At 46.7% G+C, this 72,089-nt stretch overlaps 1 protein-coding gene across 2 annotated transcripts; it reads right to left on the reverse strand.

The window, feature by feature from the left end:
• Positions 1-4,173: 4,173 nt before the first annotated feature.
• On the reverse strand, positions 4,174-38,309 carry SLC41A3 (solute carrier family 41 member 3). Of its 2 annotated transcripts, none has more exons than XM_065407898.1 (10): positions 38,019-38,309; positions 24,400-24,507; positions 22,840-22,911; positions 21,789-21,933; positions 14,979-15,125; positions 11,239-11,383; positions 10,711-10,790; positions 7,185-7,319; positions 6,052-6,200; positions 4,174-4,359 (listed from the first exon to the last, which is right to left on the reverse strand). In XM_065407898.1, exons 1-10 carry the CDS (start codon positions 38,307-38,309, stop codon positions 4,174-4,176), a joined length of 1,458 nt encoding a protein of 485 aa, XP_065263970.1. The 2 variants fall into 2 exon arrangements, with proteins under 2 accessions (XP_065263970.1, XP_065263971.1); XM_065407899.1 differs by lacking the exon at positions 38,019-38,309 and adding an exon at positions 31,958-32,152.
• Between the last annotated feature and the right edge of the window lie 33,780 nt (positions 38,310-72,089).

The following is a 72,089-nucleotide window of genomic DNA, read 5'->3' on the forward strand; positions in this document are numbered from 1 at the left end:
CTCTGGAATTGCTTGGAAACGGGGCTCAAAGGCTATCACCTTACATCCAGGCAGAGAAATGTGATTCAGGTTGAATGTAGAGCTTCTCTTCAGTCAGCCAACTATATGCTTAGCTTCCAGGGGTGGGGTTTTGAGGCTGAGTGACGGGTTAACTCTCATTATTACTGTTAGTAATGGCTGAAGGAAGGTTTGAACTGGTGCTCTGAGTGCTGGGTTTTGGTCAGTTTACAACATGCTGGTATCATAGCAAAAATGACTCTCGAAAGTGAACTGGGCATTTGCTACTAAGATAGAAGTGCCTTTCACATTCCTTTATTGGAAAAAGCTCATTCTATCCCTGCCCGAGGCAATCCGTGTTTTTCACTGTACTTACAAGAAAGGCTTAAAAATTGAGAGAAAAGTGGACTCTCCCCCTTCCGCCTTTTAAAATTGGATACTAGATTCATCTAAATGCAGGCTCACATGGCTTTTCATGGAGTTACTCCTAGTTCTGGGACCCAGAAGTCCCAGTGCTCTAGGCAAAGAACTTCCACTTAAGCCAAGGGGATTTTTATGCCTGGAACAGTTGCAGGTCTGCGTTTTTGGGGCTTGTTTCCCCACTGCACTAAGCTTTGTATTATAATATCGTTGCAAAAAACGCTACCACCGCAGAATGGTAGAAAATCCACTTTGCACAGATCTGAAAGACAACACAAAGAGCAAGATACAGAGAATCAGGACCTCTGCCAGTGATAAATCCCAGAAATGAGTTAAGAATTTAGCACCGAGATCAGGTCTGTATCACAAAGGGACTTGCTTGTATTTGCCCCGCATTGAGGCCCATTTTCAAATTTGGTCACATGCACATCAGTCTACTTACCTGCTGCCTTAGCACTAAAGCTTAAGTCTTGTTATAGAGGCTCTTTTGAAATAAGGTCTGATATATATATAGAGAGAGAGAGAGAGAGAAAACAGGTTTAGAGGACAAATAAATGTCCCTTTAATATGCACTTTAAAAAGCCCCTTGTACAGAAACCATTTTCTCCTGTTTTCAGCGGTTCTCAAACTTCATTGCACCGCAACCCCCTTCTGACAATAAAAATGACTAAATGACCCCAGGCGGGGGCGTGGAGGAGCAGAGCCAGAACCAGAGCCCTGCTGCCCTGGGCTGAAGCCCTTGGGCTTCAGCTTCAGCCCTGGGCCCCGTTGAGTCTAACGCTGGCCCTGGCGACTCCATTAAAATGGGGTCACAACCCACTTTGGGGTCCTGCTCAACAGTTTGAGAACTGCTGTGTTATATCATATCTCTGGAGGATAGAAAAGAACCACTTTTAAGTCCTAACTGTTCCTTCCAATACAGCAACAGAATTATTTTGCTGCTTGGCCAAACAGCAAGAGTTTCAGTACAGCCAGACCTTAGCGAGCAGCCCCTCTACCAGTGCCATTTAGGTCCCAGGCATACTGGCCTCAGCCACCGAGACACATCTGGGATTGCCAAACCCTCCTGCACAAAAACACGCCAGCCAAAAGGTATAACATTTGCTTGACAATCATGCCCATTTTACATAAATAGGACACAGCTGGGACTGATTACATGTTCCAGCCCAAGGACACTGTCAATATTTACAATCAGAAAAAGCTGGTCATTAAGAAATATTGTTAAATAAAAAAAATTAAAGCAATAATTCACTCTTCTAAATTCTAAGAGCGACCATGTGTCATTTACTGGGAATCATAAATCAGGAGAGTTACTGGCCCACAGTCACTAGGGGTAAAATTCAACCCCGTGCAGAGAGCCAGCACCAAATAAGTCCTCAACAGGGGTGCAGTAGGCTTGTGCTGGCCCTTTGCACCAGCGTGAATTTCCCCAGGTGACTATCTGTAGGGAAAACTGCTGTAGGGTCGGATGATGGGAGCAACCACCTATTTAGTGCTCCTCTTAAAACAGGGAAAGATTTCTCATTAGGATCCCACCTGTAGGTTCTTTTTTGCCCTGCTGGACTGTGCTAACACACTAGGAAGAAGCTAGCAAAAACAACTTGGGAGTCCTTAGACAGTCTGCACGGGAAGTTTGCCCGGCTGCTGCCCAGGCTGTACCTGTTCTGTGGTGAGAGGACTTTGTTCTGTAGGGGCTCTCAAGCCAGCATCACAGTCACTTCTTAAAAATAATTGGTTATAGGCTTCAGCTCTGCAAACTCCTAGACTTCACGGCGCCCCCTTCCCCACACATCTGTAATTGCTCAGGATAATTTGAATGCAAGTAACCCGTCTTCCTGTCTACGCTGCTGCAATTACCACACGTCCGCTCGTGGTTGAAACTGAATTGTGCTGACTTCACGCAGATGGTTAGATAACGCATAAAGGGCTGTGATTAGAGGGCAATGTGACGTGAATGCTGAAATGCAACCATCCAGGAAGCTAACGTGCCATTCAACCTGGGCTGCAGCACTTACAGTTGTGAATGAAAAGGGGGTCACCGGAGCTATGTTTTCAGACAGAACATGGCCTCAAGCAGTACCGCAGAACTGAACAGCCCAGGATTTTAGGGGTGTTCACAAGCTAAACTGGGATCTGCATTTTGCAAATATCTTTCTTTATAATGGTCTGTCATAGGAAGATCCAGGCAGTACTAAGGCTGGGATGTGCAACAGGGCCTAACTGAGTTAGGCACCCAAATCTGTTCATATTCAATGGAGCTGGTTGCCTAATTCTCATAAGCTCCTTTGAAAAATCTCAGTCTAAAACTTTAGGGTGCTCAAAAGACAGATCAGAAGTTTAGCGTTTGATTCAATCTTTAAGCCACTGAAACTCAGTTTGCAATCTTTCCAGCTGCTGCATCCGTTAAATGTCTCGCAGACAAAGCACCTAGGCACTTCTGAAAATCCCCTTGGCTGCCTACCTGCATCTTTGGGTGCCTACATTTCTTTAAAAATCTGGCCCCACATAATTTGCCTAAGGTCACAGAGGAGGGCTGTAGCAGAGTAAGGAACTGAACTGTGGTTTTTAGACTCCCAAGCTAGTGCCCTTAACCGCTGTTCCACACTTCCTCTCTTAGGGCTGGGGAACACGACCAACCAAAGACTTCTATAGAAAACAACAACCACCAACAGTGTGACCTAGTGGACGCTTTTAGAATAGGTTGGACAAACACCTGCCACGGATGGTCTAGGTTTACTTAGTCCTGCCTCAGCATGGGGGGCTGGACTAGAGGCCCTCTAAAGGTCCCACCCTGTCCTACATTTCTATGCTATATGGTATTTTTTTAAAGGGGTGGCTGGATTATGTATCCTAGCTGAAATGTGGCCCAAGCTGTGAAGGGTCCAGACTATGCAGTACTAGGTGCTAGTGCTCTAACAGTTCCTTAGTCCAGTGCCAATAAACAGTGATTAGCAGCAACAAAAGAATGGCAATAACCCGCCCCAAACTATGAAATGGTTTAAATTTTATTTGTGTGTTTCGATAAACCATAAAAACTACTGAACAGATGTTCCTTAAACTGTCAAACAAAGAATAATCCACCTTGTCAGTTAGAGATGTTTGTTTAGGCAGGCCCTGCCCTGGATGATTTTTCAGTGAGTTGCAATCCAATGGGGAACATGCTCTTTGAGACCCTGAATACAGAAATTATGGAGAGAGAATTTTAAGGTCCTTATTGATTCTCCCCCGCCGGGGATGTGGTGGGGAGGGAGGGGGCAAGAAAATATTACTTGGGCTCTAACTGCTGATCAGAGACATTGCAACATCCTCATCTAGGATCTGATCCAAAGACTAACTGAAGACAATGGAAAGACTCCCATTGACTTCAATGGGGTGTGCATTAGTCTCCTACTTACCAGGTGGTTACAGTCATACATTTTTAAGCCAATCAAAATGCAGATTACCCAAGATATGACCTGTGTTCCTTAACCCCTGGTTTTCTAGATGCACACATGGACAGAGTATACGGTTTTAAGATGGCTAGATCGCTTTCAAAGCTGGATAAGTCCAGACAGGTTCTGCTTCTTTTGATCTGAACTCGACAGCTGTAAGGCACTGCAGTGGTCAATAGGGTGGGCAAGGATAGCAGACCCATTCAGTTTAAAGACTTAGTCTGAGACGTAGTCTCTAACGACCTTGTTGGACCATGTTAAAGCACCATACTGAAAGACTTGCTTGGTGGAGCAGCAATGGGCCAATGCTGCAGCAGATGTCCTGTTAGTTTCCCAGTTTCATCTCAGTCCCATTGACGAGCCAAACCAAGCGGAAGCAAAGTGCCAGGAATCCCGTGCCTAGGAGGTCGCCCAGGGCAGTGAGGTAGGGGATGGAGAAGTTGTCTGGATCCAGGGCCTTCCTCCACACCAGTCGCACAATTAGATCAGCCATGTAGAGCAGGATTCCCACCTGCCCAGAGAGAAGACAGACCCAGCTGTCAGTGAGTGACAGGCATGCAGCAGGGATACAGTACCTATTGCTAGAATACAGTCATTGTGATGGAGGGATGGAGTTCCTGCCGCCAATTAAGACAATGGGAGATGTAACTGTGAGCAGGATTGGGCCTAAAAAAATGTAGGGAAAAACAATCAGCCAACCCGTAGAAGGTAACTTCTGTAGGCAGAGGTTTTATGCTTCTCTTTTACATTAGCAATTCAGGTCTTGTCTGCCTCGTTTTTCTTGGCAGTCTCCCTGGTCAACTGGAGAACTAGTAGGTTTTTATCACATCGAAGATACCAAGCAAGTGAACCCTGAGCCATTGAAAAGAGAAGTGATTTTTTTATCTAGATTACTTAAAAATCTGTGTGATTTTTTTCTGTTTTTCATTCACATTTAACTCAAGATCCCGATAACCAGCTGGAGGAAAAGCTTTTGTTAAAGATTAAAGACTGCCTTTTTAATTCAATTAAATATTGAGAGAGTTCTCCCACTCCGTATCTCTCAGTCCTCCGAGGGACATCTCAGCACATCATGGACCACAAGACTGTGCATTTCTAAAGGGAATAAACCAAGCAGAAAAAATACCAAGCACAAATTCCCTCCCCCCGCATTATTTCCTAGTCTTCATAGATCATAATGCAACTAAAAAGAGGACAAGCCTAGTGTTTTCTTCTCTACTGGGTCCCCTAGAAATCAGCTGTGATGTTGCTGAGGTTGTGTTACGGGTGCTGTAATTTATTGCATGTATTTTCATATTTGGCTCTGACTGTGGGAGTGGTTTTGCCATGGTGCATATGCAGAACTTTTTTTTTTTTTTTTTTTTATTATAAACAACTTCAACTGTGGTGCCAGGGTTGTGGGTCATATAAACACAGGCTGAGGATGGCAAGGCCAAGCCAACTGTTCACACGGGCAAAGAATTCACACACAGCTGCAAGCCTGATTGTAAAGGGAAGCAAAAAGAGGAACAAAATCTTTTACCCTGCAAGGTAATGAACTTGTAGAATGGCTCATTTAAAAGGGTGAATGAACCAAGAGCATCAGTGAGTGTAAGTGACAGCGACGTGTCTGTGAGTAAGACAATGGAGTGCGGGGGTGGGGAAGGCAGAACAGTGAAAGAATAAAGGGTCAAAGGCAGAACCAATCGAACTGGGGGTCTGAGGTTTATGTGTGGCTGTTATTTTTGAATGTGGGACCTCTCGCCATCTCAGGCCTCTTGGTGCTGGGTTTTCTCCTTGCTGAATGTAGCTCTGACCCACAAAGTCCAGTTCCCCCACCCCACAGATTTCCACTTTGGCATGTGAAATCAGCCTTGCAGAATTATCATGGATATTTAACCAGCCTAGCACAAAATCTGCTCACTCCCCTTTGGCTGTGATGACCAGCAATATCGGGGGAGAGGGGGAGCAAACAAACTAGAGATAGTTATTTGCCCACTAAATATATTCTATTACTGCTGCAGTGGGACAAAGAGAACTACATGAGCCTCTACGATGTAGCCAACATCTGGCACAGGGATGCTCCTGCCACTAATAATTCCTGGGATTATGGAGACTGGGTGAGGGTGGCAGTGGGAAGTGACAGGGACTAAGGGACAGCGATTGGGATTTTCATTGCTGGCTGATAGATTCACCCTCAGCTCAGCCGGGCTCTTGTTATTACCTGCAGCAAAGCAGCAGTCAGATAAAACATCACAAAAGTGAAGGTGATGGCTGTGTGCCCGCCCTGCAGGAGGCGAATGGTGTACAGGAACACCAGGTGTCCGGGGATAACCAGCAGGAACAGGACGCGGGCTGACTTGGAATTCACCCCTGCAGAGAACACATGTATTAAAATGAACCAGAGCGGTTATTGCTTGAGGGGGAAAGCAGCATAAAGCTGTACATCTTTCAGTGACCACAGACATATTTGTGGATGTTAAATACCACTGCCAGGGGAGTAGGAGAGAGACATGGACTGTTGACAACTCCTTTCTGAATGATATTCAGTTCCTTAATATAACATTAGGGATTATGAGTAACTATCTACTTGTTTTATCCATCCCTCTGGATCCCACTCCTATCACCATATGAAGTATTTCTGGGACTGCCCCCTGCAGCTTTTTCTGGCATTAACCTCATAATAAAACCATGTTCTACGTACATACTCAGCTCCATGATTCTCTCCTGATCCTCTTGCTTCGCTTCCCACAGCTGTTCCATTCAGCTGTCCTACGCAGCTCCGGTCCCCACTCAGCTCCTGCTATGAATCACTGTGATCCACTTTCCTAGCTCTGACTCTGCCCTATCATCAGCGCACAAACTTCCAGCGGAAAAGCAACATGAGCCAGTCCTCTAAAAGTAATAGACCAGATTCGGATTTTGCTTGTGCCAGTGCATCTCCATTGCCCTGATTTTCCCAGCATCAGCGAGATCAGAATCGGCCCTACTATGTGCTACAGTCTGCTAATTCATGCACTGGGGTATCTAGGATGGCCCCAGTTACAATGGGCGACTCTCCAGGAGAGTGAATTTGAAGTTTCTTTTCAAATGATTTGTTGCCAGTGACAGATACTCCGGAGGCCAATGTTCCCTGTCCACTCACGGAGCAAGTACAGCACGGGCAGTAGGAACAAGCTTCCCTCAACCTGCCCCTTGCCAAGGTACCTCAGCCCTGCCCTGGAGGTTCCACTCTACAGAAGGAAGAGGAGCTCACTCGCCACAACCCATTCGGTCCTTAGCCAGCCAGGGTGACAAAGAGCGCTCTTGCTGGACTGATGGGTTTTGCAATGTGCACACCTGGAGTTCATTGTCTACCTGACGTGAAGAACGTAGTGCATGGATTGGGCCAGTTCTGCCTCATCTTGTAGGGCAGGACTCCAGGCGTGCTCCAGAAGTGCAGGAATGTGGAGATGCGGCTGGCTTGGATGGCTACCAGATTCCCACCAACACCTGCAAGTGCAAAATGCAACAATCCCATAAGCCTCTCTCCTAGTGGCAGCAAGAAGCACACACGATGCATTGGTCTCTAGGGACTTAGCAGAAGGTTGGCCAACCTGCATCTGCTCAGATGCGCAGTGGGAGTGGTGGTTAAGGAAAGATCAACCCAAACCCATGTGTCATTGTGGTGCTGTTTTATTCACATGCTAGGAACACACAAAAATCACAGCAAGAGGAAAGTTCAGATGAATGTCTCTTTTTGGTGGTTTTATATAAAACATCTCCCCTGGACCTTCTGCTTGCTATGACAAGTCAAACATTGCATGATCTCCAGCGATGATGTAAGTCCAGCCGGCATGAACTGATCTCTGGGGAACACATGGTGCAAACAGCTGGTGCAAAGGCAGCTGCTGCTCTCAGTTCTGCTTCTCGGAGGGACTCAGCTAGAGAGACTTTATTGTTTAAATCACAAGTGAAACAGACAGTGATCATCCTGTTCATTTGGAGGCACCTGACACACTTATTAAGTGAGAAAGCATCAGATGAGAATGAATCAGCCCTAACCATGTTGGTTAATTAAAAGGCAATTAGTTCCTTCCCAATTGTTTAATTCTGGCAAACATGAAATAACAGCTACATTCTCCATTAGACCACTGACTATATTCTAGGGAGCAATCCTGCATTGCCTATGGGTCTATATGTACATGTGCGTGGTGGAGGGAATGGGATGCACTGGATAAAATAATAATGAGCTAAATCCTGCAGCCTTTACTTGTTTCTTTTCTCAGGCACTCTCTCTCTCTCTCTGAACATAAGAGCATAAGAACGGCCGTACTGGGTCAGGCCAAAGGTCCATCTAGCCCAGTATCCTGTCTACCGACAGTGGCCAATGCCAGGTTCACTCCCTCTGGGGCACCTAACAGGTAATGATCAAGTGATCTCTCTCCTGCCATCCATCCTAGCCTCTGTTTGTCAGAGGGTGGAGGACACCATTCCTTACCCATCCTGGCTAATAGCCATTAGTGGACTTAACCTCCATGAATTTATCCAGTTCTCTTTTAAACCATATTATAGTCCTAGCCTTCACAACCTCCTCAGGCAAGGAGTTCCACAAGGTGAAAGGTGAAGGTGAAATTTGCCAGAATTAAAACCAAGTAAAGTCTTCAGGACTTGACCCAACAATAATATGACCGAAAGGGTGATATTTGCAAACTGACTCCCCGAAAGGGAACCCTCAAACTGTTCATGGGCACCTTTGCCCATGCAAACAGGGAGTGCAAAAAACAGGGGCACGCTTAATTCTGCAGATGAATTTGAGACAATAAATTTTCGCTCTGAATTAGCAGTCTGTGTTAGCTTTTATGAACTCTGATCAATGGAATAGCTTTGATTTGATTTCCTAATATAGCTTTTTGGCTGATAGCACTGGAAAAGGTTTGTCATAAAGGGTGCATCTACACTGCAAAGTAAGATCAGAGTTAATAGAACCTGAGTTAGCAGACCCCGGGTTTGTTAATCTAGGGCTTGAACGTCTACACTCATTTGTAACCCCAGGTTAGGAATTGCTGAACCTGGGTCCCAGCCTGGAGCTCCAACATCTACACTGCATTATGCAGCCCTGAGTCCAACCACCCATATCCCAGGCCTTGTCTACACTATGTGGGAAAGTTGATCTAAGCTACACAATTTGAGTTACGTTAGTAGCGTAACTCAAGTTCACGTAGCTTAGATCTACTTACCAGGGGGTCCACACTACGCTATGTCGACGGTTACTCTTCTCGTTCCGGTGGAGTACAGGAGTTGACGGGAGAGTGAGCTGCGGTCGATTTAGCGGGTCTTTACTAGACCTACTAAAATCGACAACCATTGCATCGATCGCCACAGCGTTGATTCCCCAGTAAGTGTAGGCAAGCCCCCAAACTTCCTAGCACCCTCCCAAAAGATGGCCGCTTTGTGTAGCGTGGGAAAAGCTGATTGTCCATCAAACTTGACTGTCCAACGGACAAAGAAAGTTGGCCCATGGGACAGTGGAATACTTTTGGTGGACTCCCAAAGCACAAGTCCAGTGGGGCAGCATCTGCACTGCAAAGCAACAGGGTTTGAACCCTGGGTCCCAGCTTGACTCAGGCTTGGACCCGCCACCCCCGTGAGGTCATGGGACCTGGGTCAGTGCGATTTGTGTGTAGTCTGAAGGGGGGTTAGGCTTGAGCCTAAGTTCGAACCCTGGGCTTACAATGCAGGTAGACAGGTTTAGCAAGACATCTTGTGGGTGTTAGAATCACTGCAGCTTAAAGAGCCGCTAGATGACAAAATGCTTTGCAGATGGAACAACGCTGTAATTTCTTAATGAATGCTGGTTTCCTCTAGAACGAGCCTGACTTGCATTAAACATTATATCAGAAACAAATCAATCCAAAAGCCCGGGTTGTTTCCACAGTGGGCTAATCTTGATCATCAACGTGTATCAGAAGCTTGGACTGATTGCACAGCTCAGAATGTCGATTTGGGATTGGAAGGAAATGGGTTTTATGGTGATATTTTTGCAGTGATTTAATGCTCATGAAGCTCAGGGTATGCCCACAGTGCAATTAAAAACCCACAGCTGCCCCTGTGCCAGCTGACTTGGGCTCTTGGGGCTCAACTAAGGGGCTGTTTAATTGCAGTGTAGATGTTCGGGCTAAGGCTGCAGCCCAAGCCCTGGGACCCTCCCACCTCACAGGGACCCAGAGCCTGGACTCCAACCTGAGCCCAAATGTCTACACTGCAATTAAACAGCCCCTTAGTCGAGCCCCACGAGCCCAAGTCAGCTGCCATGGCCAGTCGCAGGTGTCTAATTGTGGTGTAGACAGACTTACAGCAACCCCCAGATGTAGTAGGCTGGGGTTATGCAGGCTTCCTCCACACAGCTCTGCCACCTCAGTCACACCTGCAGTCCTGACCTGCAGTACCTCCTGCTATTCCACTCCAGAGCCTCTCCCAATCTGAGGGCATGTCTACACTGCAATCAGAGGTACGACTGCAGCTCAGTTTGGCATACTCGCACTAGTTTTAACCTACCTAGCATGGCTCAAAAGAGCAGTGATTGGCACAGACCCCAGCGCAGGCTAGGAGCACGAGTACATACCCAGGGTTCTGGACTTGTACAGCCCATGCCACTGCATCTTCACTGCTATTTTTAGCCACACTAGCATTACAGCTAGTCTGGTTATGTCTACACAAGCTGCAATCACACCTCTGACTGCACTGCAGACATAGCCTGAAACTGCCAATTGTGCTGCAATGTGTGATGTGGATAAAGAAAAACCCAAACGAGACCACCATGTTCTTTGGTAACATGAGCTGGCGTGTAACCCAGCCCTCTGGGGGTGAAAGGACAAAAACATAACCCCCCCCCTCAACCTACCATTAATCACGGGTGTAAAAACCGCCATTCCTTCAAAGTTCGGGTCAGTTACAGTTTTGTCCAAGATCAGCCCACCAATGCTGTTAAAAATGACACAAAATGAAAGCTTATTACCGATCATCTGTCCAGGTGCAGAATACAGAGACTGAGACAAGGACTAACTGTCCTTTCTGTTCTGTGTTAGTACAGCACCTAGCGCAATGGGGTTCTGAGCCACGACTGGCGTTCCTAAGTGCTACCACAATACCAATAATCATGACAGTTATACAGGTTGCATTTGACTATGCAGCAGATGTGTATGTTTTATGGAAGACATTGGTCCATCAAAGTGTCTCTAACAATGACAGGTCTTGAGACCAGAGAATTTAAAACCATGTGACTATAAATTATCACTGGAATCTCAGACAGGCAGAATTTTTTTTTTTTGGGACACTGTCCTGGACCTCGGATTAGGTTGACTGTTATCCCTGAAAGAGAAAGAAAGATCTTCGCAGGGTGGAGAGTGGGAAGGGTGGTTCCTAGGTTTACCTGCTGATGCTCATTGCAACAATCACCGGCTGCCATCCAGACTTCAGGACTTCAGCAATAGACGGACTTTGCTTGGCAATAGCAACCCAAAGAGGAATCATGATAACAAACACAGCGCAGATCAGAGGCGAAAGGTATTTCACATCTGGCATGGAAAAGAAATTCAAAGTTAAATGCGATTTACATGTCTCCAACTCCATAAGATTGTAAAATCTGACAGGACACCACCATTACATTCTGACTGACTGAAAGAAAGGAAGCAGTGCTTGGGACTGAAGTCTTCATGTTTTCCCCCACAGTCCATAATTCACCTGTGAAACTCAATGGCACAGGACAGTACTGAGGCCAAGAGATTAGGAGGATTCAAATCAAGTTAGGTAGCTAAATGAATCAGGATGTCCACGCCGTTTCATTAGATTGGATAGAAATGTATATGGGATATAAACCCTTTTATTTCAGGGATAAGTCAACCAATAACTCGCTGGGGCTAAGAAGAAACTTTTCCTATGGGCAAGTTATGCCATAGATAGATATGAGGGGGCATCTCACCCCTTCCTCTGACCCATCTAGCACTGGCTATTGTTGATGCCAGGGCAGTAGACTAGTTGGACAACTGCTGTTTTCTGATGCTCCATACATCAGACAGCTGAGGGGCAGGATTTTTACTTGCTGGTTTACGTTCATTTCTATTAGCCACATTTCCCTTTGCCAGCAGCATAACCTTGAAACGACCTTCAGAAGCGAATGGTACTTAAAAAATGCTGCCCTACAAGAAAACAAACATGACTAAGCACCAGAAACACCTTCAAGCAACGGGGCTTGTGCCAGGCCTTTTGATATGCTAATAATTTGTCTACAGGGCTCTCCATCTGCTCTCTGTATCAAGTCCAAAGCTGGGCCTGCTGCAACACATTTTTTGCAGGTATTCTGATATATAAAGCAAGCTCGATACGTGCATTTTTCCGAAGATATTGTCAGGGCCTTAGGTTAGAAATGTAAGACAGCAGCATTAACTTTCGTAGAGTAATATCTTATCATTATGAAAGCTTTTTTACACAGGGAGGTACTTATCACAGTGCACTTCACCCACCACTGAAATGCAGCCTCTTCTGGGGTGCAAATGGCAGCTGTTTAACAGCGCACAGCATCCCCTCAAGCTAGCCAGGACAGGAAGCAAAGACGCACGATGGGACATCCAACCGAGTCAGATGCTAAATATCCCCTTGCTCTTTTGGGCATTTGGCGATTAGCTTATTTTTAAACCCCACACATACAGAATGTTAACATCTATAACGTACGATCCAACGCCCACTGTAATGATTCCCTTTAGAATCTTTGTGTCAGGCCTTTGGAACCAGTTCGGTCACCCTTCCTAGGAGTAGTATCTTACTCAGCAAGCAGTCCACTGATTATTACTTGTTGAGTGAAATACTACTCAGTGCGAGGAAGGGTGGTGTAATCAGCCCCGAAGTATTTAGAACTGGAAGGAGACACGTTGATTTTAAAAGATTATAAAACACTCTACTGAAACGAGAGCATTACACCTCAGGGGGAAAATGTAACTTTCAAAGGCATGTAACATTCTGGGCCTTCTAGGATTTATCAGTATCCTTAAGGGAATATATTTCTCTGTGATCAAGGCAGGGTCACACGTCCTGTCCTACTTTCCTCTCACCTCCATTGAAATACAGAAGACTTTGGAAAACTGGGAATTATGAAAACCCACCAATTGGGTGATGTCACACTAGTGACTGACGCAATGTAACCAATCCCCTGCCAGAGCACTGCTGAATAAAACTCCACCAGAATTTATGTCCTCTCCAGCCGGACTACTTGTCTGCAATGATAGTCCCCTAAATTTCACGGCCTCTCATTACTGTATTTGTACACTATGGAATAAGGTGATAACACATACCATAATGCAGTCCCTGAGAGATATTACTGGAGGTGGAGATGTTGAAGGCCAAGCCAGTTTTGTGTAGGCAGATGCCAGGGCATCTTGGGAAACTGCACACTGAATAAATACATTTCTGAAGTATAGGAGAACTAGAACAAAATGACTATTGGACCTCCCCCAGCCTCTCTGTCTCTGGGATATGGATTCAATTGTTTCCCTATTTGTAAGCATGTGGAATAAATTATTGTAATAGGAAACAGCTGTCTCGCTCACCATTTCTGCTCTCAGTTTTCAGTGAAACTTTGGGTTTAGTTGTTACAAACTTTTTATTTTTTAAAACAACCCAACCCTGAACGTTCTCTCTTTCTAGGTCAGGCCCATGGTACTTTGCTTAGTAATTTTCAAACATCAATTAAAGCATAAATCACATTTATCCCCTGCTCCAAAAATGTACTGTGCATTTTCCAGGATCATGTAGGAGAAGCAGTTCAGGTGCCAAGGCTTTTAGCCAATTTGTCGCCTCTAGGATTATGTCTACACAGCAAAGAAAAACCTGTGGCTGGCCCGGGCCAGCCGACTCAGGCTTGCAAAGATCGGGCTGTGGGGCTGTTTCATTGCTGTGTAGACTCCCTCCCATCTTGCAGGGTCCTAGAGCCTGGGCAAGTCTGAGCCCAGACGTCTACACAGCAGTGAAATGGCCACGCGGCCCGAGCCCCGCGAGCCCGAGTTGGCAGGCATGGATCAGCCACGGGTGTCTAGCTGCTGTGTAGACATACCCCCAGACAGTAGCATAGCTAGCGGGGTGCAGGGGAAGCAGCCGCTTCCCCCGTCTTTCCAAAAGCAGCCGGAGGAGCGGGGGGAGGGCGGGGGGGGTGAGGGCGCGGCATGCGGCCCGCAGCGCGGCCCAACAGCCGCGGCCGGAGGATCGGGGGGGGGGGGGGGGGGGGACGGCATGCGGCCCGCAACATGGCCCGCAGCCGCGGCCAGAGGAGCGGTGGGGGGGGGGGCGCGGCATGCGGCCCGCAGCGCAGCCAGCAGCCGCAGCCAGACGAGCAGGGGAGGGGGGCACAGGCTGGAGGCCCGCAGCATGGCCGGCAGCCATGGGGGGCTGGCAGCCGCAGCTGGAGGAGTGGGGGGGGGGGCACGGGGGTGGCTCGGCACGGCAGGAGGAGCCATGGGGGGGGAGGGGCGGGGTGGCCGGAGGAGGAGCCAAGGGGGGGGGGGCGGAGCGGCCGGAGGAGGAGCCAAGGGGGCGTGGCCAGAGGAGGAGCCAGGGCGGGCGCCTTTTTTATGTTTGCTCCCCCTCCCCTTAGAAGCTGGCTACATCACTGCCCCCAGGGCATGGTTAACACAGCAGTCACAGCACCGGCCTAGAGTGGGTCTCTTAGGAGAATATATTTTCTCCCCCATTCCAAGATGATGATAATGCATTGTGCTCCCACAGGATCTGAGACATCAGCTAAGTCTCGCAATAGTTTTATGAGGTGGGGAGCATTATTATTCCCATTTACACGTGGGGGTGCAAAGGCAAAGAGAGCATAAGTGACTTGGCCAGTGTTGCAATGAGTTAGTGACAGAATCCCGGTCTTCTGCTCTAACCACATTATCCACTGAATGGTCCCAAAACCCTTACAATAAACTGGACAGTCATAGGACTTACCCACAAAGCCTTTTCCATCTCTACTTCCACGGCCTACGAGACCACTCCCTGTTGTAATGCTGTGTCCAGTCTAGCTTTAACATTCCCAGGAATGTAGATGCTTCCCTTCCACAACTGAACAGCTCTCCCTATCAGGAGGCTTCCCCGACAGCTGAGCCGCAAGGCCTCTGCTATGTACCTTACCTATGTATTTAAAGAGGGTGCTGCTGATTCCTGCTAGCAGAGAAAGGGTTATCAAATCTCCAAGGCTCGCTGCTATGGGCGTGGCGACGTTGTCTGGATTTATCCCCACCTTCCTCGCACCAATGATCACGCCGATCATCACCAGACCTAGGGGAGACACAGACCAGGGGTTCAGACTCAGAGGATGATGCTGTTTGTTGTGTTGGCACCACTGCTCCACACTGTGCCAAGGGCTGCCCTGGTTCCGGGATGGCCCATGGTGGCTTAAAGTTGCTTTTGCCCATACTTGGATGTTGCACCAAGTGGAGTTTGGTTGCACTCAGGAAACGGGCCCAGGGTTCTCACTGTACTGAAGAACACAGCTCTTCCACGGGCCCATACACAGCAAAGCAAACACCACAGCTCAGTGCAGATGCCACTGAATGGCCCAAATGCAGATGCTTTCATCCCTGTCCGATAGTCTCTACTGGCTTGAAGTGGGACCGGGAACAATGCACATTCATAGATATGCACACAATGGGTACTCAAGACCAGGCAGCAGAAGCAGGGGACTAGAGTGGTGCCGTTCTCTGGGGTCACATCTAGATTCCACAGCACAAAGGCATTTTCCAGAACAGTATTCTGTATTATTCAGATTTTTTTTTACTTGCTTTTTAAACCCCAAGTGGCATGGGGCTGCCACTGCAGGTCATAAGCCAGCTCCCTGTCCCCAGCGTAAGGGTCTTGGCTGGGCATCCGTTTCCCCCAGCGATCCCTGGCTGCCAGAACAGCCGCTTGGGGACCACAGCTCTCTGGGCTGCTCTAATTTACAATGGGCCTGGAAGCTGGGCACTTCAGGATCAAGGGGGTATAAAAGCAGCACCTAGCCACGTACACACCCCCATCCTGAGGTGTGCTAAGCAAAATTCAGCTGTAGTTCAGGATCTGGGGCACAGTCTCTGGCTGGTTAGCGAGGGTGGAATTTTGGCTTATTAATATAAGCTGGTGAGACCAAAACTAAACACCAAAGGCCAGGTGAGCGTCAGACTCTGAGAACAAGAGAGCGCCCTGCTCCAGCAGCCCCAACCGGAACAGAGCGCAGCAAAACGCTTCGGAGAGTCACAGCAGCAACAATAGTTCATTTCACTTTACTTGAGAAAACGAGACCTTGGCAGAGATCAGACAAAACTCTTATCCGTGGGCAAGTCAACTGACAGACACATTTACCATCCTGACTCCAGTGTTTTCTGACTGTTTAGGGCAGTAGCTGATCTCCAGCCTCCAAAACAAGCCCAGATCAAATGTCCTTAGAGCTTCCCATGGCATTCTGTCCTCTGCCCCCACCCCAGGCACAATGCTAACCGCTGATGGCATGGTGTTGGGGATGCAGGCCAGGAAAGGAGAAAACTCTCTGGCTCAGAAACGTGTGTCTGCTTACAAAGGCCTGCGAGTGCTGAGTCTCCATGCGTGCCTGGAACATACTCCACTCTTCCGAACACCGCCCCCCCAGACAACAGCTCACACACATGCACGCGCTAGCCCCTCCCCTCTAACAAGCGCACACAATGCTCCCCCAAAAAGCACCCACCCACCCACTACGCCTTCTCCCCATGACACAAATCACCTGGCTCCCCTTCGACGTACAAACACGACCTGTTTCCTTAAGCGCACATGTCCACACAACAGCAACTTGCCACCGTAGCTAGGAAAGACCCTAACATTAGCTGAAGGTGTGTCAGCAAAATCCTTCCTTTTTACATCCAGTCAGATCTTTGGGGGAACAGAGGTTAATAAAAGCTGTGAGGTTTATATAAACTTCTGAGAACTTGTCTAGTGCTCCTCAGCACAAGCACCTCCGTTGTTCTTGGACTCTGGCCTGGGTACATCTGTATTCTCTGACTTGTCCTCTTTTTCTTAGAAGACTCCATGTGTGCAGGGCTGCTGCATAGGGTTGCCAATTTTAGTTGGACATATTCCTGGAGGTTTCGTCACATGACATAATCTTTAATTAAAGGTTAATCTTTAATTCCTGGAGTCTCCAGGACAATCCTGGAGGGTTGGTAACCCTAGATACACAACACATTGCTGCCCACTCACTCTCTAATAAGGATGTCGTGCTACCCTCTTGTGGCAGATGTGTGAATTCCTACTCTACCGTTTAACCGGACCCTCCTTACAATGACAGGTTTCAGAGTAGCAGCCGTGTTAGTCTGCAAGTGGGCTGTAGCCCACGAAAGCTTATGCTCTAATAAATTTGTTAGTCTCTAAGGTGCCACAAGTACTCCCCTCCTTACAATGACATCATTGTGGAACGGCCTGCCAAGAACTCAGCTCTGATTATCTTCATCTCACAGATAAGAGAAGTGAAGTGATTTGTCCAAGTTCCAAAAGTGAGTCAGTCAGAGATGCAGCCAGGAATAGAACTCAAGAGTGCTGACTCCCAGCTCCAGGCTTTAAACACTCGATCATACTAATCTACCCATGACCTTCCATGAGGAAAGGGACAGCTCTGACAGCCAGTCCCCATCCCTTGTCAAAAGCATACCATATTTCCCTAGATCGGCATGCTCCTAGAGAGAAGTGTGTGTGTGAGAGAGATGCTGTAAAAGAGCAGTGTGCGTAGACGTACAGTACCCTTTATACTTCAGATAACCCAGGGCATTTTGCACGGTGTGGGACCAACTTTACCACACGTCCTGGCAGCAAGGTGATTACAATACCCACTCTGCACTCACACTCAGCTCCGAGTGTTACAGGCTATCTTACTGCAAGATGGAGCACCAGAGCTTTTGGATGGCCACTTTTATGTGTCAATCAGTGAATTGCATTACTGGTTGGATGGAACACCGGGCTTTGGACCTGCTCAAAGATCTTCCCTGGGGCCTTCAAAATGATATATGGATTGGCCAACAGGGAGAGACAGGAAGGGGCTCCTCTGAAGGATGGTGCTTTTAACGTAGAGCACCCCTTGGTGCTGCCCTGCAGCGGGAGTGAGCCCCAGCCCTAACTGGTCTGAAGAGAATCCCAGTGGGGGAAGAGTGTCTGAACTTTCAAAGCACTGGGAACACAATGAATTTCTTTTCTTTCTTTAAAACAAATGTGTGTGTGAGTTTACAGTAGATGGATGGTGCCAGATGTTTGAGGACTGGCACTGGGGGCAGAGCAAATGAATGGCCCACCCTTTGGGAGCGGCAGAGGCCACAGAACCCAGAAATCAACAGATCATGGGGGACAATGGGAAATGGGATCCTGGGAGGAAGCAAGAGCAGGAGAGCGCAAGAGGGGAGGACTCCTGTCTCATACTGAGAAAGAGGGACGATCGATGAGTTATCTTAAGTGCCTATACACAAATGCAAGAAGCCTGGGAAACAAGCAGGGAGAACTGGAAGTCCTGGCACAGTCAGGGAACTATGATGCGATTGGAATAACAGAGACTTGGTGGGATAACTCACATGACTGGAGTACTGTCATGGATGGATATAAACTGTTCAGGAAGGACAGGCAGGGCAGAAAAGGTGGGGGAGTTGCATTGTATGTAAGAGAGGAGTATGACTGCTCAGAGCTCCGGTATGAAACTGCAGAAAAACCTGAGAGTCTCTGGATAAAGTTGAGAAGTGTGAGCAACAAGGGTGATGTCGTGGTCGGAGTCTGCTATAGACCACCAGACCAGGGGGATGAGGTGGACGAGGCGTTCTTCCGGCAACTAACAGAAGTTGCTAGATCGCAGGCCCTGGTTCTCATGGGAGACTTTAATCACCCTGATATCTGCTGGGAGAGCAATACAGCGGTGCACAGAAAATCCAGGAAGTTTTTGGAAAGTGTAGGGGACAATTTCCTGGTGCAAGTGCTGGAGGAACCAACTAGGGGCAGAGCTTTTCTTGACCTGCTGCTCACAAACAGGGAAGAATTAGTAGGGGAAGCAAAAGTGAATGGGAACCTGGGAGGCAGTGACCATGAGATGGTCAAGTTCAGGATCCTGACACAAGGAAGAAAGGAGAGCAGCAGAATACGGACCCTGGACTTCAGAAAAGCAGACTTTGACTCCCTCAGGGAACAGATGGGCAGGATCCCCTGGGAGAATAACATGAAGGGCAAAGGGGTCCAGGAGAGCTGGCTGTATTTTAAAGAATCCTTATTGTGGTTGCAGGAACAAACCATCCTGACGTGTAGAAAGAATAGTAAATATGGCAGGCGACCAGCTTGGCTAAACAGTGAAATCCTTGCTGACCTTAAACGCAAAAAAGAAGCTTACAAGAAGTGGAAGATTGGACAAATGACCAGGGAGGAGTATAAAAATATCGCTCAGGCATGCAAGAGTGAAATCAGGAAGGCCAAATCGCACTTGGAGTTGCAGCTAGCAAGAGATGTTAAGAGTAACAAGAAGGGTTTCTTCAGGTATGTTAGCAACAAGAAGAAAGTCAAGGAAAGTGTGGGCCCCTTACTGAATGAGGGAGGCAACCTAGTGACAGAGGATGTGGAAAAAGCTAACGTACTCAATGCTTTTTTTGCCTCTGTCTTCACAAACAAGGTCAGCTCCCAGACTGCTGGACTGGGCAGCACAGTATGGGGAGGAGGTGACCAGCCCTCCGTGGAGAAAGAAGTGGTTCGGGACTATTTAGAAAAACTGGATGAGCACAAATCCATGGGGCCGGATGCGCTGCATCCGAGGGTGCTAAAGGAGTTGGCGGATGTGATTGCGGAGCCATTGGCAATCATCTTTGAAAACTCATGGCGATCAGGGGAGGTCCCGGATGACTGGAAAAAGGCTAATGTAGCGCCCATCTTTAAAAAAGGGAAGGAGGAGGATCCGGGGAACTACAGGCCAGTCAGCCTCACCTCAGTCCCTGGAAAAATCATGGAGCAGGTCCTCAAGAAATCAATTATGAAACACTTAGAGGAGAGGAAAGTGATCAGGAACAGTCAGCATGGATTCACCAAGGGGAAGTCATGCCTGACTAACCTAATTGCCTTCTATGAGGAGATAACTGGCTCTGTGGATGAGGGGAAAGCAGTGGATGTGTTATTCCTTGACTTTAGCAAAGCTTTTGATACGGTCTCCCACAGTATTCTTGCCACCAAGTTAAAGAAGTATGGGCTGGATGAATGGACTGTAAGGTGGATAGAAAGCTGGCTAGATCGTCGGGCTCAACGGGTAGTGATCAATGGCTCCATGTCTAGTTGGCAGCCGGTTTCAAGCGGAGTGCCCCAAGGGTCGGTCCTGGGGCCGGTTTTGTTTAATATCTTTATTAATGATCTGGAGGATGGTGTGGACTGCACTCTCAGCAAGTTTGCAGATGACACTAAACTGGGAGGCGTGGTAGATACGCTGGAGGGTAGGGATCAGATACACAGGGACCTAGACAAATTGGAGGATTGGGCCAAAAGAAACCTGATGAGGTTCAACAAGGACAAGTGCAGAGTCCTGCACTTAGGACGGAAGAATCCTATGCACTGCTACAGACTAGGGACCGAATGGCTAGGTAGCAGTTCTGCAGAAAAGGACCTAGGGGTCACAGTGGACGAGAAGCTGGATATGAGTCAACAGTGTGCTCTTGTTGCCAAGCAGGCTAATGACATTTTGGGCTGTATAAGTAGGGGAATTGCCAGCAGATCGAGGGACGTGATCGTTCCCCTTTATGCGACATTGGTGAGGCCTCATCTGGAGTACTGTGTCCAGTTTTGGGCCCCACACTACAAGAAGGATGTGGAAATATTGGAAAGAGTCCAGCGGAGGGCAACAAAAATGATTAGGGGTCTGGAGCACATGACTTATGAGGAGAGGCTGAGGGAACTGGGATTGTTTAGTCTCCAGAAGAGAAGAATGAGGGGGGATTTGATAGCTGCTTTCAACTACCTGAGGGGGGGTTCCAAAGAGGATGGAGATCGGCTGTTCTCAGTGGTGGCAGATGACAGAACAAGGAGCAATGGTCTCAAGTTGCAGTGGGAGAGGTCTAGGTTGGATATTAGGAAACACTATTTCACTAGGAGGGTGGTGAAGCACTGGAATGCTTTACCTAGGGAGGTGGTGGAATCTCCTTCCTTGGAGGTTTTTAAGGCCCGGCTTGACAAAGCCCTGGCTGGGATGATTTAGTTGGGAATTGGTCCTGCTTTGAGCAGGGGGTTGGACTAGATGACCTCCTGAGGTCCCTTCCAACCCTGATATTCTATGATTCTATGACAAAAATGAACAAACAGGGACGGGGGTGCAGGACACAGGCACAAAACAAGGGATTTAAAGGGACATGGAGAGGAGGAGCACAGACAACACCCACAGCTCCAAGAAGGCATTCAAGGAGTCAGTAGACACCGCCCTTGAGAATTCTGCGCAGATGTGTGCATGAATAAGGAACCCAAAAAAGGCCCCAAAGTCACATCCAACGTCCTTCTCTTGGACTGACGGATGGCACCGCCTTGGCCAGTGCCAGGAGGAGGCTGATGAGGAGGTTTTTGGACTTTCCCTGGAGACTGAAGTCTTCTCTCCACAGCACAGGTACAGCGTGGATGAAGCAGGGCAAGCTCCCCCCATCACACCAGCATGCCTCGTCCCCTAACTAGAGGTGCCAGGGGAGCGCTCTCTCTACAGTGCATTCAGTCCTTGGCCACCCTAGGTGTCAGTTTGTGGTGGTGATTTCAATAATCCAGTAATGTTTTGGGGATGTGGCTACCTGTCCACTGGAAGTTCCACCAAGACCCCAAAATCGTTTCACGTCAGCTACTGAACATTGTCCCAGATGAGAAAGGAGCAAACAGTTCATGGAGAGCAGGTGTGCATGGAAAGGTGGTTTCTCACTGGCTCAAGTTACCGGGTGTGGTGGGATTAACGAGACTCACCTAGGGAGAGTGCAGCTATGAATGCTGTTGTCACGCTGCTCGCACAGAGCACTGCGGCCTGATTCAGCTCCACGTGCCCCTTTGAGATCGCTCCCAGGATGACAGCAGCTATGGCAGCCAGCAGCCCCACTACAGTGGCCTGTACCTGTTGGGCAAAAATCAGCTGGTAGGCAGTGTTCCCTGTGGGGTCAGTGACGCTGAACACATAACACAGGAGACTGCGATCCCCTTCATCACCACCAGCATGGCACTAATAAGACGTGGGGATCATTCCACCCCACATTCAGGAAACTGCACCCCTGAAAGCCAAACTCCAGCTGATTTCCTCTAAGAGAAAATCCCAATTCCATCAGAACACTCACTATAGAACGTAATGAGCTGGCTAGAGTGTATGTGCTCCATTGCCCTCTACAGGATCCACAGTGTGTCATATGCCTTATATGGTTAATGGAGATTCTCCTTTAGATTAAGTAAAAAGGGCCTGTGCTTTTGAAGCAGGAGGCTCTGAGTTCTGTCCTTGCTGTTGCAATGAAGTTTTGGGTAGGCAGCATAATTATGAAGTGATAGGTGACCCCAGATTTGTTACGATATTTAGGGGCCCTCCTGTAAAGGCTCCATGGGATGCAGGTTCAGAAATCCCAACCAAGTATTTAAAACCCTTACAGAGGCCTGAAAAGTCCAGATGTCATGGCATTTACCCATCAGCTGTGGACTCCCCATCTGCAGAAGTGCCACTGATCGCTGTGAGAGGAGACGAGGAAGGGTTGCAGAGGCATAGTGTAGTACAAATGCCACCAGCACAGAAGCACATCCCCTGATCCACCACATACAACCTCTAGGTTAACTGCTGGATTTTAACACATCACTCCGAGAATCAATAGGTTTTTCATAGGGACGGATTCTGTGCCACTAACAATAAATTTCTGACACAGCTGGCAGGAGACGTGAGCTCCACACTCCACCCCAGTACGAATTCCCGAGACTGAACAGCCTGAGAAGGCAGTTTAGCAAAAGAAAGGAGCCTTTCCCAGCTCCAGATGGAGCGGCTTACCTGAATCAGGGCTAAATTGCAGGTGGCCATTTTCCACTGTTCCTGGGTATCATCCATCTGTCCCGTGTTAGCCTGGAAATCAAGAGAGAAAGTGAAAGGCCTGCTGCTCCTGTGGCACTGGCAGCAAGAGGGTTTCACTTGGACCCTCTAGGAGAGAGCAAGCTAAAGTCAGCATGATGACAGATGCTAGCCAGTGTCCCCAGTCTTCCTCACTTCCCCCTTTCTCATTAATGAGAATCCCCCTGCCCTAGCCTCTGAAGGGCAGCAGAGTTCAGCTCTTGTCTCTTGCAGGGGGGGGTAGGATATCAGCAGACACGCTGGGCCAGACTTTCAAAGGCAGGGACCTGAGCTGCGTGCACCGTGTCTGCAGGAGCCGATCCCACGCGTGTGCGCCCACATCCCCGTGCAAGCTCTGCAGGCGCTACAGACGAGTGTGCAAATTCCAGGCTCGCAGCTCAGGCGCCTGCCTTTAAAACGCTGATGTACAGCGTCAGGCGCTCAGGGCTGCCAAGGGACAGGAATACGCTCAGAAAAGCCACATGGTTTAGCCACTTCTTCCAGATACGGGAGGCTGACTGTGGCCTTTGACAGAGCCCATAACCATCTGGGACCATCTCTACTGGTGCTGCTGATGGAAACCACTGGGGTGATTGTGCTGTGCAAACTGAAGAGAAATGACACAATAAAAAAAAACAACAACCCACAGCCTTCTTCCTACAAGGGAAAAAAAACACCCTTCAGAATAAGACTCGTGGAAGGAACAGGCTATAGATGCCAAATAGTCTCTTCCATTGTCAGGCTACTCAGATTCCAGTCCAACCCACGTCAGACTCAGCAGAGAAAACCTGTCACCTCGCACACGGAGCACAGCTGGGCCATTTGTTACTATTCATTCCTTACAAACGGTTTTGTGGCCTGGCCTGTCTTAGGGGCAGACCTGCAGTAGGGTCATACCCCAAAGCAACAAAAGGACTCCTAAAGGACAGGTCACGCTGCTGCCAGAGGGGCTAGATCATGCCATGAGTTGCAGAAGCTACTGAAGGTCCCAAGAAGCCTTGGGGGACTTAGGAACATCCACACGCTGGTCTGCTGGGACAGCTCACTGCCAGGGATGGGAAGAAAAGCTTCGGTATCCATAACAGTCAGCGGCCATAGTGAGGGACATCTCAGTAGTGCAGCTCACAGCTCACCACTGGTAGACACTTTGCGTACAGCCAATGTTCTCTTTTGTCTCTCTCAATTTTTGCAACACCCTCCAACGCTGGCAACTGGACACATATGGATAAATCATCCTTTAAGAGCCAACCAGCTGCAGAATCAGGGCATGAACCTTATTTAACACTCCCCCCTGCCTGAAACACCTTGTTTCAGCTTAGCAGGGAAGGGGTCTCTGTTTCACACACACATACACAGAGAAGAGGATGGGGTCTTTGTTTCACTCTCTTTCTTGGTCACACACACACACGCGCGCGCAAGTAGGACCTATTGGTCAAAGGATTCCTTCCTGCTCAACCCCAACCCCAACCCCACCTCCCCTTACCCCCCAAGCTTTACACTTACAGCCGTAGAGAGTCTGGATGCCAGGGTCATTTCAAGGTTACCCTTCAAGCCAACCAGGGCAGGAACCAGGATAAAAACTTCTGTAATTGTCCGAAACACATCCCAGTGCTAAAAAGGAAGGCAACATGAAGAACGTCAACCTCATCTAATACCATTCTGCCTACTCCTTGTTTTTGACCGGATATGGGTTCCCCTCCCACCCCTCACTTCCTGTCCTAAAACATAGGGCATTCACTGTGAACAACTGGCATGCTCCAACCCCAGAGGCAGCTGTAATTTGATGGCGGGTGAAACAATTTTTGAGTTTACAAAGTGTTCTCTGATCTCTTGGGCAGATAGTCATTAATAATATCTCATATTTATGTAGTACCTATTATCATTCAGAGTCACAACAGTCAAAACAAAGAGATTTTGAACAGGGTATAAAAAATACTTGTGCCTTAGGGTTTAAGACAATCTCTATCTATTAGGAATTAGGATGAGACCTTCCTGGAAGCATCTTCCCACTTTGGGTTTCCGGATACTGAACTGGATGGACTGCAGGTCTAATCCAGTATGGCAATCCCCATATTCCGATGATTGCCTTAGAGTTGAGTTACATGAAGCTGATGTTTCAAACTGTGACGTTTTATACGATCTGAAATCTCAAGTACAGTAGAACCTCAGAGTTACGAACACTAGAGTTTCGAACTGACCAGTCAACCACACACTGCATTTGTAACCAGAAGTATGCAATCAGGCAGTAGCAGACACCAAAAGAAAGAAAGAAAGAAAAAGAAGCAGATACAGTACTCTGTTAAACGTAAAGTACTAAAAAAAATAAAAGGGAAAGCAGTATTTTTCTTCTGCATAGTAAAGTTTCAAAGCTGTATTAAGTCAATATGCAGTTGTAAACTTTAAAAAGAACAACCAGAATGTTTTGTTTTGTTCAGAGTTCCGAACAACCTCCATTCCCGAGGTGTTCATAACTCTGAGATTCTACTATGGCTTCAATGACTACTGCAGAAATACTGTGAAACTTATTTGAATATACTGCATGGTACCTTCAAAGATAATGTCTGGCCATGCACTGAACTACTGTATGTTCAGGAGGTTAACAGAGTCATGCTGTACCTAGAGGAGATCCTATCAGAGAGAAATGACACACCAGAAAAGCTTATCAGAAGTTTCTGAACTCTGCAGAGCTATTCTGAAACTGATCCAAGATCTGCAGCAAGACCCCTTGTCAATTACTGTGGGAAATCTGATTCCGGGATAAACTGTGAGGTGGACTATCAAAGTTCCTCCTAACGTCGCTTCCAATTGCATTGTTGCCCAATACAGCCAGTTAGGAATACAAGGATCAAATTCAGTCCTGGTGTAAGTGGATGTATCTCCCACTGATACCATCGTACAGAGGTCAGTGGCCTGGCATCTCAGCAGACATTAATCCAGCTGAAGACCCTGGGAGCTGCAGGCGTTCAGCACCTTTGAAAATCAGGCCACAAATAGACCTAATTTAATAAAAACCCACAAGTGAGGAAGTGGTGGGCAAAACATCGCTTCTGATTCTTCTGCAGTGACGACCTGGAAAAATAAGCTACAGGATGTTAAGAGCTAACATGAGAGGGGAAGGCATACTAGCCATACTACCTGAAAGTCTTTAACTTTTGTTTGATTTTGTCAACACCTAACTCAAACACTTGAAAAACATTTGGGGGGGGGGGGGAAAAAGAGATCTTTGTTAAAGATTCAAACACCCCTCCACCTCTTTAATTAAGGGCTAAGCAAGCTTCTCTCTAGTACACATTTGATCCTTCCAGTGAGTCTTCCAGAAAAAACAGGAAAGACCAGACTTGATCTTCTTACTGTAAAAAAAAAAAACAGGCATAACTTTACCTCCCGCCACCCCACCTCCCCCAAGCTTGCAGGTTTTATACATAAAAAGGAAGCCAAAAAAGGACAGAAACACAAGAGTTTAATTTCTTTTGCAGGCCAACTTTAAGGAGCATGGTTTTGTCATACCAATATGTTCTTGAGTTTCTATTGTATTCTTCAGATTCCTGTATGGATCTTGCAGGCTTCAAACCACAGTAGGCTAAGTTAATGGAGTGCCTTGTATGACTGGCAATGCTTCGCTTTACATATTGTATCTTTTATATGAATTACTTTGTGGGTCCATGGACAATTAATTACAAATGAAAAAAAGTAAAAAAGAAAAACAATATTCAGGTCACTTCATTTTTCCCCCATTAGAGAGTCTCATTGGTAACATGCCAGGAATCCAAGGGCAGTATTAATTATTATTATTTGTACTGCAGTAGTGCCTGGTGCCCCATCCTGGGCTAGCCCCCCTTGTGCAGGCTGCTGTATAAACTGAACAAAGAGTTTACAATCTAAACTGAATGAAACACAAAGATCGAAACCAGTTTTAACACAGAGCAGTGATTTTCAACCTATGGTCTGCGGACCCCTGGACATCCGCAGACTATGTCTAAGATTTCCAAAGGGGTTCGCACCTCCACTTGAAATTTTTTAGGGGTCCGCAAATGAAAAAGATTGAAAACCACTGATATAGAGGAACAGTCCTCAGCGACGACCGCTTCCCAGGTGGAATACTCCAGCTAGATTCTGTGGCGTTACAAAGGGGTACAGGACCAAAAGCAGGGCGGGGGCCCTTCACACCTGCACTGGGGACAGATCAAAACTGAAATGAGCTGGCCTGTGCTGTTGGAGAAGCTCAGGGCTGGACTACTGGGTGGCGCGGCAGGTCAGGACTGAGGTGCATTAGCAGAGCCGGATTGGGCAGTCGGTCTGGAACAACAGATGGGTGCAGCAGGTCAGGACTGCAGCCCAAGTGTGTGTGTGTGGGGGCGGGGGGGGGGGGGAGATGCCTGAATAAAGACTTCAGGAATGAGTCTAAGAATAGTAACATCTTCATGATTCCTCCCTCCCCACCAACTCCAAGTGAAGTGAAAACAGGTTTAGGAGGAACGTGAACATCCCCTGCAGTATCGCAAACCTACACTAATGTCACAAAACTAGGAAGCGAAACTCATGAGAAACCCAAAATAAAACTGACCTCCCTCATTTCACTGTCCAAACTAATCCAAGCAGAAAAAGTTAAACATAATACATTGCATAAAGCAAATAATTTTATAAAAATCCCTGTCAGTGCTAACAATCTCATGTGCTACTAGCAACAAAAGATGAAGAATACTTCATGCATATGGCCATAATCTGGACAGCATCTCACTGAAGATGAAAGAGAAGCTTTATTCCTGAATTTTCATGCTTGAAATGTAATCCTCCTGGATCAAACTTGATTCCTCACATTAATGGAACATAGTGGGCCAGATACCGACCCGTGGTCTAAAAGGTTTGTGCTTCTCTAGCAGTGCAAAGCCGTCTGGAAGCCGGTTCAACAAGTTGGCTGCGAATTCCTGTGGGGTAGGTGGAGGTGTCTAGCCAGAGCAGTTCTAAGCCATACTCCACCCGCAGTGCAGGGAGCACATCATGGGCATGACTAGAGCACTAAGCCATTCTGGTTATCCCCAGAGGGAGGAACAGAATCTGGGGGGCTGCTACCAGTCAGGGCATCCTAGAGCAGCCTTGCGGCTACTCATTGGGGATCCATAAAGCTGATTTACCGCCACCTTCCCAGCCCCTCTAGTTGTGTCAAGCACAGCTGAAGATTTGGCCCTCAATACAAATTCTATCTGTTTAAATTAAAGTACAAATAGATTAATTTGCATATATCTCAGATGTGGTATCATTTAACATTCAGAACCCACCACTGTGCCAACGTCAGCCCTGAAATAGGCAGGTGCACAATTCCAGGAAATGTACAATGGGGTGACAGAGTACAGAACAGGTCTCATTGACTCTACAGTCGATTTCAAATTCGAGCGGAGAACAGTTCATTTCTCCCTTGCCTACACGTTTTAATTCCTCTGTCCCACTGCTATTACTTAGCGGGTAACCTGGTAAAGCAAATGGGATGCAGTTAAAAAAGCAGTTGCTTTTACTCTTGTTTTTTGCTGGTGTATTAGCCTCTGATTTGGGAGCTGTTCATTTGACTGTATCTGTTTTTCTATAATCTCAAAAGACCAATGGAGTGCATCTGGCAACTTCCTCTCCCAACCTGTTATCACCATGGATCAGCTGATGCTCAGAAGAAACAGTGTGGCCTCTCTCCTTGGCTAAGCTTGCAAAGTGGAATAAAGGAGTTATCTTGAAGAGCAGCCAAAAATAGAAAGCATCGCTTAGTGCAGTTCCCATCCCCATGGCTGCTATAGGAAGCCAAGTAAATCGGAACGCACTTGCAGCCACAATACAGAGGCATTTACTTTCCACCTGCCTTCCTTCTTCCCCTCGCTCATTCACAGCTTGCAAAATATTGGAAGTGACTCCATTGAAATCAGTGGCAAGACTCTCTGGGTATGTCTACACAGCAAGTGGCAGCCCGCAACAGCGAGTCTCAGGCTTGGTCTACACTCACCCCCCCAAATCGAACTAAGGTACGCAACTTCAGCTACGTGAATAACGTAGCTGAAGTTCGAAGTACCTTAGTTCGATCTTACCTCGGTCCACACGCGGCAGGCAGGCTCCCCCGTCGACTCCGCGGTACTCCTCTCGTCTAGCTGGAGTACCGCAGTCGACGGCGAGCACTTCCGGGTTCGACTTATCGCGTCCAGACCAGATGCGATAAGTCGAACCCAGAACTTCGATTGCCAGCCGCCGAACTAGCGGCTGGGTGTAGACATACCCTTAGAGTCCGGGTCTACAAACTTGGGCTCATGCTATGGCACTAAAAGTAGCTGTGTACACAGTCAGGCACGGGCTCCGAAGCCGAGGGACGGGGTAGGCTTCAGAGCCTGAACTGCAACGTGTACACAGCTGTTTTTAGCCCTGTAACGCTAGACGCGGGTCTGAGATTCGCTGCCACAAGCCACCACTTGCTGTGTGAATGTACCCTGTTAAGCAACTGCTTGCAGCCCTGTGCTTTTGGGGGTTCCATGCAGACTTATAATCCATGGAGTGGAGTGGCAACTCACCTCTCAATCTTTTGGCAGTAGGAACTGAGAAGGAGGCACGTGCCTCTGCGTATCCCTTTATAGCAAGGTAGGGCCCTGAAAATTATATATAGCCAGTCTCAGCTTCCTGCACAGAGCCACTCCGCTGCTCTTTGGCAAAACAAGAGCAGGGTAAGTAAACTCATGTACACTCACTACACACCATCCACTTCCATTATTGAGATGGTACTTGTTCGAGAGATGTGAACACACACAGACAAGGGTAAATAAGGGGATGCTGGAAAGCACCTTGTTGCAGTAACTGGAAATCCTTTAAAACAGATTTCTGAGTGTCAGACCATCTCCTGCTAAAGGGCGGGGCACAGTGTCAGAGTTATGAGAGCTAGAAAGGGCCGCTGGGGTCCGTGAATCTCAATGTTATCAACTCTCACAATTTCATGGCAAGTCTTGTGATATTTTCCTTAAGACCACAGCTCTTGGGGTCACATGAATACATCAAAATCTCAGCCTGTTTAAAAAAGGAAGTAAATTTCTAGTCCTCATGGTTATGGAGAAAAGCTAGAAAACATGAATCTTGCTGGCTCAAAGACCAGAACGCAAATAAAAAGCACCCCGAACATATTATTTTTTGAAATCTCATGATTTTTAAGTCATCTCATGATGTTTTAGGGTCCAACTCATGATTTCTGAATGCTTCGAGTCAGAAATTCTGCAATCTATTGCAGAAACGGTCTCCTCTAAGCTAGTTTTGATTCTTAGCAGCAATGATGCCTTAACCACCTCCTCTGGGAGTCAATTCCACTGTCCAATGGTTCCTTTTCCTATTAACTTAGCAACTTTCCCCCATTATTTTGCTTAATGCATGGCACCATCCTGTGCATGTTTCCAAGACCCTAATGTGTAAATAAATTAAGTATATATTAAATACAGAGTCTGGTATTTATATCACATGTACAATATGTTGGAATGTGTGCGTCAAGTATACGTCATATATTTTCTACCTAGACAGATCCAAAGGTACAGCAATGTTCTTGAACATGGCCCTGCTTTCCAACAAATCCAAAGGATACATTCTACGTTAAGGGAACGTTTACACTTAAAATACCGCAGCTGAGCTGCTACAGCACTTCTGTACTCCCTACGCTGACAGGAGAAGCCATCCTGTCGGTGTACAAAATCTACCTCCTTGAGAGGTGGTAGGTAGGTCGACAGAAGAATTTTCCCTAGTGCTTACATAGGGACTTAGGTCGGCTTAAATGCATCGCTCAGGGGTGTGGATTTTTCACACCCCTGACCAACGTAGTTAAACCGACTTCATTTTCTAGTGTAGACGAAGCCTACAATTTACCTACTTGACAAGGGCTTGGTGAGGATTAGTATTTTAATGTCTGTATCCTGCTCTGAAAGATAAGGCTGCAGATAAATAAGTGCTAAGTATTATTATATAGCACAGGGGGAGATGGTTAAGGAGAGGGGCTCCTGTAAGACTAAAAGGTAGGTCTGTGCCTTGGACCAGAGCACAGGCGGGTTGTTAGGCATAGTACAGCAGCAGTTAGCCATTCTTTCTTTGCTGCTCCTCACATCATATTCTCTTGAATCAATTCATTCTTTGCACCATTATTTTCCTTGGTCAAGTGACAGAGCAAGACCCCACCCCACCCCCAAAATAAAGCAATGCCCATACTTGGCTCCTGCTGGGGTACAAGTGCCAGAGAATCCTATGAATTCCAGCTTGCTTTTGAGCACCGTAGATAACAGTGGGACACAGTCTGAAAGCAGCGGAAGTTGTGCCAACATTTTGATTTGCAAATCCACCCGCATAAGGTACCCAAACAAGATCAAATTTTGAGTTTCTATTTGTGCCACCAGTACAGAGGAAAGCTAGATGAGCCAGATTCTGATCTCGGGCACGGTAGTGTAAATCCAGCACAACTCCACTGAAGTCAAAGGGAGTTATGATGAATTTACACCCAAGAAAATGGGATCAGAATCTGGCCCAGAAATGTTTAGATTCTAGTCTGGTTATTTCTTATTCTGTGCCTATCACCAGGATAGCTGAGTGCCTTCAAGATTAAAGAATAATCAATGAAAATAACCTCTAGTATCCAAGAACTGAAATGATAAACTTGCTTCAAAATGTGAACATGTTAACCACAGCTCTGACCTGGAACTTTCTGGGGGACAGAATGAATATCGTACAATAGATGAATATGCTATAGCATTTGTTTGATCCCAGTACCGTGGCCTGGTGCAGTTTCATACAAGTTGCCCCAAAATGTGTGGCTAGACACAGAATGGGAGGAACTCTTCCTCTACTGTACCTAGGGTACTGTCTGTCCAGCCGCCCATCCCTAAATACAAAGCCAAACACCCTGACTTAAGAAGAGCCATTCCTACATATTGACACAAAGAGGATGCTCTTTGCCATCGGGTCCTGCCCAGGCTAATCGTGCTCACTAGACAAACAAATTACAAATGCATATGCAAGGTCACCCAGGCAAACCAGCCCCTTGCTACTAAGCTGCTTGATCACACATACGTACTTGAACAAGATCCATCAACAGGCCAGCAGCCACCATGCCCAAACCAGCCAAGAGGAATGGCACGAAGATCTGGGAGGCAATGGAGAAGGACGTCTCTGGGAGAAATCCATTAGCCGACCTGGTCAGCTTGCAGGTGAAACCTCTCAGTTTCTTCCCATGGAAGCACAGCTCCAGTTGTAGCTGGGTGACCACCATGGTCAAATGCCGTTAACCCATATTCAACAGGCAGAGCACGAAAAAAAGCCAGGAGCTCACACACATCACATGCCCAGCTGCTTGCTCCACAGTTTGAAGACACTTCTCCCCAACCTAGCAACGAAGCCACAGTCCTTTAGTTTCCTCTTCTCCTCCTCCCTTCCAGAGAACCACAGCAAGCTTATCTTCCAAAATCAGCTTGACTTGGTTGAGCTCAGACTGCGAGGAGCCTCATGGAAGCTCTTTCTCCATGTTACATCCAGAAGAATTTAGAAGAGAAGAAAGGAAGATTGCTGAGATGTTTGTGGATAAATACTGATGATCCGACCCCTGCTCCAGCTTCCCCCAGCTCAGCGAAAACCAGAAAGACCTGCTCCTCAGGCTATGGCATAAGAGTCCCTGAGCAAAGAGTGACAGGCCATGCAGGAATCCCTCGGTGTTCTCAGAGGCACAGGTGTCCTTTCTCCTCAGGTTACATTTCTTCGCAGAACATGGCTTGCCTTTGATACAATGGTTTAATATATAAGCTGGTGCTGAAGTAGCCCCACCATGTGGGGCATTGAACTTTTCTCACCGTTCCAAGGCCAAGGGGTGGGGCAATTAATATCCAGGTTTTCATTTGGTTTCCCTCAAGGTCGCCGAGAGCAGGAGTCCACGCCTGTTACAACCCCGGCTATTACCCAGCTCCCATTGGGAAAGGCAGCAAAACTGTACTGGCTGTGAGAGAACGTTTGCCCCGCCTGACCCCCTTTTTGCTCCCCCCTCTCCAGTCTCGTCTGTGGTGTACGAGCTCAGGAAGGAATAATCAGCTTATGTCGGCTGTATCTCTGAATGATTGACTTAAAAAAATTCCACAGAACCAACCAATGAGCTTCAAAGACGAATACCCTTATCTGCTGTCATCACGTCAACTTTCAGCTACCTTGCAAAGACCAAGATAAAAGTCACAGCAGGAGCTTATTTAAGGTAGCTCTATAATCTTACTAGACCATGGGGAAAGAAGGAAAAAGTTTCCAATAGCTAATATATGCTCTTTCATATAGGGGAGGGATAGCTCAGTGGTTTGAGCATTGGCCTGCTAAACCTAGGGTTGTGAGTTCAATCCTTAAGGGGGCCACTTAGGGATCTGGGGCAAAAATCAGTACTTGGTCCTGCTACTGAAGGCAGGGGGCTGGACTTGATGACCTTTTGGGGTCCCTTCCAGTTCTATGAGATAGGTATATCTCCACTTCCTGTCCTAAAGCTTATTCCTGCATGCTGCTGAATAGCTTTTGCGTTCCACCCCAGAGGTGGCTTCATCTCAGTGCTTCCTGCTTAAAGATACATGGCCAAAGTCACTGGCATACGCCCATTGACTTCGGTGTGGTTGCGCCCATTTATGCTAGTAAATTTGTATCATTCTTTGTAGATATGGGCCTAAATTGTAAAGCTCAAATCCAGATCCAAACTTGGGGGTGGGGGCGTTAATGGAACTTGGAAGGTGTTTTGTCAGGGCTCCTCTGTGACAGGATGGATTAATTTAAATCAGCAAACAGGAAGCCTTGATTTAAATCATCAATTTTAATCATGTTTTGAATTTGTACTTTTTAGTTATTTTCCTGAAGAAAAGTTGATTCTCACTGGTTGATAACTATTAAACCATGTGGATTTGCAACTAAATATAGCCTTTACTCTAAATTTGGTGCTTCTTTCTACTAACCAGGAGGGTATACTATAGCTATATACATTATATAGCTTAACGTACAATTATTCAGATTCTTCATTTTTATAATTTTAGAAAATGGTAAATGATTCATTTCTTATTCACTATCTGGTGATTAACTTTTTTACTTGTTATTTGTGTCAAGTCCTATTTGGATGGAAATGCAAATTCAATTAAAATGCTAAAAAACTGCATTTTGCTTGTTTTAATTAAATAAATGTGCTGGAAACACAAGAAAAAAAAAGCATACCAAAAAGTTTATCAAAACATATTTTGCATTTAAAACTAAACTGTTTATTAAACGAAGGAAGTATTATCTGTAGTTAGTGAATTGAACCAATTATTTCTGATCAGTGTGTCCTTCAAGATTTTGGAACTAGTAGATCCCATCCTCTCACATCTAGTTTCTATTTGCAAATTAGAAGAGAAAATAACAAGCTTTCCTGCTTTTTCAACTCCCAATTGGCTTCTTAATTTTGAATGAACTAGTCACTGAACTGAACTAGTTGAATAAACTGAAATGAAGAAAATATTCTCTCTGCAGTCAAAAGCTGGCTTAACACATAACAACTCTGCTCCCAGGTGCTTAGCTAGTGGCTGCCACCAATTCAGTGGCTTTCTTTCTTTCAAAGTTGGCACCAAATATGTACTATTGAATGTAAATTTTGTATTTAAATGATTTTAATAGATTATAATATTTAAATTTCAAAATTAATTTTAAATGTTTTTTAAATAAAGTTGTATTTAATTTAAATAATCTGATTTCAATTTAAAAAGTCTGTTTTTTTTAAATCTTCACTTTATACTCATCCTTCTCTGTAATAATTTGGATGGCATGTTAGGGTCTTGGAGTCAAAAGGTTCTATATAAGTTATTTGTAATGAAAGGGGATTTGGACGGCCTGAGGTATTGGAAATTGGATAGTGAGCCTTTCACTGATCAGTTGCTGGTTTAAATCCAGCCAGTCAGTAGTGATAGAAATCGCTGGCTGTTTGGTGGCCAGTACAAAGAGTCTGCCTGTCTCAGTCCAGTTCCTAGCATTCAAAATCAACATTGAAAAACCCTCATTACTATATTTGGCACTAGCTGGCCTCTGAACAGGCATTCTCAGCAAGGAGATTTAAGAACACATGGGCCATGTAATCTGAACTAGTATTTGTCCCCAGCACTAAACACACTGGCTGGGAGTGTGGATATCTTCCCCAGCCCTAAATTCACAAACACACACACAATTATCAAGTCTATAGGGTTTGGCTGCACAAGGATCTCCAGGTAAGTGTTACAGGCCACAAAGCAAGAGCCCTGGCTCCAGATTCCTGACTCAGTCCTTTGCTGCTCCCAGAGATGATGCACCAGGAGCAATGCAGGGAGGCAGTATTCTCAAAGCCAGTGGGATTTGAGACTCCATCAATAGCAGCACATGGTGGCTGTCAGGAAGCAAAGAAGGGAGGTCGTTTCAAACCTCCCTGCTGGAGGAGAGCTCAAAGGGATGGGAACAGGGGAGACTGAACAGAGAAGCTCTCTCCAATGCCTACAAAATGGGTTTTATGACCCAGTCTGCTTCTTCCCACCAACAACTTCAAGGTAATAGGATGAAGCTCTGGTTCCACGCAGAAGTCTGAGGTCAACTGAGTAACGAATGCAGGGCTGGTCCTAGGCAGCAACCTCAGGATTTCAGGGGTTTGTATGCATGTATGCAGATAATCAATATACACAGTCCTAAAAAGTCACTGTACATTGTGAATTGCTTGTTCATAGACAAAAGCATTAGTATAAGGAAAGTATCAGATTGTTTGAAAGATCCAGGTGCCATAAAGTGACATAATAGCTAGTATGTCCTATATTAAAGCTTCGGCAAGCTGGGGTGAATGAGTTTATCACACTCTGTCACGCTCCATTACTAAGCAAGCACAATAAAGAGCATTCAACTGGCAAATCGACAGGCAGAAAACATAGTTAACTTAGGCGGCCCATGTTTGCACACTGGCTTTTTTTATTGTACACTTAAGGAACCTCTGATCGAGAGTCATATATCCAGAGCCTCACCCCTTCCAGCACAAACTGTCCCACAAGGTAATATTTTGTTTACACTAAGTTCTTTGGGGCAGGAACCACTTCTGGTTATATGCCTAGACAGCACCTAGCACAGTGGGGCTCTTACCCCTGACCGGGGCCTCTAATGAATAACTTTCAAAAAGAAAATCAAAAGCACTAAGAGGAGCACAGGGAAAGACACAAAATGCCAAAGAACAAGATTTTAAACACATTTTCTTTAGATGTGACTTAACCTTGCTGCAGAATGTGGTAGCACAAGCTGTCCCCAACCGTGTTGTGTATACCACTGTGGCTGGCCACCTTCCTGTCCTCCATGTTCAAATCACTGGAGGGCAGGGCTGTTAAGCACCAGTGGGCTCCAGGAATAAGAACAGGACTGATACTGCTAGTTCACTGCCAGTTTGGGGCAAATTATTTCAATTTCATTTTTTAATGTATTTATCTCTCTCCCTCTATTTGAACAGCGACAAAAAGGAGAGGGGAGCGTTTATGTCAAGGTGGGCTGGGAGCAGGCAGACCATGAGTGAACAGGGGAGGAGGCCAGAAAGGAGCACCAGGGAAATGCTGAGTTCCTATTCATTCAGCAGAAGCAGCAGCAACAGGTGGTTTGGGATAGGTTAGCCTGGTGAGGAGGCAGAAAAGGGAGGAAGAGTCCAAGCATCAGTGAGTCCATCCGTGCGGGGGTGGGGGGAATGGAAAGAGCCATACATTCACTTGGGCTGTGCACATTGATCAGGCCAAGTGCTAGCAGCTGGAGCGCTTGTCTTTCCACAAGTGAGCTTGCACTGTGCTGATTTCTTCCCTGACTGGTTAGGAACTCGGCATGAGAGGGAAGGGTACTATGTATTCTTATTCACATGGAACTATTTGTAATTTCTGTTGGATAGGGGGAGTCATTTCACTTCCTGTTCTCAACGACAGAGTGACGTTGCTGTGCAACTGTTTAACAACTGGCATGTGCTTCCCCAGAAGTGACCGCTTTTCAGGAAACACTTCACCTGCCACTGTATACATGATTTGTAAAGCGGTTGTGTGAACATTAGATAAAAGGTAATTTATATTAAACATCAGTTATTAATAAAAAAGGAAAACAATCAAAATAGAGAGAGATTAAAAATTAAAAATCAAACCAAACCCTCTATATGTTAAAACTCCATTAAGGGGGAGACAAAACCAGGATCAGGAAGGACACTAAATTAAGAGGCCCTCTGCTGAGCTACTGACACATAGCATCTTCTGTTCTAGGAGGGTTCTTATAAGAGTGGATAATGTGTGCTGCAGTAACTGGTATCAACTGGTGAATTAAGGATACTGTGCCAGTCTTAAGAGGCAATGTCCTTCGCTTCAATGGGTCCTAGTTGATCTCCTTACGCCACAAGAGTAATCGAGGGGCTGAAGGGAAATAACTCCAACTTTTTGAAAGTTGTCAATACCAGCACGGGGCTTTCAGTGTCACCATATCAGATAACGAAGGGGCACGCTGACCTGATAGCTTGCTAGTCAAATACACAGGGAGGAAAAATAGGAATGCAAAACTGAAAAAGCATTACCCATTAGTAACAACACATTGTGACCTCTTGATTGTACTACGGACATAAACTGTAACTCTAAATGTAAATGGTCTACAATCAGTTCTTAGTCTAATCAGAACTTAGACTTTAAGTAGTGCCTCTCACAGAAAACATGTTACACAGGCTGGAAAGCGACCCAAGTCATTCATTAGAAAGCCTTAGAAACAAACATGGAGAGCAACTTGATGCTCAGCAGGTTGCATTTGGCACTAAGAAGAGCACTAGGGAGCTCTGGGGCTTGGAAGCACCATAGTGATGCTTTTAGTCTCCATGGGAGCTGCAGGAGAAGACATTCGACAGGCCTTGCCTAGAGATAGCCAGAGCACTCTGCAGAAGTAGCTGTGTAATGCTGGTTTAAATTTGGGGGTGGGGAAGGAAATGAACATCCAAAATGAAGGGAGACCGTCTGTCCCATATCCACCCCACCTGCTGTAACCCTTTCACTTGTGCATATCCAGGAAGAGAGAAAAGGCAGGACCTCGGAAGCCTGGTAACAGCACACCACACACACTCATACAGAAGAGCTTTTTACCCTTACCTGAACATAGTCCAAAACCATCCCAGCCAAGACCATGCCAAGCCCTGCTAACAGGTACGGCAGGAGCACCTGCAGGCCAATTGCAATGGCCGATTCGTCCTGCCACTTTGCCATGAGCCCTTTCCCCTCGGCTGGCTGCTTCTGCTGTGAGACCAAAGGGACCTCCTCTGCTTCCTGGCTGCCAAGTCTGCTGTCTTTGTGTTTACCCTTGCTCTTTGCTTTGTGCCTGGATCGCTCTCCATTTTTCGTCCTGCCCTCCTTCTTCCGCTGCCGAGCTTCCTCCTCTTTCATCTTGATCCTCGCAAATCAATGGCTTTCTAAAGATGCAAGACAAGAAACAGGCCAAAGTGAGAGGTGATAAAAGGGAGAATCCCATTAGGTGGGTTTGTTTGTTTTTTCCCCCTGAGAGGTGCCCTTTGTATTCAACCACAGTTACCTCCTTCCCATCAGCTTTAGGGCAAAATGCCACCTACTCCTCCAAGCATTGGCTCAGATTACTAGTTGATCCAAGTATTGGTCCTTAGACTTTCATTTAGCCTCTCATTCCAGGCCACTGGTTTTCCTCTCCGTAATCCCATCTCCCCACACTGGCATGGGGTCATGCCACACCTGCTGCCATGCATTCCAGCACTCACTCAGTAAAAGGCCAGGCACTCACCAAGGAGACTGCAGTCCAGTGCATGTGGCCTGCTTCCCACACTCCATGAGTTTCCCAATGATTATGAGAGGGGGGACTCAGAAGTAGACTCAGCAATTTGTAGGCTCAGGACCTTACCTGGTATAGGAAACAGACATATTATATCCAGTAGGGGGCAGCAGTGCCAATGCTAGCCCATTGGGGGCCCTAAGCAGGAGTATTTTGAGGTCCCCCCCTCACAACATATACTAATAATTAATAAGGGGGCCCTTGACCTGCTCAGGGCCCTAAGCAATTGTTTAGTCTGCTTATACCTAGCGCCAGCTCTGTGGGGCAATACAGTACAAATGTATATTACAGCAAGTAGTCACTCACTAGCTGATGAGCTGATATTTATTTGACCATGTGTTAGATCTCCATTATACCATTCTTTCACACCTATCCTAATATACAAATATGGGGACCTCAAGGTCAGGGCTGTCCCTAGACATTTGGGTGCCCTACGCAGCTCCCCCGCAGCCTCCCCCCCCCACAGGGTCTGGGAGGCAGGAGCTGTGGGGGGCCACTTTTGGGGGCCCCACAGGCCCAGAGTGGCCCAGGGGATTAGCAGGGGGCCGGGAGCAGCCCGCTGCGCTTCCCTCGCGCCGGCCCCAGCTGTGTCGCTCGGGGGAAGGGATCCCCCACTCACCGGCAGTGGCGGGAAGTGGAGCTGCTCAGCCCTAGCCCGCTCCACTCTGCCAGCTCCCAGCCGTGGCGCTCTGCTTCCCGCTGCCGGCGAGAGCTTGGGGCAGTCCTTTCCCCAACCCGAGCCACATGGCTGGGGCCGGGGCAAGGGAAGCGGAGCGGGCTGGGGCTGCGTCTCTCTGCTTCCCGCTGCCGGCGAGAGCTTGGGGCAGTCCTTTCCCCAACCCGAGCCACATGGCTGGGGCCGGGGCAAGGGAAGCGGAGCGGGCTGGGGCTGCGTCTCTCTGCTTCCTGCTGCTGGTGCGTGCAGGGGGATGATCTTTCCCCCGCACTCACCGGCGGCGGGAAGCGGAGCGCTGTGGATGGGAGCTGGAGGAGTAGAGCAGGCTGGGGCCGGGTTGCTCCGCTTCCCGCCGCTGCCGGTGAGTGCGGGGTTGCTGGGGGAAGAGGTGGAATGGGGGCGGGCCGAAGACGGAGGAGTGGGGAAGGGTAAGAGGCAGGGCGGAGGGAGTTGTCTGGGGCCCCACACTCCCCTAGGGACGGCCCTGCCCCTTGAAGGGGGGGGGGCGGCCGAGGGATAGGGCTGGTCGCCAGGGCTGCCACGTATGCAGCACGCAGCTGCCTAGGGCACCATGAAAAATGGGGCAATTTGGTGCCCTAAATTTCATGGTGCCCTACGCAGCTGCGTATGCTGTGTATGCCTAAGGACGGCCCTGCTCAAGGTCATATCTGTCTACAAAGCATCTACCATGCCTAACCATGGTGCCATATTAGTGGCAGATAATAGTGCAATGTGACACTTATTTAATGGCTCTGTGAAATAGACTGGTCTCAGCCCGGTCCTTGGTCACGTGGCCATGTCAAAATTGGCACTAACTGGCCCCCGTGTTGGCAGGCTCATTATAGAGGCTACGGAGAACTGACTCCCAATCCCACAGGTCTGATCCAGTACCTGGTCACTGGCTGGCTGATGTTTTGTGATCTGCAGTTCAGAGAGCTGTGGATCGAATGCATGGGATGCAGGCCTCAGACAGATACATCCTAACCCTCAATTCCTCTAGTCCAGGTAGCACTCAACTCTCCTCTCAGCTTGGCAAACATCTGGAAAGTCACAGAGTTTAAGGCCAGATGCCTTGGAAGACCAGACCATCTAGTCCAGTGGTGCCCAAACGTTTCCTCTCGTACTCCCCCTTACCAGTAATGGAATGTGTCCGTGCTTCCCCCCCTAAACCCCTGGGCCATGGGCGGAGCAATGGCCAGGAGCGGAGGCCAAGCTGTGCCCAGGGGCCGTGGCTGGGAGTGGGGCTTGGGGCTGTGGCCAGGAGCGGGGCTGTGGCTGGGAGCAGGGACCAGGAGTGGGGGTTGAGCTGAGGCTGGGAGTGGGGCCTGGGGGCCAGAGCAGAGCTGGGGGCAGAGCGGGACTGGGTAGCACTCCCTCCCCATCCCCCATGGGAGCTGGCCCAGACCCCGCCACACACCCCAGATGTTCCTCCCCCAGTTTGGGGACCACTCTAGTCTGATCCCGTGTATTGCAGGCCACTAACACCACCCAGCACTCACGCTGAACCCATCAAGTCAGCTTAGACCAAAGCAGTGGTTCTTAACCTGCGGCCCAATCAGCACACAGCTGCAGCCCATTTGACATCCTCAGGTCCATACAGGTAGCATTGGATGCAGCCCACAATAGTAAATAGGTTGAGAACCACTGGCCCAAAGCATTACAGCCCGGAGAAAACAGTGTGGGAGGAGGGTACACACAGCTAAGGGGTAGGAAATACAGCTGTGGAAAACAGCTGGAGCCAGGGCGCTGGAACAATTTGTATAGTGGAGATGCTGAGATCCATTGAACCAAACTGTAAACCCTGGATATGATGGAAACCACTTCAAGCCAGGGGGGCGGGAGCCAGCACCCCTAGTTCCAGTGCCCTGGAGCAAGCAGCTGAGGGAGGAAGCACCCTGACCCAGCACTCCCCACCCCCCCAGTCTCAGGCACTCACCCGGCTCTTTGTCCTCGCCTAGCAGGGCAGGCCTCTAGCTATCTCCCGCCCCGCGAAGAGGGGGGGGCATCGCGCAGCTGCACAATATGCAAATGAAGGAGGCGAGGGCGCCACATCTGGAGCCGGGCTCCGAGCAGCGGCGGGAGCTGGAGCCCGGGCTTTGCCGCTGCCCGGAGGGCGCTTTACAGCCGGAAGCGCCGCGGCGAGCGGAAAAGAAAGCGGCAGCAGCTAGGGAAGGCCTGCCCCTCCCCTGCCGAGCGGCGGGCGGTGAGTGACAGGCACGGGGCAAGGGAGGCCCGGTCTCAGCGCCGCTGCCGCAGGCCTACATGCATCTTGCACGTTGCAATTATAACCTCTGCTTTGCCACAACTGGTGCAAGGTGCGATGGTGCCGCTGGCCCGCCTGCAGCCATCAGTGCAGGCCATGGCACTGGTAGCATCTGCAATGTAGTACAAGCACCCCCCCCCGAACTTCTGCAGCCGGCACTGCAACAACTTCTGCATTGACTACTGCTACCCTGCAGTGTACATCGTCCCCAGACCCCCCCTTCCACTGTCTGCAGTGCAGCCAGGGCCGGCTCTGGCTTTTTTGCCGCCCCAGGCAAAAAAGCCTCCCGCCCCCCAGGGGAGGGCGGCGAGCCCCGCCGGGGAGAGCAGAGCCCCGGCGGCCAGAGCGCGGGGGGGAGGGCGGCGAGCCCGGCCGGGGCTCCGCTCTCCGCGGCGGCCAGAGCGCTGGGAGGAGGGCGGCGAGCCCCGCCGCGGCTCCGCTCTCCCCGGCGGCCAGAGGCAGCGCCGCGGGGAGGGCGGCGAGCCCAGTCGCGGCCCCGCTCTCGGGCCGGAGCGCCGCGCCGCCCCCCTCCAGGTGCCGCCCCAAGCACCAGCTTGGTGGGCTGGTGCCTGGAGCCGGCCCTGAGTGCAGCGCCCAGCCGGGCGTTAGTCCATGCGCTGTCTGCAGTGCCCCGCCTCTGGCCCTGCCCCCGCAAAGATGGGTGCACAAATGTCGGTGCTCCAAAAACCATGCCTGGACACCTGAGAAGAGAGCCCCGAATTTTCAGTTATGCAGCATCCTCAACTTCCACTAACAATAGCACCCGCACGGGCTCAGCACGTCAAAGTCAGGGTGCTTTCATTTAGGTGACAGAGGGCTCAGGAGATCTTCTGTCAGTGTAGTTAATCCACCTCCACCAGAGGCAGTAGCTATGTCAACACTGCCACTGACCTAGCGCTGTCTACACCAGGGGTTACGTCGGTATAACTACGTCGCTCAGGAGTGTAGATTTTTCACAGCCCTGAGCAACATAGTTATATTGATATAAGTCTGTAGTGTAGACAGGGCTGATGAGAGGGGGGTGAAGCCGGTACAAATTACCGGGGCCTGGCGGTCCGGAAGGGGGCCCGGCTTCCCCCCCCCCCAGTCGCCTTACCAGGGCCCGGCGGTCCGGAAGGGGGCCCGGGGTCCGGCTTCCTCCCCCCTCGGCCCTGTTTAGCCGGTCTGCCCTTGCTGGGGGGCCCGAAAATTTTTTTTCACCAGGGCCCGAACCTGCTCTCGGCGGCCCTGAGTGTAGACCTGGCCTAAATGTGGAGTTTGGTACCTACCTTTAGGCATTTACATTTGAAAAATTTGCCTTAAATGTTTGCCTTAATTGTGACTCAAAACCATAGACTGAGTCCATCGTCAGAACTACGATTAAAACTCAGGAGTTCTCTTTTCCAAAATCTTATGCTCACACCAGGAGATTTTGCTTCTGATATATTAGCATTATTAGGTGCATCACAAGAGAGAGGGCTTTATCTTTCTTTGAAGCATTCTGTCTTGGCCATTGTTGGTGAGAGAACCGCAAACTAAATGGTCTATTTTTCTGCTCTGGTATGGCAGCTATTATTAATTGTTTGTTAATCACTAACAGTGTGCTAGGCCCTGTACAAAACGCAGAGGAGGAGATATGATTCTTGCCTCAAGAAATTTACAGTTGAAGACTCACATCCTGCAAGTTGTTCAATAGATCCCTGAACCCTTTGGTGCCTCACTGAAGTTAATGGAGGTCTGTGCAGATGCAGAGGGTCCACTCACAGACTGACTTGCAGGGTTAGGGTTTACATAGACAAAACAATTCAGGCACAGGGTACACTGACTGATCTGTAGAAGCTCTGCAGTTTAAAACACAGTTAGTATTTGTATTGGTTACGATAGGTGTGCAACAGCTTTTTGACTGGTTAACAGTGTGTTCCCAGAAGAAGTGAGTTTTAAGGAGGATTTGAAGGAAAAGGGGATTTTCCCTGTATATCAGGGGCTGGAAAGGGTTAAAAATCTTATGTCCTTTTGGCTGTGAACCAAAATGCTTGCTGCTGGCCTTTTTAATGAGAGATAAAGACAAACAGAAAAATAAAAAGTTAAACGTAAAAGGATCTATGTGCATGAAAAAGTCCTACTTGAGGTGAGTAAGGGATGCAGAATGAGTTTCAAAGGAAACAGAGGCATAAGACAAAAATGGAGAAACACGTAAGGGTTAAAAGACTCACCACAAAATCCCAGCTCCCCAGAAAGCCATCCACAAAACAGGGGAAAACTCAGCAAAATAATGACAATAATTTACAAAACAGCAAGACACAGTGTTTACCTAGTTACTTTTTAATATAAGGGCTGGTACGTTCACACACACACACACAACAGTCCTTTACGAGCTGGACCCAGGCCTGTCTTTCCTCACCAGTAACACTTCTCAAGAGACTACCCACGTGCTCTGTCGATTTCTGAAGCTCAGCTGTAAATTGATAAGCATAATGAGAACGATAAGTCTCTCTGTGACTCAGTTCTCTATCCGTCGCATGAGGATAATAGCACTTCCCTACCTCACAGGGGTGCTGTGAGGATAATATAGCCTTTTGTGAGCTGCTCAGATACTACGGTAATGGGGATCATATAAGTACCTAAGATAGATAATAAACATAGATAGTAGAAAATCTCCATTAAACATAAACTTTGGCCAAGTACAATCAAAAAGGGAACGTGGCAGTTGCTGAAGTTTCTTTCATCCAAAAACATTTCTTCAGTCTGTTACTTCAAAAGGGAATTTTTTTCCCCTTAGGACAGTAAAACAGTTGGGTATCAAGAAAAACTTCCTGACAGTGAGACCTATCACATTGTGAAAGGAAGTAATCAAAGCCACATTTGCATTTAAAACTAGACTGGACAAAGCACTGGAAAATATACTGAAGGCAGCAATTGTGTAGCTTAGCCCTTTGGTGGAGAACTAGATGGGATCTAACAGAACTTTTCTCTCCCACAATTCCATGATTCTATTATAGATGCTGTTAAAAGCTAAAACTTTCAGCACTGGCCTGAATGAATGAGAGGCTGCAGTTGTGAAGGGGTGAAAGAAATTTCCTCATTTTTAAAAGTATTTACATACCTCATGTTTAAAGTTTCCTGGGTGAAATCCTGACTTAATTGACTTCAGTGAGAGCAGGTTTTCTCTCCTTGATATTTGTTTCAACCCTCTCTAGAGTCAATGTGCTAGAGATATGTTTTTACTACTCCTGGCATATAAGCACGCAAATCCCATTAAGCATTTTTAATCATGGCACTCATGCAAACTGATTGAAGCATGCAGCTTAAATTTTCAAAATAATTCAGGATTTAGAATCATTACCTCAATGCCAGAACTGTGTTGTATCTGAACGAAGTCCGTCCTGGAGGTTAGGTTGTTATGCTAAAGGTTTCATAAGGACAGAATGGTGTCTCCTGGCCTGGGAGCCCATGGTTTGAGCAGGGTAGACTTGAGAGCTGTGAGCCTTTGCAAGTGACAGTAACAAAACCCTGCAGCTGCTTCTGTGCTGGGACCATGCATTACTTCTGAACGTCATTTCTAAAATGATCAGGCTTAAATTTCAGCTCACTGAGCATTATTGTGTGTCTTATCTTCTTCGCAAATGATGCCTCCCTTACAGTGGTCCGAAGAGTTTCTTTTCCCCAGGGGAAGGCTGGGGGATGAGGTGCCAGTTAAAAATAGTGGCCTTGACAAGACATTTTAAGACTTGTAGCTCTTATTATGCTATCAATTTACAGCTGAACCTAAAGAATCTACAGAGCAAGTGGGAAGTCTGTTGAGAAGTTTCACTATGAGGAAAGTCAGAACTGGTTTCAGCACATAGATTAAATAAATACTACAGTGTTTTACGGTACTGGTGCAAATCATGACAGCTTCCAGAAATGTTACAACTGTATTATGAATCAATACTATAGGAGATTAGTGTTCTTCTGTGTAAGGGAGTTGTGTGTGGTAGTTTAGATTCTGGGCATAAGGACAAGAAATATATTGTTTGATGGCGGGCAGAGGACTTTATAGGTGCCAAAGTCAGACATCTGTGTGATGGTGTTGACTGCAGCTGACGACAAAGAGATGCAGAGCTGGATATCAGGAGCCAATGGTATCACCACGTCTCCAATGAGTTTCATGTATATGTTGAAAAGGGGAATGGGCAACATAGATTCCTACGGGAGTCTATAATGTGGGTCTTGGCATTTGCCAATTATGAATCTCTGGAATCTGAGAAGTATGAGCAGAGCTGTCATAGTGCTGCACCATCTTCTTCAAGGTCTTTTGTGTGCTGATCAGCAACACCCTTCAGCTAACAATATCAAAGGCAGCTTATGTATCCAAGAGGTTTTCCCATTGAAAGAGATGCCCTGCAGGACCTAGAAAGACTCCAGGTGATTGACTCCAGTTTGCTGTGTTGGAGGAGCATGTGTAAGCAGCCAAAGCAAGAAAAATGGACTGTTTCAGAGAGGCTCTTCACATCAGCCTGCTATAGCTCACAACAGTCCATCTTGCACTGATCAATCTCAAAAAGTCATTGCCACAGTCAGTGCATTCTTCTAAACGCAGACAACACTACTGTGCTGGTGTACAGAGATCACCAAGGAGCAAAGAGCAGACCCCTGCTGAAGAAGGAGACTTTTCTGGTCAAGTAGGGGGAGTTCCACCATCTGTCCATCAAGCTGAAATAAAACCTGAGGGTTAATCAGAAAACTGATATATGCAAGGATCTCAGTAAGTAAACTCTCAGAGGATAGAATACAAGCAGGGTACACTGGGTATTGGCTTCTATGGAAAACTGAAAAACACAAAAAATTCTGGAGCAGATACAGAGACAGGTGAGAGGGGTGGTTTCGGATGCCTTCAGGAGGCATTGGAACTTCCCTCCAGTCTATGCATCCTTTCCGATGCCTCTCATTTGGAGGGTAATAAAGAAAGTCATTTGGGATAGAGCCAAGTTCATCCTCCTAGCTCCCACATGGCCAAGAAGATCATGGTTCATATAAGCTGGCTGGTAGTGGTTGGATTGAGACTTAGGGCAGGTCTACACTAACCCCCCAATTCGAACTAAGGTACGCAACTTCAGCTACGTGAATAACGTAGCTGAAGTTCGAAGTACCTTAGTTCGAACTTACCTCCGTCCAGACGCAGCAGGCAGGCTCCCCCGTCGACTTCGCGTACTCCTCTCGCTGAGCTGGAGTACCGCAGTCGACGGCGAGCACTTCCGGGTTCGACTTATCGCGTCCAGACAAGACGCGATAAGTCGAACCCAGAAGTTCAATTTGCTTGCCGCCGAACTACCGGGTAAGTGTAGACCTACCCTCAGTGTGCGTTTATCACAATCCAGCGCAGGGTATCTATTGGACTGGCTCCTGTGGGAGTGAGAGCAATCAGAGTTCTACATCATTTGCTCATAGCAGAGCCTGGACAGTGTTCATCTAATGGTGCAAAGACAGGAGGCCAATTTGTGCTAAGTTGTTCTCTGTCCCCACCAACCTAGAATTACTGCATGCTGCTTTTCCATAGTCCTACCAGAGTGCGGGTAGCAGCCTTGAGAGCTAAGAAGGAGTTTGAGGATTGTTTCCAGCTAGGATTCCACCCCGTAACATCTCTCTCCTCTGACCTCTTCTATTCTCCCTGCTCCCTCCACAGAGCCTTCACTTAGTGCGTAATAAGCTCTTTATTCCCCCATTCATACTATTCCACTTTTGCTCCTCTCCTGGAAAGTAATTTTCGTGGCAGCTATTATTTTAGCCAGGAGGGGAGGAAGCTATCAGCCCTTTCCTGTATTCTGTTCTGTATTGTTTCCCACCCTGACAAAGGAGGCCCCTTCGGCTCTGCTGTGAAATAATTTTCTTCCCAGGATCACTTCAGGCTCCCATATTATCAAAAACGTTTCTCTGGTTAATCTCTTTTGCCCTAGGCAGTAAAAGTGAAGCCAGCGTTAGCTAGCTAGCCGGAGGCTACTTAAGAGATACCTCAAAAGGCACTTTACAGATAAGATATGTCTTCACTGCAGAATTAACTCAGGTGATCAGCACCTGGGTCTGAGCACCCAGGTTAGCCTAGCTTGCATCTGAGTAGCCACACTGCAAAACCATACCTGAGTTACTGGGTCCTCACTTCCTCATGTATGTTACTAGGACTTCTGGTGGCCTAGCCTGTGGTTCTTTGTGCTGCACTAAGATGAGCTGTGCTATGATTCTTTCCCAGTGAATTTTGGGAGAATCGGTCTGTCCTTCTGGGAGCACGGGAATTTGTGGGAACATACTGGAGGCCTATCAGCACTTAAGTAATTAGCCTGCATCCTCACTGCAAAGTGGGCGGGTTACCAGCCCAAGTGAAAGCAGAATCTAAGCTCTAACCCCACTCAGGCCAGCTAGTCTGGGTTTAAAGCACCAGGAACTCGAGTGTGAGGTTTGTGAGTGGATGGGAGAGAGGTTGGGAAAACACCTGAGTAAGAGCCTGTGTTAACTCTGCAGCGAAGACAGACCTTGGGAGGTGTGAGGCCCCTTTCATTCTTTTGAAAGGTGAAAAGAAAAAGAGCCCGGGGAGGTGGCTGGGTGAGCTGGCAGGAAACCTACCTGGTTTCTGTGAGAATTTCAATAGAATCAACATTTTTTTAAATCTCCTTCCTCTGAAGCATCAGGGATGGCCACGGATGGCGATGGGACATTGGATGGGGGGGCTATGGCTTTGAGGTGTTATTGAGCTTTTTCTGCCTCAGCTTGGCTGGCTGGTTCTTGCTCACATGCTCAGGGTCTAACTGATATCTATACGTGGGGTTAGGAAGGAATTTCCTCCCAGGTCAGATTGGCAGTGACCTTGGGGTTTTTTTTTCCCTTTCCTCTGCAGCATTTGGGTGTGGGTCACTTGCCAGGATTATCTGGGTATATCTCACTTATTTCCCTGCCTTTATGGGGGCTTTGGGCACTGGTGCATCTTGGGCCTTCCTGTCCTCTGCCTGTGGCACATAATAGTTTAGTCTCCTGTGGGCTGTAATACTTTGGTCTAATTTCAGTTGTTGGGTTTAGTGTATGGGTGCTGGGTGGTGTTGGTGGCCTGTGATATACAAGAAGTTGAACTAGATGATCTGGGGGGCCCTTCTGGCCTTAAACTCTATGATCCTGTATTTCCATGGAATGTTTCAATTCTGTCATTTCAGCATTTTCCAGTGGAAAGCTTTTCAGCGGAAAGTTTCCCACCGGCTCTGCTCTGAAGTTCCTCACAGCCGTCTCTGTTTTTGACTGACTCAAATGGCTGTATGTCATCAACAAGGTTTGTCACCTCACTGTCACTTTCACAAGAAAGAGATTGTGAAATGGACTCGGCATATACCATAGAAACTGGAAGAGCTGAAAAGGAAGCTTTTATCTGGGTAACCATGTCTGCATCTTAGCTGCTTGGTTGATCAGGGTTCATTAGAGAAAGAGCCAGACCCAGCACTGAGTAGGTTCCCAGTATTTAATGGTATATCAGACCCTAGGATTCTGTGTAGAGTCATCTGTTGCGGTATCTTGTTATCCGGTGCTTGAGTCCTACAAGAAGGAGTAGTGGAATTATTGCTAAATCATGACTTGCATGTGGGCTAGAACAGATGGAACTTGAGACTGGGCCAGAGGTCATCTTGAAGGAGAGCCCTAGGAACAGCCAAGTTTGGAGAGAAAGTGTAGGCTGAGGTTTGTGTCTGAGTCACCAATAAGGTCAAAACAGGAAGCGGGTAAATGTGGATTATGTAGGTATGCTGTCTTCAGAGCAATGTGGCAGCTCCACGTGCTTAAATTGTATTTGTGGTTGAATGGAGCTGGCATGCTGGCTGGCTCAGTTTTCTAGACGTCCCCTTAGAAAATTCTACCTCCCACCAAAAACAAAATACACTGCAGTGAGAAGGACACTTAAATATTGATCATTATTAGCAACATAGGCCACAGGAATGTGCAGCAACATATATCTGGCTATTGCTTTATACTTCTCATTTCTGATTTTATTTTAGATTTGTAAATTAATTTTAATACAGATAAGGCCCAATACAGGATGATAAGCTCCATGAATATTAGTTAAAAAATCCTGTCAATATTGTTTTTACTAATGTAATAATGTACAAAAGACTGTACATCATAAAGCCTATTGTAGATCACACATGCATATAATACATTCAGGGCATTAGATTTTAGTGTGATTTCCACCCATTTTGTTGCCGACATGAATTTATTTGCTCTTCTATGATACTCAGGTGAGATGGGAAACTCATACCAACGTGCCACTAGATGGCAGCAGCATAGCGTGACATCGTGTTCAATCCCCCACTCAGTGGAATATATTGTCCAGCATGCTGATTTACTGGAAGGCTCATAGTCTTGGGATTCCAAGCCTGTCATTTGTAGGTCAGGGGTTCAAATCTGGCCCAGGTCAGCAGTGGTTAGAAATCTTTACAATCTGACAGCTGTTCAGTGGCCCATGTGAAATGAGTTTGTGGATTTCCATTCCTGTCTCATGGACAGGTGCCCATATGATAATTGGTACTAACTGGCCCCATTGCAATTTGCTAGCAGCATTTGCAGAGAAGCTAAAAGACTGAATGGGCCACAGAGACTAAATTCCCCTCTCACCTCTCTGGCTTGTTCCACAAGGCAAAGGGTTCATCTCTGTGCACAAGCCTTCCCTCTGTAACGACGCCAGAAGAAGAATGCCCTGGCTTTGTTCCTTGTGGGAGAAAACCACTGCCTGAAATGATCTCATTCAGGATAGGGGCACAGAAGATAGGAGGGGTGATATGTAGAGTCCGTTAGCAGCTAAACATTAAGGTGCTATTAATTTAGTACATGACACTCAGATATTCTAGCAATGGGGCCATTCAATACCATTAAACATGTCAGTAACGTGTGTTGTTGACAGATCAGCATAGCTGCACAGACAGGCTTTACCCAAAGTAGTCCAGCCATAGTGGTGACTTAGCTTTAAAAAAGAAAATAGATCTGAAACCCTTTTCTCATATCGAGAGTCTTCAGGCTTCAAAGGTTGGGGGGAGAAGGGTCTTTTTGGATCCCCCATCCTGGAAGACATTTAGCTGGCCATGCTCCCTACTCACCTCTTTATAATCCCATGTGGGGTTGGAGCAGCTGATACTCTCAGGACACCCCGTGAGATAAGCAATGAGCCTCGCCAGCATGTGACTGTGAAACAGTTCAAGTTTGTGTGTCACCTAGCTTGTTCCGTTCAGATTTGAGAAGCATGTTGCTATGCAAATCTCTCTGGGGAGCTGGGCACCTCTCCAGTGCACAGATTTGCCTTGCTGCTAATGAATCAGCCTCTTTTGCTAACTTACCTCCCAAGCTTGTTTACTTGGAAACCAAAGGTTTAAGGAACAGGGCTCTCTCCATGCATAACGACGACCTATTTTAGATGGTCTTCCTCTCTTGGTCATATTTCTGGAGGGGAGGCACAAGTGAGAGTGCCTGTATCCAAGAGGCACTTCCAGGAAACAGTCCCAAACAACATCAGGCCATGTCCACTTTGAGACCTGACATCTCAGGGTGCCAGTGCTTCTGCAAAACAGAAAATGCCAGTGAGAGCCTGCGCTGGAATTCATCTGCCTTGTACCAAGGACCCTATGTGGATTCAGACTCTCAGTGTACGTTTGTTATTTAGCCATTTCCCTATTGTAGTGAGGAACACAAACAACCTCATATTCCCACACGAGGGCTGATCATTCATGACGCTGTCACAGCCACGCAAGGGCACAACGAACACGCCGCCCCCGAACCTTCACAGGGCAGGACTGCAAAGGAGATATGGCATCTCGATGGGGAACGCTTGTAGAGGCGAAACTTTCCAGATGCCATCCCATCTACGGGGTGCAGGGTGCTCTCTCAGAACAGCCCATAGAGAAGACAAAAAGAGCTCCCATTTGTGGTTCCCCCATAGGCATCCCTAAGAGAGAACTGGAGACAAAACCACTCAGTGTAATTTAAAAAACAACAACCTACCACCACATTAGAAAGAGAGATGGGGCTGAACTAAAACCCCTCACCTCACCAACTCTAAATGTGAGGTTTGGATCCCGTTCTGAAACGTTGGCTCGAGCCCATCTCTAGCATAAGACTATTCTTAATCAATACATGCAAGGAACATGGGAGTGCGATGACCAGGGCTGGATTAACTCTCCTGTGGGCCCGAGGCTATTAGATTTTGTGGGGCCCCTGTACACAAGTCTTTTTCCTAATTTAAAACAAAATTATCACAATTATGGCATTGAGGTTATTCACGCTATACTAAACTTGCTTTTTATAGCCGTTCTGTGGTTACATTTCAGTCCTAAAACATGTCAAATATAGTTAAGTTAATTCAAAATAGCCTACTTCTTACCTTAGAACAGCTGTTATATTAGTTTCTCTCTGGGAGGGAGTTTGGGTATAGGAGGGGGCTCCAGCCTGGGGCAGAGTGTTGGGGTGTGAGCTCTCAGAGGGAGTTTGGTGCAGGAGGGGATTCTGACCTGGGGCAGGAGGTTGGGGTGCAGGAGGGGGTGTGAGGTGTAGGCTCAGGCCAGGAGGCGCTTACCACAGGCAGCTCCCGGCCAGCAGCCAATGGGAGCTGCAGGGACGGTGCTGGGGGCGGGGGCAGCGCGCGGAGCCGCCTCTCCCCCCTCTAGGGGCTGCAGAGATGTGCCAGCAGCTGGCCGCTTCCAGGAGCGGCGTGGAGCCATGGCATGCAGGCAGCCTGCCTGAACCCTGCTGCGCCGGGGCCCCCCTTAGCCCAGGGCCCTGGACTGCAGCCGCTAAAGCCCCTGCGTTAATCCAGCCCTGGTGATGACCTGTGTCTATTAGGATTTTCACCATTGATCCATCTAATCCAGTGTCCCCAATAGCTGATGTTTCAAAGTAAAGAGAGAAATGAACAATATGCTTAGACATGGGGGGGAGAAATAGTATTTAGATTTTATCCAGCATGTTTCACTTTCAAAGTATTTTAGTTATATTAACAAATACATTACATTCAGCTCACAGTCAGTGCTAGCCCATTGGGGTCCCTCAGCAGGAATATTTTTGCACCCCCGCAACACATACTAAACAAGTGAATGGGGGCTCCCTTCAGCTGCTTGGGGCCCTAAGCAATTGCTTAGTCTTCTTATGCCTAGCACCAGCTCTGATTCACCTCATGTGATTAATTAGTTAAAATTCCTTCCTGAGTTGGATATTGCATCATCTGCGGTGTATATATCAGGAATTATTTCTAGACATCCATTAAACGGGCGTTACACAACGTGGAGAGTAAAGGATGCTAGCACCCCAAACTCAGTCTTTCCTGGGCTTCCAGTGGTCTCACATTTTGTAGTAATTGCTCCTCAGAAAGCGGAACAAGAGCAATCCAAGTTGCCTTACTATGTAATGGTGTGCGGTGCTGACTGTCTGTGCACACAGTAGACCACACAGTGGTAACCATGTGTTTTCAGAGCAGATTTACAAGCTGTTGAGAGGGCTTTTGGAAAGGGGAGAGGGACTCTTTGCTGCAACAAAGCAGCTCCAAAGATGGGCAAGGATGGTATCGTTTCTGCTGTTCAGTCCAGTCTGAGAATGATTTCCTATTATAAATACATGGGGCAATGGTTCCGTATCTTTCTACTGCTTCTTTTTTGCACTTGTTAAAATAATCCATCGTTCTAAGGCACTCAGCCCCATGGTATGCTGGGCACCATTAAATACATTTAGAAACACATCATTGCCCTGAAGGAAAAGGAACAATGCTTCCTTCCAACCCTCTCCTCCCACAGATTAATGCCTCATACTTAAGAGGAATCGGATCTAGATGGTTTATTCCCCAGAGCACATACGTATTAAAGTGGTTTTATTAAGTGACTCACAAAATGATTGTTTTGAAGTGTCTTTCCAGTTTGTTAGGCTATTTCCTCGGGCACCTATTTTATCCTTGGGTTTTGCTGATCTATTTCCTGAACCTTTGCATTTAATTTCTTAGCATTTTGTTGTTGTTTGAAATAAATAAATTGTTCTAATGAATGCTAGGTCTGTCCTGTATTTCACAATCTGTAGTTTTGTGGCAAAAATAGACTTTTCTGGACTGCATGATTCAGGATTTTGGTTATGAGTGAAAGAGCCTTTCAGCTCCATGTTGCCAGTGCTAGTCTTACTCAGATCAGTAATGGCTGCACGTTATTACTGTCTGATGATTATTTAGAGGCCTGTGAAATGAATTGTTGGTCTCAATACAGGAGTCCACAGCCCAGAACCCACCAGCACAGCTGACCTGGCACTAGCTGATGGTGGCAGCAGAGAGGTCAAGGCTTGTCTGGATCATGGAGTCTAAGCATGGATAGAGCCATTATTACAAAGAGGCATTCAAAAATAAAAAGGAAATGATACATAATATGATACGCGGCAGTTAAAGAAATTCAGCATTTGGGTGTCACATTTGCAAAATCAGCCTCTAAAATTGCAGGTTCAGTTTTACTCACCTCCATTTTCACATATCTGAACCTTCCATTCTGTGCATGCAAATTGCACGTGGGTATTATGCAGATACAGTTTGCACCAGCAAAAACTCAGATGTGAATCATTGCATTTGCAGTTTCAGTGGCCACTTTTGAAATCCTGGAAGGTGCTGAGCTCATCTCAATCCATTGAACTTCCAAGTCCGCACCTCTCAGGATGTGGCTCTAAAATAGGGACAATCAAATCTCAGGGCATAAATTCTTATTGGTTGATTTCACCTTGGTTCAGAAGAGAATTGCGAAGCCCTCCAACTATCAAAGCCCCACAATCGGTACCACCAGCAAATGCCTAATGCCAGAAGGGTTCTGTGCCCTAAGCTCACATGATTTGGCAGAGAGGGGCTACATACATTTACCTGGGTCTGCTCGCTCTGACATCTGAACAAGTGATATGCAGGGGTCTGGCCACTACTCCAGCCTCGGGGCTGAACTAGCAGCTATGGAGCCTGTGCTGCAACTACTCCACTCCCTGGCCTCTGGTTGTGTGCGCGAGTGTATGGATTTCAGTTCCCTTGTACTTCACCCACTAGAAGTATTGTGGACATATGAGCTGTGTAGCACATGAATAATAATAATATTCTATGCTTCTATAGCACTTTCCATCCAAGGATCCCCAAGCAATTTACAGGATCCCCAAGCAGATCAATTAATGGTGGGATGGCATTTTGGAAAAAAAATAAAATGCAATATAAATGTGTGTTACTGTTATTTTTAGAGAAGGGCAGAATATGGATCCCGATCCAAACTTTCTCAAAGTTCAAGGTTGTTCACATCCAGAGCTTTAATTTCTTCACATCAATTATTATTAACATTAACTAGCTATTAACTATCCATTAACTAGCTGTGTCACGAAAACAAGAAAACCCCCCACTTCGTCACATCCTGAGCCTCATAAACCTATCTGACAAAGATCAAAATTGTCACTCCTACAATACAGATAGGGAACTGAGGTGCAGAGAAGCTAAGCGACTTGCCTGAGGTTATGCAGCTTATCATTGGCATGACCGGAAATAGAATCCAAGAGTCCTCCCGCAGCAATTCTTCTGCTCTAACCACTACATACAGCACTCTCTCCCATTGTTCCAATGCAGTCCCTTTTCCGAGTTATCTGCTCTCTTTAGGGCCCACTCTTGCTCATGGTTCTGAGCAGTTCAAGATCTACTCATGTGACTAAGGGTTTGAAGAACTGGGCCCTTGCTTTGAACACTGTGGCAAAGTTCCTCCTCTATCTTGGTGGGTCCTGCGCTTATTGGCAGATTTTCTTGCCTCAGAGATTCACCATGTGGGTTGGGGAACAGCCCAGAGACCTTCCCCTCTGGAAGAACCCACAGTCCAGGTCAATTGGGAGGAACCCGGGCCCGCCCTCTACTCCGGGTTCCAGCCCAGGGCCCTGTGGACTGCAGCTGTCTATAGTGCCTCCTGTAACAGCTGCATGACAGCTACAACTCCCTGGGCTACTTCCCCATGGCCTCCTCCAAACACCTTCCTTAGTCTCACCACAGGACCTTCCTCCTGGTGTCTGATAACGCTTGTGCTCCTCAGTCCTCCAGCAGCACACCCTCTCAGCTCCTTGCACCTCTTGCTCCCAGCTCCTCACACTCACACCACAAACTGAAGTGAGCTCCTTTTTAAAACCCAGGTGCCCTGATTAGCCTGCCTTAATTGATTCTAGAAGCTTCTTCTTAATTGGCTCCAGGTGTCCTAATTAGCCTGCCTGCCTTAACTGGTTCTAACAGGTTCCTGATTACTCTAGTGCAGCCCCTGCTCTGGTCACTCAGGGAACAGAAAACTACTCATCCAGTGACCAGTATATTTGCCCTCTACCAGACTCCTGTACCCCACTGGTCTGGGTCTGTCACAACACCTAAAGCAATAACTTTAGGCGGCACTTCTAATTGTATTTCATGATTTTCACACTCCCTTTTCCCACCCACAAAGCACTAATTTCCCCTGTTGACTCTCCCATAAATACAGTTTTTTTGTCAGTCCAGAGAGGGTAGGGAGCAAAGACAGAGACAAATGCTCAATGCACAGAGCAGTTCTGTTCACTTGGCCTCATTGCCCTCCCCAGAGCTCTGAAAACAATTAGAGGGATCCTCTAATTGGGAGGAGCTAGGTGTCCTGGTCCCCAGCTCACCCACCAGCCTGGCAGGTTGCACACACTAGGCTCCCAAGCTTTACAGGCAGGTGTTATTGCTCAGTGCCTGAGGTTGCTCAGTTCAGCTGGGGCCTCGCCAGGCTTTCTGAAGAAAGATGTATTTATTTAGAACTGGCTTATGAGATGGAAAACTGGTTTCTATATTTAACGGGAAGCACCCTCTGCAGATTAACACCAGCAGTATCTTCTTTGGGGACTGCTGCCTTCTTATGGGAAAACGTGTCACTACCCTCTGTGGCCTTTTTAGGCATAGTCCTCCCCAGAGTTGTGATCTGGTAATATACATATTAACCATTTGTTTGTCTTTTTCCCTTCAAAAGCCTCGGAATAAGAATTAAATAGCCTCCTGGGGCACAGGAAGATAGGAATTTTCAGAGCCATTGGAAGACTGTTGTGTAGGATTTGCTGGGAGATTTTTTCATGTTGAGAAACAATCCTTTGAATGAGTATGTGCGTACTCCTTTGTTCGTCAACCTTGGCCATTGTCACAGGCTAAGCGGGCATGGCCACATCACTGCTTGAACGGGAGACCTCCAAGGAACCCCACAATTCTGCAGCAAGAGGTGATTCACTATTACTGGAATCAGTACCGTGCCAGTGCTTCAGTATGGCGTACGGGAGTGCTATGGTGTCGGAGGTACCATCATTTGGACGAAATGTAAACCCACAGCACCTTTTTGTAAGAGTAAAGGTAGCATCCCGCAAACTCCAACCGGGGCGGTTACATTCTATGTACCTACATTTCCACTGCCTGTGCAAATGCATGCAGGCTCTGTCCTCTCTTCTTCTGCTAGCTAAACTCTTGTGTAATGTTGCAGGGCACAACTGTTGTGCCTTTTTATTCCAGAGGCAGGTACATAATTCTTGTATATTCTTTCCAACCTACCCATTTAAGCTTGTTGTGAACATTACTTACTGTTTGAAAAAAGGCATTTGGATCCTTGGATGAAAGGTGCTATAGATGTTTAGACATAATTAATTAGGCCTCACTACACCCTTGTAAGTTAGATGGTATTATCCTTATGTACTATTTAAGGAAACTGGGGCACAAGGAGGTTTAATGACTGGCCTAAGGGTATATGAATCAGTGGCAGATCCAGGAACAAACTCTCAGCGTCCCAGTTCTCCTGCTGTGCCCACAAAACTAATAATTCCCAGAACTTCTCATGTCCAGTCCCTTCTCCCTTCTAATAACAGCAGTAAAAATATAAGTAAGATCTTTAGGGCTGGGACTGTGTCTTTCTATGTATTAGTACAGCATCCAGCGTAATGGGACCTGATCCCGATTTTGTGACCAGGACGCTATTGCCATATCAATATGAAATAACAGTAAAGCTACATGACATGACAACATTACCATAGACAACTATTGTGCAAGGAAACCCTGCATTTGTGTTTGCAAAGTGGACAGCTGTGAGGATCATACTACTCGTTTAATGTGTGCAAATGCTCAGATTATGTATGCAACAGGTACACATGTAGGTTTTGCAAGTTAGATGCCACCATTTGAGAAACCTAGCCTAGTCATCACACTGACTAGCAGGGCCTCAGACAAATATGCATACAAATTCAGTTTGTGCAGAATTGCCCCAATCATTTCGCAGATTTTGAAAAAGCAAATCTTCAGGTTTTACCGATTTTAACACAAATTTTACAAGTGCCAGCACTCGCCAGAGCCAGTTACCCCCACACAGAGTCCCCACAGGACAACTCCACAGAGCAGGGTAACTGCTGGCTGGTGACTGCTGCTGCACAAGGTGGGAACGAGACGGGCAGGGACCTGGGTGATAGCCCCCACCTGCTTTCCTTGCCAGACAGAGCCCCCTCCTGACCCCTGCCCTTCAGCACAGCCCTGTCTGCTTCCCCTGGGCTGTGAGGGAGTGAGAGAGGCAGCCAGGTCCTGGCAGCTGAGACTGCTCGGCCACTGCTGTGACAGGCCCCAGGGAGTGGAAGGCTCCCACTGCGTCCCTGAGAGTACTGGGAACCCCTCACTTTCCACCTTCTGCCCCCCATTAGTACTGGGCACCTGCCAGCCGCCCCACCAGCTTAACCCCCATGAGTACCAGAGACCCCACACCCTGACTACTATCCCCTTGGAGTACCAGATGCCACTCATCCTCCTGCCCCCCCACCTCTCCCGTGAGTACTGGGAACCTCTCACCCCTTCTGGCCCTTCATTTTAGTTTTTTTAACCTGTTTTCACTCATTTTAAAATTATTTTTTTAAATAAATAAATTCCCAGATTTTTTTTTTATTTTTTTTTTAAAGCCGGAAACCTAAAGCCAAAGGCCTTACAGATCCATCACCTGCACTGGCTTTTCAGAAACCTGCACACTGAATATTAAACAAATCACTGACAGTCCTCTGGCCATAACCAGAGCCTTATTTTCTACTACCAGCAGTGACTGGTTTATATTATCTGCAAAGCAGCCAGTTCAGGAACAATGAGGATTTGTAGCTATTAGGACAGGAGACATGCTGGGGTAGCTAATTCAAACTCCTTACTGAAAGCCTTGAACCTGCAGAGAGAGAGAGCTTGACATGTATATGTCCTTGTCAGGCAGCATGGTCTAATGGTTGAAACATGAATCTTGGAGGCAGGAGAGCAAGGTTTTACTCTCAGCTCAGCCACAGAATTGCTGTGTATCCTTGACCAACGTTTAGGCTTTTGGGCCAGAGTTTCAAGGATATGTAGGTCCATAAAGATGCAGATAGGCACCTAGTAAGAGTTTCCCAGGGGCCTAGGCAGTTTAGGGGTCTAGGTCCCTTTAGGAGCCTTATCTGCCTAGGCACTTTGGAAAATCCCGCCTATCTGCATCTTTAGGCACCTGAATACTTTTGAAAATCTGGCCCTTTGTGCCTTAGTTTCCCAATCTGTAAAACTTGGCTAACTAAAATTAACCACCCAACATGGGCTACTATAACTCTTAATTTGGGGATGTTTGTAAAGCATCTTGAGATGCTTACATGGAAGGTGCTGTAGAGGTTCATATTGTATTTGCAGATTTTTATTCCATTAGTAGCATCTTTCTGCCTCAAATAGGATACAAAATAGCTCTGGTATCTTTAAGGAGAGATCTATTTATGTATCTGTGTGCTAAGCAAAAAATCTAAAGTCCTTGGATTGACCGTTAAAGCATACTTCTGAACTGGGTATCTGCACAGATGGGCTAATGGGGGAGAATATGCTTTACACCCCCCCCCAAAAAATGCAGTACAATAATACAAAAGAAAGAAATTCTTGTGAATAGAACCAGTTCCCTTTTCTGCCTCCTGGAAACTCTGATCTGGCAGCGAGTGTTTAGGAGTAACAAGAGCCATAATAGGTATGAGACCCTTGTGCTTTCTATATTTGTAATGGTCTGGCCTGTTTGGAAGCAGCTGCATTAGCGGCCGCATGTTATGTCTTGTGATCTGCTCTCTGATAATAAGCATAAAAGGACAGTGACGTTAAGAACTGGCAGAAGCCGTTTTTGGAGTGTGGAGGGGGAGAGGGCAGTAGTTTATTGAACTTTTGAAGAATTTGTGCCCTCCCAGGAAACTCTGGCCGTGAATCCTCATTGAAACATAATCCTGAGTGAATATTCCTTTAGCTGAATGCCAGATCCTGAAGCTAAAACCCCAATGTGAGGCCCATGCAGGTGTGAAAAGGATCTGTCTGTCCTTTTATGCTTATTATCAGAGAGCAGGTCACAAGACATAACATGTGGTTTCATCCAGTATCAATTGAGAATTCTTTCAGGATTCTCAGGATCAGCCTGGACCAAAGAGATTGGAGGACAGAAGTGGCTACTGGCTGCTTTTCTAAAAAGGCACAGCAGCACCATAATAGTCCAATCATCAAGAAAGTCACCACCTTGAAAGTAAAAAACAGGGCGCATGGAGATTGTGAACCTGTTTCCCCAAAATTACCTCCCCTTTCCAACTCCACACAAAAAAAAAAATGAAAAATTTCAACCAGCACTATAGTTGTCTGAAAATAGGAGGGAACATCCCCCCCCACACAGAAAAAAATGTGTCAAAAATGTTTTCCTTTTTTTTTTTAATTTGCATCTAAATTTTAAAAAAATCCAACCCGCTCTACTTGGAAGATTTAAATGATCTTCAAAATCGTTAACACTTGTGCTGCAAGCAAACTTTTTAAACACAAAACAGAATGGCACCTCCTTACCTCCCCAGATTAAAAACCTCCGAAGTATTAGAAGGGCTAATTTGTGTCTCGGATAGTTTAGCTGCTCAATATGTAGCAGTTACCAACTCCCAGATGTGTTGGCAGTAAGCCTCCCCCACTTCTATCTTACCATCATTTGAGAGCCTTCGGTGTGTTTCATTGATCATTAATGCATCAGATTAATTATCTACGTTCAATTGCAAAAAAGCAGGGAAGATACATGGAATTGGCTAATTAATAATAACTAGCTAGGTAAATACTGACTCATTATCATCCAGTCATCTCTTTAAAGGAACAAACATTACAAGGCAGGTCGTTAGCCTTTTGCTAAAGTGATGGAGTTCAGTTAAATTGAATATTTAGGTAGCTTAAATCAAAACTGAACCCAAATGTCTAATGGAGGAATTCTCCAAATTAAAGCATTGTATATCACCAGGCCCACTTTTACTTCCCATCATTGTTCTTCTTTAGCCACTGACCTTTCTCTAGAGTGTGCTGGCAGCTGAAATAGCTACCAGAGGTTACCTTTCAAACATGGACTTTGCAGAAGTTAGAAACATTGACACAACAAGGCATACAAGCTGATTGTGATGATACATTCAGCAAGGGACAGATGGGTATTATGCGTTTGTCTGTCTCTCTTTCACTCTGTCTCTCAAAGTGCAGACAAAGAAGCAGGGACCAAGAGAAGCTATGGGCTACAAGGACCAAGAGAAGCTATGGGCTTCTGGAGAGATGGCTGGAACTCCAGTTAAGATTGAAAGTGGAAATGAGTTGGCTGATCTCATCTGTTCAGTCCACACTACAGAACTACTCTTTTGCACGACTGGTAATGTGAGCTCCAGAGATATCCAGGATCAGAACACAAGGGAGTGCAGCACTCAGAGCTGTTTAAGGAAAGTTTGCCCAGCCTCTGCCCAGACTACAGCCTTATTCCTGCAAGATCATGCATGATCCACAACAGGGTCTCCAAGTCTGTAGGCCAGTGGGTGCCCAGAAAGTTAAGAGCTAAGCATCAATCCTCCATACTTAGCAGTATTAAATCCCAAGTCTCCCGAACGTTTCCTTCCTTCCTCTCAAGACTGCAAGGTAAAAAATCAACAAGGTGGGGCATGGCCATTACTCTTCTACCTAGGCAGGAGAGCTTAGTGACCACGCAGCAGCATTCTCACCAACGCAGGAACGGAGTCCCCTGAACCCTTACCCTGCCCCCATACTATTTACCTTGCACTTTTCCAAGCAACATGCTGCGCCTACACTGGATAGGCTCAAGTCCTAGGTCTGATGCCATTGCAATGGTCTGTGCATCATTTTCATTAGTGCTAACTACCAGTTCACAAGTTGCTCATTTCCAGCTACTTACCTCTGTCTTCCATTTCATGTGCATCAAAAGCGGAAAGCGAGAATGATGTAAAAAAACGGGATGGGGGCAGGGGCTCCAATGTGAGCCAGCATGGCTGCTGTGTGCCAGTGCCCTTTGGCTGTAAGGGAAGAGCTGGATTTCAGAATCAGTAGCTGGGGTTACAGTGAACATCATTGCACTGAAATGAGATGTGTAACTCTGCAGTTAGAGCGTGAAACTGCCTCAGGGCAGCCGCTGCTCCTCAGCTGGTGTGGTGTTAAATCTCAGGTCCTTATGTTAATGACTGGGCAGCAATAGTGACACAGTTTTGGTAGGCGAATAAGGGCCATATTATGCTTGGCCACAGTGCAGGTACAGAAAGGAATTGTGGGGTGTCAAGAAGTGTCGCTATCTTTGTAACCCATGCAGGGGCCACACATCATCACAATCCCTGCTCAAGGAGACAATCCTGGCTCACCCTTTAGGCTAGGAAATTTCCAGGTTTGCTAAATAAACTGTCTAGAGCCAAGCATAGCGGTGGCTGGATCTGTGCAAGCTCCCTGACTTGGAACTTCTCAGCTGCAACACCCAAAGCTAATCTACTTCTGAGTTTTCTCAAGCAGAGAATAATTGTGCGTTGCTGGTTGGTTAGAAGCATAAATGCCTTCCAAAGAGTGGAGTTCATCTCAGGTTTCCAGAGATGAAAGACTTGTATGCTAACCTCTTCCAGCAACTAACCAAATCATTATCAACTGCTGCTGCACTCCCTTAGTAGACCTACAGTTTCTAAGCCCTCAAATACTTTATCAAATGCATGTCCCCTTGGCAGGTCACTTTGTGGGGAGGAATGCGATGCAGAAGACCACCAAGTGTTGCTAATGATCTGAGAATATGCCCCAGCCGAAGGTGGCTTGAGGATAGCATTTTCACTTAGCTTTGTCTGCTTGGAAAACCCTTAGGAAATGTTACCGCCTGTAAAATTAAAATCTGGTAATAGGATCAAGCTGCAAAATTCAGTTCTGAATTTTGAACATCCCAAAGTTCAAGTGCAAAATCCTGGCTCTATTGATATCAATGGCAAAACTCCCATTGCCTTTTGCGGGGTCCGGATTTCACCCCATGAGTAGTCAGACCTGGGGTTTGAATTTCTTTATAAATGTAGGGACTATTCGCAAAATTTGGATCCCAATCTGGGTTCAGATTCCAAACACTACCTATGTTTGGAGGTAATCAGAGCTGGAGTTTCAGTCCTGGTGCATTTCTACTAAAATAAAAGCCAGAATGATGGTAAATATTTTATTTTGTTGCATCTGTTTTGTCTTGTGCTCCAAGCGCTCTGCCTGCGTGCTCGGGGGGTGTCACTTTTTCATCACAACTATCCTCATCATGGAGAATTCTCCATCACTAGACATCTTTAAATAAAGACTGTCTAAAAGCTATGCTAGATGCTATAGAACAGGGGTAGGCAACCTATGGCATGTGTGCCGAAGGCGGCACGCGAGCTGATTTTCAGTGGCACTCACATTGCCTGGGTCCTGGCCACCGGTCCGGGGGGCTCTGCATTTTAATTTAATTTTAAATGAAGCTTCTTAAACATTTTAAAAACCTTATTTACTTTACATACAACAATAGTTTAGTTATATATTATAGACTTATAGAAAGAGACCTTCTAAAAACGTTAAAATGTATTATTGGCACGCGAAACCTTAAATTAGAGTGAATAAATGAAGACTCCGCACCCCACTTCTGAAAGGTTGCCGACCCCTGCTAAAGAAGTTATGCTCTGATGCAGGAATTACTGGGGGAGGTTCTATGGCCTGTATTAGGTAGGCAATCAGACTAGATGGTCGTAATGGTCCCTTCTAGCCTCAAAAGCTAATAGCCTATCAGACTCTTTACTAAGTTCTATTATTGAAAGATCCAATCTCCATTATATGTCACTGCCTCTTTTCCAACACAAGGGGCCCATTCTTTCTTCCATGATGGAAGAAACATAAAATCTAGGCAAGCGCATGAAAGGGGTAGAAGGCAGATACCAAAATGCACTTCATTATCAAAAGAGAATTGTGGTTTTTTTTCAATTGTGGTTGAAATGAATCTATTCAGCATTAGTATCAGCTAGGAGCTAATCTGGCTTCCTGTATAGCTGCGACCTAGTGGGCATGTTGGGTTGATCTGGCTAAGTGATAGACTCAGAGGAAGCTTGCCATGTACATTAGGCCTGCAGCTGCTGTTTATAATAAGGCACGTCCTATATATCAAAATGAACTCTCTGTGGACACAGTCATGAGTTTTACTGGCAAATTACAAGGCATTCGAGTTCAGGGGCATTCACAGACCATCTTGAAACAGAGGGAAGCCTATATGGAATTGCTTATGTCTGAATGTGCTGCACACATTCCTGACAACGGTGGGTCAGGCTCCTTTATTTCCCCTTGCACTCCATCAGAAAGACCCTCGTATTGGCTACCCATGCCTCTGGCTGAGGAAGGTGGGATGATTCTAACCATGCGGCTCCTGGGGCTGGCCAAAAGTGCTCATTGCCCCACAGTGCAAAGTACTCCCTCCCACACACTGCCTGTGCAGTTCTTCCAGCCCCTGCCAACCTGGAAGTTTGGGACTGAGATTAGGGTCTGAATTTGGTTTCCTCACATGGCAGCACATAATATTTTGCTTGTATAGAGTACCCTCCATCCAGGATCTCAAAGCACATAGCAAACATTAACAAATTAAGTTCCACAACACCCCTATAAAGGGAGGTAATTGTTCTCCTCATTTAGAGGGAAACTAAGGCACAGAGAACATGACAAGAACAAATTGTGTCAAACCAACATAATAGCTTTCTTTGACAGGGTAACAAGCCTTGTGGATGGGGGGAGGAGGGGTAGACGTGGTATATCTTGACTTTATTAAGGCTTCTGATACTGTCTCCCATGACTTTCTCATAAACAAACTAGGGAAATACAACCTAGATGGAGCTACTATAAGGTGGGTGCATAACTGGTTGGAAAACCATTCCCAGAGAGTAATTATCAGTGGTTCACAGTCAAGCTGGAAGAGCATAATGAGTGGGGTCCTGCAGGGATCAGTTCTGGGTCTGGTTCTGTTCAATATCTTCATCAATGATTTAGATAATGGCATAGAGAGTACACTTATAAAGTTTGCAGATGATACCAAGTTGGGAGGGGTTGCAAGTGCTTTGGAGGATAGGATTAAAATTCAGACTGATCTGGAGAAATGGTCTGAAGTAAATAGGATGGAATTCAATAAGGACAAATGCAAAGTACTCCACTTAGGAAGGAACAATCAATTGCACACATACAAAATGGGAAATGACTGCCTAGGAAGGAGTACTGCAGAAAAGGATCTGGGGGTCATAGTGCCTCACAAGATAAATATGAGCCAAGAGTGTAACACGGTTGCAAAAAATGGGATGTATTAGCAAGAGTTTTGTAAGCAAGACTCAAGAAGTAGTTCTTCCGCTCTACTCTGTGCTGATAAGGCCTCAGCTGGAGTATTGCGTCCGGTTTTGGGCACCACATTTCAGGAGAGATGTGGATGAATTGGAGAAAATCCAGAGGAGAGCAACAAAAATTATTAAATGTCTAGAAAACCATCTATGAGGAAAGATTGAAAAAAATTGGAATGTTTAGTCTGGAGAAGAGAAGACAGGAAAGGGGGGCCATGATAACAGTTTTCAAGTACATAAAAGGTTGTTACAAGGAGGAGGGAGGTTTTCATTAACCTTTGAGGATAGGATAAGAAACAATGGTCTTAAACTGCAGCAAGGGATATTTAGGTTGGATATTAGGAAAAACTTCTTGTCAGTGTAGTTAAGCACTGGAATAAATTGCCTAGGGAGTTTGTGAAATCTCCATCATTGGAGGTTTTTAGGAGCAGGTTAGACAAACATCTGTCAAGGATGGAGATAACACTTAGCCCTGCCATGAGTGCAGGGCATTGGATTAGAAGACCTCTTGAGGTCCCTTTCTGTCTTATGATGCTATGAAGTTAAGTGACTTGCCCAAGGTCACACAGGCTGTCTGTGGCACAGCCAGGAATAAAACCCAAATCACCTGGTTCCTAGACCTGTATCTTAACCGCAAAACCATCCTTCTTCCCCTTCACTGATGCTTTCACAGGTCCAATAATTCAGTATTTTAGTGTAGCAACACAAAATGCCAAAGAGTGACACTCAGTCCTCATGCGTCTGACGAAGTGGGTATTCACCTACGAAAGCTTATGCTCCGATACATCTGTTAGTCTTAAAGGTGCCACAGGACTCTCTGTTGCTTTTTACTCAGTCCTCAGTGGTTCAGGAGCCAAATTAGCAATCAACATTACTCATAAAAGCCACAATACATACATAAGAACGGACATATTGGGTCAGACCAAAGGTCCATCTAGCCCAGTATCCTATCTTCCAACAGTGCTTCAGAGGGAACAAACAGAATAGGTTATCATCAAGTGATCCATCCCCTGTCACCCGTTCCCAGCTTCTGGCAAACAGAGGCTAGGGACACCATCCCTGCCCATCCTGGCTAATAGCCGTTGAGGACCTACCCTCCATGAATTTACCAAGTTCTTTTTTGAACCCTGCTATAGTCTTGGCCTTCACAACATCCTCTGGCAAAGAGTTCCTCAGGTTGACAGTAGTGTAAACTCGTTTCATTTACTATAGTACTATATATTCATATTTAAACAGTATGACAGGGGAGATATTTAGTTTATATTTTTCTCACAGCAAAATCACTGACCGAGTATTATTATTTTATCAACTACAATTGGTTAATAACATAGTAAACGCATCCTGATTGGTTAATGACTTAGATTGGTGAATAATTAAATCACACCGTGTTTTAATATCATGTGCTGCTCCTGCAAAGAGCTGCAGGAGACACATTAAAGAGCCACTTGCAGCTTGTGAGTCTCAGGGTGAGTATCACTGTGCTAAGGTAATTCCATTTATGCTGCTATGCTTCAAACCTTTATCAAAGAATTACTTACAACTGTATAGTATGCTTTACCATACTGTAAAGTATATAACCATCAGAGCAGCTGGAGATCTAAAGAAGGCAATCTGCAGATGGAAACGAAACCATGGGATAAGCATATTTCCCCATGTTAAACCTTTAGCTTTCAGCAACTAGTTGGGAAAACATTTGCCTTTTGCTTCTGTATCCGTAGAATAGAATTAAATTTGGACACTAAGTACAAAAGCCTCCAGAGTTTCTTGGGAGTAGATAAAGAGCTGCCATACATCCTGGGATCTCCAGATTGCCTATCTAAGCATCAGATGAGTAACGGATACTGGCGTCCCCAAACCCCTGCTTTCAGAGTATTCTACTGAGTATCTTCACAGAGCCCTCTGAAGCATTCCCAGAATTTACAAACCAAAAATTCAGATCCAAAAATCCCTGATTCTGGGGAAATTTGAGATCTGGATCCACATTCCCATCTGTAGAAACGTCCTAGCTAGCATGCTCCAGGCCGACTGTATATGCTGAATCACTAATAAGCATGAAATAAGATACTTAAAAGTGCTGAGTTAATAAAGTTTCCATTGGTATCATTGAATTAAAGGCTAATGGAATTTTATCTCACATTAATTACATACTAAATATAATACAGGATGAAGCCAAAAAGAATCAGAGGCTCAGTTTTAATAAACTTTATTATCCATATTATCCAGGCCTCTTGGGGCTCTAGAACTGGCCCAGCAGTCTCATAAGAATAGGCTCACATAGTGGATTTCTGGGGCTTACTGCTTCTGCAGACACCCCAAGAAAGGTATTTCAATGAACCTGAACCAAAAAAACCTTGATCCAAGTTCTTCAGAACTTTGGGGGAGTTCAGATGTGCACCTGTATCCAGATCCAAATTTTGCAGCTCATTCCTACCTCTATAGTGGGCTGAACCAATAATCGCATTAGCTTGGCACATCAGAAAGGATAAGCGACCTGCAATCTGGATACTGTAGGGAAATTTTCAGTTCCTCCCATATTAGCAATGCTAGCAGTCCTAGTATAGGATGGGTCTCCATCCCTGGCAGCTGTCTCCAGCTCTGTGTTGGTTAGACTGGCTCAGAGCCAGTTTAGATGACAGGGTGTTAAAAAATGTCTGTGGCCCCTAGCAATAAGCCTGCAGTGGGACTCCCAGGGTTGATTTCAGAAGGTGCTGAGCACCCACCCTCTGGAAATCAGCTGCTTTTAAGGTATCTCATGATGGACCCCCAAAACCATTGGTCACTTTTGAAAATCTTGGCCGGGACCTTTCGTGGTGCAACCCAGTAGGACAGATCACTTTGGATGAGCACAGGTCACTGGGAAGTGGAGGGATGAGGGATAGCCAAGAACAAAGCAGACCATCCCCCTGGCTTTGTTTAGTAATTAGCAGTGAGTTGACAGCTGTCAATAGTGCAGCTTGGGGAAACCCCAAATCCCTTCAAGTTGACACAAACTCACTGCTCAGAGGAGTGCAACCACATCACGTCCACTCCCAGATCGTTCCACCAACTCCCCATACACTTCAGGATCAGGTTCAGAGTATGCAGTTTAAGGGTGCCAAACGGGGATAATGATGCACCACGGGTATTTCTCCCTCTCCCAACTCCTCTCCCTATGCCTTCTGGTCAGGTAGCACAGGCCTCCTCCCTGTCCTCCATTGCTGGTGTGAGAGCCTTCTCCTGTGCAACGTCTGCTGTCTGCAGCTGCCTTGCGATGCCCGTTTGCCTCATCGAACCCCTTCTGAGCAAGGCTTGAACCACTGTCTGAAACAAAACAAAGAACCTGACCTCCCTTTTCCCAGCTGCAAAGATAGCCCCCAATACCAGTTTTCTGCTCAGTTTCATAGAAATGTTTCATCTACTGCATATATATTTAATTTCAGAGGCCAGCCTCTCCCCAGGGGTCATTCAGTGCTGATCTCTAATCTGCTACCTTTGTGTAAAACTGTGGCCCCAGCTCAGAGAGAACAGTGTCAGTGGCAGCAGGCAGGGGACAAACAGCAGGGGGTGCTCTGAGATTAGTAGATTTTTGGTAGATTTTTGAATTCTTGCCAAATAGCTTATAGAGGCTGTAATAATAAGAGCAGCAGAAGATAAACACTCTGGGGCAAGATCCTCAGATGGCGTAAATGGGCAGAACCCCACTGACTTCATTGGAGCTACACCAATTTATACCAGCGAAGGTTCTGGCCCTCTACTGCTAGCAACGACTGGAGTTTAAAGCTATACAGAGAAACTCCAAGAGATGGAATTTCTAAAGCTAAATTTCCAGCAGAGATACAGCCAGATCCTAAATTCCCTATGCAGTCCTTACACAGGCCCTTTTCCAATTAAAGTCAATGGGAGTTTCGCCTGAGTAATGACTGGAGTAAAAATAGAGTAAGAATATCAGGCTTTGACACATAGACTTTAACACACACACAGAAAACCTCATGCTGCATGACATGCTTTGATTTTTCATCTGCCACAAAAATGTTAACTATGCCACCCAGTACATTCCACAACAGAACAATATTTATATTTGATCTCTGAGATGGTTTAACCCCGTAAATTACATAAGACAGTCATTCCCCATACAGTAATGGAAACAGACAGTGCTTGCCATTGTTTATTTTTGCATCAGGCATTCTTTGGCAGATACTTATGGGAAACAACATGGCAGGGGAATGGCATCAGTCTTCCCCTGTGCGGTAGCCAGGACAGCAGCCCAGCAGAAGACCAGCACAGCACATTCTCTCTCTTTTTGGAACTTCTGCAGCGCTCGTCATGCATCGTGCCCATTTATGTACTTAGAAGGATTCAAGCTTTAGGAAAATAGCAACATAGCACTGTGTCAAAAATAATTGTCTCTGCAGCTATCTTCGCTCCCTTCACAAACCAACAAGCTGTCGTAGCCACAATGTCACCACCATGGTGAATGGAATTTATTTCAACTGTCCCATGTGCAGATTTGCCCTCCTCACAGGTGTGCACTTATTTCTCCCTTACCTCTCTGGGAACAGACCCCTATAGAACAGGGGTCTCAAACTCAATTTACCTTAGGGCCAGTGCCAGTCCTCAAACCCTCCCAGCGGGCCAATAATGTCACTGAAGATGGTGTTCAGAAAAGAAAATGTTTATATTGTACTTTTTATTTTGAATTCCTGAGAAATAATAAAACTGTCCTACAACTTTATACAATTCTTCACCTGCCAGAGAGTTTTTAGTGTTTGCCAGACGCCTGTTCTGCCACTGTCAGTTTGTTGATGTTTGCCCTCAGTGACTGAGCAGTTGAAACCTTCAGGATTCCAGCAAGGTGTGCATCAGATAGTTGTGTTCGGTATTTTGACTTGTTTATATTTATTGTGGAAAAAAGTGCCGCTGCCGCCATGGCTGACTCTGCCCAGCAACTAATGATGCTGCCTCCATGGCTGACTCTGCCCAGCAACTAATGATGCTGCCTCCATGGTGGACTCTGCCCAGCAACTAGTGATAGTATCTCTGTCCCTCTCTGCCAGCCAATGGGAGCTGCGGGGGGCAGCACCTGCAGCAGACAGAGCCGGCAGCGTGGCTGCATGGGTCTCTCCTCCGCGGGCCGTAGTGGTGAGGTTCTCGGGCCACAAATGACCCGCGGGCCGGGACTATGAGACCCCTGCTATAGAAGCATAGCATGATCTAGAGGAACAAGCAAGCTGGGACTTAAACTCCCAAGCTCAAATCTTGGCTCTGCTAGCGAATCACCATGCGGCCTTGGTAAGTCACTTCACCTTTGTGTTAGTTTCACTATCTGCAGAAGCGGGGATAAAGATACTCACCTACCACGTCCAGGAACCTCATAACGATTAATTAGTTAATGTTTATACAGCACCTTGAATATGTACAATTGCTCAGTATTATTATCATCATTAAACAGCTTGTTCAGGTCTAGCTACGGGATACTCTACACAGGTTATGTAGAGATGGGACTCAGCGGCAAAATTTGGATCTGCATCTGAGTTTCCTCCAAGTTCAAGGGTGTTTGGTCCAGGGTTTTGGTTCAGTCTATTACAGATATCAGGCTAGCCACAATTCAGGCTTATTTGGATCCAGGTTTTGGATTGAGGCTCATCACTAATAGACCATGGAGACAATATTGGCTTTTCATCACTCACCTCATTTTGGGATACTTTCCATCATCAGGTATCCTCTCTGGGGAAGCTGAGTATAAAGAACTTGGTGAACTTTGACACTATGCGTTCTGAACCCTTTGGAAATGCATGAAAGAAGAGCTCAGTCTTGAAAGGCACTGAATCGCCTACCCTGCCTGTGAGGTGCTGAGCATGGTTAACTCCAATGGAAGCTAAGAGGAGTTGAAGATATTCAGCTCTAGGTTTGGGCCCTAAGTGCATGAACACACTTAACAGCTTCTGTCATGTGTTCTGATCCCATTCCTGCATGGTGCAAAATGCCTCCCGGAAGGCTCGACTTCAGCGGAACTTGGAACCAGGAACCTGACCCTGGTTGAGCCACGAGGCGCTCTCAGCCGACAATCATTCTTTGCAGATTTTATTTTATAGATCAGGGGTTGGCAATGGACTTTATATGCATCTTATATATAACCCACTGTGAGCTAGGTTGCATGATTGTGAAGAGGCTGGTCTATATGCAAACCCAGACGGGAATGCATTATTGGGAGACTTAGCACTCCAGCAACCACATGCATCATTTTTGCATCCTTGCTGGAAAGAATGGAGCAGATCAGACCCTGGGACTTTGTCAGCTTAAGATAGATGATGAACCTCCATGTGTGTCACATTCATATAGGCCACAGTCTGTTAGCAGAGCAAGAACAAGAAGTGCTGCAGGAGATGAGCTGCATTTCACAGCCCTCCACCTGTCAGAAGGAGCAGGGAGAGTAGGAAACAGGCTGCATAGAGAAGATGGGCCAAACCAGAAGTAGTCCATCATGTGCCATGGGCCCCACATTCCTGAGGATCTTTTCCTAGGGGTCTGATGTCAGAAGCAGAGCGTGGTACCACCATTCATCAGTCGATGAGTGCGGTTTGTGCTTTGGTGTTTTCCCCATCTCTAGTTGTTCTTTCTGACATTACACTGGGGCTCCAGGGAATTACCCCTGACTTGTATTGTTTTACAAACAGTGAGACCCTCTGTTTTTGCAGATGATGCTAGGAGTGAAAACACTTGAGGTGAGTTCAGTAGCTGTTCAGGGATGGGATGGAGAAAAAAATGGAGTGAACTATATTCACATTTCTTAACTGCATGTCCCAGCTGAACGTCCTG

Source organism: Emys orbicularis, chromosome 7 (genome assembly GCF_028017835.1).
Source record: "Emys orbicularis isolate rEmyOrb1 chromosome 7, rEmyOrb1.hap1, whole genome shotgun sequence".
NCBI lineage: Eukaryota > Metazoa > Chordata > Testudines > Emydidae > Emys > Emys orbicularis.

Excerpts from the sequence above, each read along its gene's own strand:
- SLC41A3 (XM_065407898.1), bottom strand. The coding sequence starts at position 38,309 with ATGAAAGAGGAGGAAGCTCGGCAGCGGAAGAAGGAGGGCAGGACGAAA. Across the intron at positions 24,508-38,018 it reads TGGTTTTGGACTATGTTCAG|CACTGGGATGTGTTTCGGAC; the intron begins GTAAGGGTAAAA and ends CTTCCTTTTTAG. Across the intron at positions 22,912-24,399 it reads CATCCAGACTCTCTACGGCT|GCTAACACGGGACAGATGGA; the intron begins GTAAGTGTAAAG and ends CTTGATTTCCAG.